Genomic DNA, 72089 nt, shown 5'->3' on the forward strand with positions numbered 1-72089 from the left:
CGCTCACTCTGACCATCAGTCTGAGGATGGTAGGCCGTACTAAAATTCAAACGAGTGCCCAACGACTGTTGGAAACTCTTCCAAAAATGCGACGTATATCTAGTATCTCTATCAGAGATAATAGATATAGGTATACCATGTAGCGCTACTATCTTATCGACGTATAATTGAGCCAACATATCTGAGCTATACGTCTCTTTGATGGGTAGAAAATGAGCTGACTTAGTCAGTCTGTCAACTATGACCCATATGGTATCATTTCCCTTTTTCGTTTTCGGCAACTTGGTGATAAAATCCATTGTCACCATTTCCCACTTCCATTTGGGAATTTCAGGTTGTTGAAGCAAACCTGACGGCTTCTGATGCTCAGCCTTGACTTGCGCACAAGTCAAACATTTGGCCACATACTCGGCCACGGACTTTTTCAAACCAATCCACCAGTAGTTTGATTTCAAATCCTGGTACATCTTATCAGCTCCAGGATGAACTGAGTATTTAGAGCTGTGGGCCTCCTGGAGGATAACATCCCGAAGTCCTCCATATACTGGGACCCATATTCGTCCGTTTAGGCGTAGCATTCCATCTTTGTCGTGGGATAACTGCTCCTCAGTTACTCCCAACTTTTCTGCCGGATAGTTAGCTTCCAGCACAGCTTCCTTCTGTGCAGCTAACACCCTTTCATTCAAATTATTTCTAATTTCAATGCGCTTGGCATTGATTCTGATCGGTTTCACCCTTTCCTTTCTGCTTAAGGCGTCGGCAACCACATTTGCCTTGCCTGGATGGTATCGTATCTCGCAATCATAGTCATTGAGAGTTTCCATCCATCGCCTTTGACGCATGTTCAATTCCTTCTGATTGAACAGATGCTGAAGACTCTTGTGATCCGAATAAATGATACACTTGGTTCCATACAAGTAGTGTCTCCATAGCTTCAAAGCAAATACAACCGCACCCAATTCCAAATCGTGGGTGGTGTAGTTCTTCTCGTGCACCTTTAGCTGGCGAGAAGCATAGGCAATGACTTTGCCTTTCTGCATGAGTACACAACCCATGCCAGTGTGTGATGCGTCACAGTACACCACAAATTCATCTATACCATCGGGCAATGTCAATACTGGCGCATTGCTCAGCTTCTGCTTCAGGATGTCAAAGGATTCCTGCTGCTTAGGGCCCCAATCAAACTTAATCTTCTTACGGGTCAATGAGGTTAGGGGCGCAGCAATCCTTGAGAAGTTCTCGATGAATCTTCTGTAATATCCTGCCAATCCGAAGAAACTGCGAATCTCAGTAGGAGTCTTCGGCTCCTGCCAATTCATAACTGCTTCGACTTTAGCGGGATCTACTTGAATACCACGCTCGCTTACAACATGTCCAAGGAACTGGACTTCTCGAAGCCAAAATTCACACTTCGAGAATTTGGCATAAAGCTTCTCTTGATTCAAAAGTTTGAGAATACAACGAAGGTGTTTCTCATGGTCAGCTTGGTTCTTCGAGTAGATGAGAATGTCATCAATGAAGACGATGACGAACTTATCTAAATAAGGTTTGCAGACGCGATTCATGAGATCCATGAACGCGGCTGGTGCGTTAGTGAGCCCAAACGGCATCACTAGGAACTCGTAATGTCCATAACGAGTCCTAAACGCGGTCTTGTGTACGTCTTCCTCCTTGACCTTCAACTGATGATAACCTGACCTCAGGTCAATCTTGGAGAAGTAACTTGCTCCTTGCAACTGATCGAACAGATCGTCGATTCTGGGTAACGGATACCGATTTTTGATAGTGACCTTATTAAGCTCACGGTAATCGATGCACAGACGCATAGAACCGTCCTTCTTCTTAACGAACAAGATTGGCGCTCCCCAAGGAGACGAGCTAGGTCTAATAAAACCTTTGGCTAAAAGCTCATCCAACTGCGTCCTCAATTCCTTCATCTCCGTTGGTGCCAATCTGTATGGTGCTCTTGCTACAGGTGCTGCACCTGGTATGATATCTATCCGAAACTCTACTTGTCTATCCGGTGGCAACCCGGGTAGCTCTTCAGGAAATACTTCAGGATATTCCGAGATAACAGGAATATCTTCAATCTTCGGCTTCGGCTCATCAATGGTAACTTGTGCCATATAAATGACACATCCCTTCTGCATGCATCTGGATGCTTTGAGCATGGACACTTGCTCCGGCAATCCATGCTGGGTATCTCCTTGAATAGTAAGTGACTCGCCAGACGGAGTCTTAACTATTACTTGCTTTCTATTGCACAGAATCTGGGCTTGGTTACTTGACAACCAATCCATGCCTATCACTATATCGAATCCAGCTAGCTTAAAGGGAAGCAAGGATAGCGGGAAAGAATGATTCCTAATGGATATAACACATCCATCTAGAATAGTTGAGGCGGTTTCTATGGTTCCATCGGCTAATTCCACCTCATATTTCACGCTTAAGGTTTTAACAGGAAGGTTCAACAGTTTACAAAACTTATTATCTACAAATGACTTATCAGCCCCCGAATCAAACAAAACTCTAGCAAATATATCGTTTACAAGAAACGTACCGGTGATGACGTTATCGTCAAGGACTGCTTCCTTTGCGTCCATTTTGAAGACTCTCGCATTAGTCTTCTTCCCTTCCTCGGCCTTCTTCGCAAACTTTGGACAGTTGGGCCGAATATGACCTTTTTCGTTGCAACCAAAACACGTTGCATCCTTCATCTTCTTGCAATCCACAGCCTTATGATCGGTGGACTTGCAGATTCCACATCGCTTCTCCGAAGACTGGGATTTTGTTTCAAACCGACACCTCCCAAAGTGGTGTCTCCTACAAAACTTGCATCTGGGTTTTTCACCCGACTGATGATCATTTTTCCTAGACCCCGACCCTTTCCTGTGGTCGTTGTTCCCTCTATGTCGCTTTTCAGGTCTTCGTGAGGTGTCACCCTCACGTTTTCGTTTGTTCTCCTCAGAGCTCTTCATGGCTCTCAATCTAACCACGTCTTGAGTGAGGGAGAGGGATAGATCCGCTACGGATCGAAAGGTTGTAGGTCTTGAAGCTTTAACACTCGCCTTTATTTCCGGTGCCAGACCCCCGATAAATCGAGCAATCCTACGCGGCTCCGGGGTCACCAAGTAAGGCACTAAACGAGACAGCGTGTTGAACGTAGTAAGATACGCTTGACAATCGAGGTTCTTCATGACTAAGGATACGAAATCCGATTCAATTCGCTCGACCTCGTGCTGCGGACAGAAGTTCTCTTTAATCAGGGCCACAAACTGTTCCCATGACAAACCGTACAGTGTGGCCTTACCGGCAGCTTGTAGGAGTGACTTCCACCATGCTAACGCATCTCCTTTGAATGACTGGGACACGTACTTCACGACGTCCCTATCAGCACACCCGCTGATATCAACTACAGTGTCCATCTCGTCAATCCACGTCATGCAGTCGACGGCTCCCTTTTCCCCAGTGAAATCTCTGGGCTTGCAGGATACAAAATATTTGTACGTACAGGACCTGCTGTACGTGTCATGCTTCAGCTCAATCTCCTGCTTTGGGACGCTGCTGTGGTTGGAGGAATGGTTATCATCCTCAACTTTCTTTGGCTCACTCTTTTTAGACGGCGGCTTACTATGAGCCCCAGAATGAGTCTTAGCCTTGACATGCGTCACTGAGCGGGTTCTACTCTGAGTACCACTAGATTCTCTGAACTGCCTATCCATAGCCTTGGCGACAGCATTATCAATCAGTGCTTGCAATTCTGCACCGGTAACGTGAATCTTTGCATTATCTGAGCGTTCCCCAGAATGACTGTTGGTTTCTTCCGATTTGGCCATCGTAGCTTTAAGCTACAATAAAGGACAAGGTCTTATTTAGAACCTAACAGTATTATCGTCCTAGACGATTTATTAACCATGGTATCAAAAACCTTAGCAGTTAATTTAATAAATTTCATTCAGGCTCTTATTAGCAATCAAGGAATGAAAATATATATATTGGCACCATAGGCCTAGTCACAAGGACAATTACTAAATTATAAATTTAGATTTTTATAGGATTATAAATTGTATAATTAAACAAATAATCCTCTACTAGACAGAGAGTCATAAACCACAACTGTCATTATATAACATAGTTATAACCCGTAGGTATCAAGCCATTAATAGACTTGTGTACAGATATAATCTGTAGATATTTCTTTTACTAGGCAGGGAGTCATAGACCACAACTGCCACTATATGACCTAGTCATAACCCGTAGGTATCAAGCCATTAATAGACTTGTATACAGATAGAATCTGTAGATAATTTATTAAAAGGGGTGGCTTGTGTGATTCTACAGATCACGCTTAGCCAGAATGTTAACATGTTCTCAGATGTTAACAGGGAGTTGAATCCTTTCAACCAGGTTTTACCATCAGGGCCAGGCCTGTTAATAAGGCATTCAGGCTAGGTTATACCTTACTAAGATTCTTATGAAATGGCAAATCAAATAAAAATTGATATTTTCCATTATTTTAATATTATTCATGCATATAAATAAAATGATAAATTCAAATTAACCATTTAAATTTCCAATAAAATACCAGTACATAATTGCCCTAAACGGGACTTTGAAATAACATAACTAGCGTGAATAACATGCCCGCGCAGGGGCTAAACAAGTACAACAATAACAAAATAAAATAAAACAAACCCACGCAGGGGTTAACAAGATAACATACCCACACAGGGGTAGGGAAAGATAGATATACCCACGCAGGGGTAGAGTACTGGAATAAATGTCCACGCAGGGACATGAGTACATGCAATGATAACCGAAGGATTTCAACGATCCTTCTTGCCCTTACCCTTGAGCAAATCGAATACCTTCTTAAACAGGCCACTGGTGCGTCGGCGATCCTCTCTCATATTGTGCTGAAACTCGCGTCGCATGCTATCAATCCCCTGCAGGATCTCCTGAACCTGCGGTGGCGACATCATAGGCGCCGGTGGTGGTGGCTGGTAGTGCTGCGGCTGCGGCGGCTGGTAAGGCTGCGGCTGCGGTGGCTGCTGGTAACCCGGAGGGTAACCAAAAGTAGATGGGCCAGCAGCCCAAGGGTCTCCAAGTGGACCACTATGTGGGAGTGAGCTGTAGTTCACAGCTTGCCAATAAGGGTCTCCCGTGTAATCATAACCCTGAGGGAATACCTGCTCGAACGGGTTGAACTGAGCGGCACTAGCATAAGCCGGAATCGGCTCTCCAAAATTCTGCGGCGGCAGAGGCGGGATCGGAACAGAAGTAACCTCCGATACGGGATGCTGAGACTCCCCTGTCTCAGACTCCCCGGGTAGAGACGTGTAGCGGCTGCTACTAACACGTGGAGGGGTGCCTATGCGAATCCCTCCGCGCGTAGACATGCGCGCATTCCTCCTCGGCCTCTGAGGCGGAGGAGGTAAAACTGGCGGCGGCGGTGGTGACGGAGTGATCACGTCACGCCACAGGGCCTCAGATAGGTCCTGCGGTAGAGGCGGCTGCTGCTGGAGCTGCTGCTGCTGCGAGTGGTGCTGTGAGTGCACCGGCGAACCATGGAGCGATTGAAGCATCGGAGTACCATGGAGTGATTGAAGCATAGGAGAGTTGTGGCTAGGGGTGAAGTACCAATCATGCTGCTTGAACCTCTCCTGGAAGCTGTCCACACCATTAAATGGTGATCCTGTGTATGGCGACCCATCCGATATCTCAATCGGGTGGTTTGGTGTGCCTGATGGTGGGAGCGAAGGGTCCGTCTCCTCGTCTACGTCCATCTCGTGACCACCAGAAAAGTGGTCCTCCTGTCCAAGTGGGTTATGGCCCACTGGCTCCTCCACATAAGCATTAGGGTTATATAAACCCTGGTAGGCTGGCGCAGGATGCTGGTGCGGTGATTGGTGCAACGGTATGTATGATCCAAGCGAATCATGGGGCCCGTTCTCCGAATGGGGCCCAAACGAGTGGGGTAATGACGGAGAAGTGCTCGCGGAAACCGAATGCCTAGCAGGCTCGGCAATAGACCTCCAAAGGTCGTTGGCGGCTGTGTGGTGTGTAGCAGATGGAGCCCGCCTATGCGAGGGACCAGCCTCATGATCGTGCGATGTAGGAAATCCTCCACGACCTCTCATCCTTGGCGGCATCCTGATCCTGTCAAAAGTCAACCAAGTTGCACAACAAAATATATAAGACAATGCATTAATAAATAAAAATAAATTAAACGAAATGTCGAACATTTCCTAAGTTCTTTGTCTAGACTCGAAAATCGAGAAATGTGCAATTGTGTAACTGAGATTAAACACATTAGGGTAGTGTTTAATTCACTCAGCGTTGGCTCTGATACCAACCTGTCACACCCCGAATTCCACGTGTCACCGGTGGGCCCGGTGTGGGGTACAGTGACGTAGTTGGCATCGTCATAGACAATCAACACAATATAATAATGCACAGCGGAAGCAGAATAGAAACATTTCAACTTTAATTAAAGTGCAATAATAAATATCACAGTCGTTGAAATGGATCCACAGGCGGATCAATAAAATACGATAAAATAATAGTTCAACAGATAAATGTCGTCCGAGTTTGCGAGACTATTGTGGACGCTCTCTAGGAAACAGCCAGCCTATTTCCGTATAGTACCTGCACTTAATCTTTTGGGAAAAATACGTCAGTTTACACTGGTAAATACAAATCGACCGACTCATTTTGAAAATGATTTAAAATATTTAAATGCACAAGGCATAAATATTTTTTTTATTAACTTGGGATAATTATATAATATAAACTTGTGAACGATTTACATGCACTTATATCTCTGGTGGCCCGGGATCTACTGTCCGGGCTAGAGATTTAATTGACACACCACATCAAAGAGTTATACACGACGGGTGTACGCCTACACCCCGTGCTCTGGTCGTGGCCATCTCGTAAGATAATGCCAAGGATATCCGGGACATGGTCAACAACCCCCCAAAGCCTTTAAGTAAGACAAAACTGTTTAAACGAAATCACACAAGCTATTCAAGACTGAACACCCATAGGGAGCAGGACTTGTGCGCCCGATCAAGCGGTATTTTAAATACCGTACCCCAAGCCCGTATAGGGAAAATAAGTCAAAATGTATTTACCTGAGCAAGTATAAGTCACAAACGATAAGTGGTGGTAGCTTTTACCGGGCTTCCTAATCTGGAACAAAGGTTTATAATTTACCTATTAGATTCCTAACGGCCTTTTATTTAAGCTTAAGCTTTGACCGGTTAGTTTTAGGAGTGATACGGTTTACGCACGATTAAGCGAAAGACCGGATAGAATGTGATTTAGACCCGACAAGTTCGAATACTTGTATAATATGGGTATACTAAATACATTCTGGATTTTGAAGCAAAAACGATATCGTTTGACCCGTTTCGGTCAATTTACGCAAACTAGTTACGTAAACCGAACCGAACGCGAAAAGGGCGATACGGGTAGCCAAAAGATTCAAATGCAAGTTCCCTGAATTAATATGCTTAGAATATGATATTATATCAGTAAGTTATGTTCTATATTGCCCGGGATAATTTTAAACTCAATTTATGCCTTAGAAGGGCATTTTGGTCATTTAAAAGATAATAAAGGGATAAAATTAGAAATCTGAGTTCAGGGTCTGGTTCATACAGTAAATATACTTAATATAACATATTATATCAGTAGGGTATGACCCATATGTCAAATATATCATTTAGAACCAAACTATGCACCGTAGGGGCAATTTAGTAATTTCACAAGGGCTAAAAATGCCAAAACTGGAAACCTGAGTTCAAAATATCATACTTACTGTTATTATATGAAAATATGTGATTTACATCAGTAGGTATAAGTTTTATAGGTTTAAAACAAGTATAACGCTTTACTATGCGTTAGAACGCTAAAAATACGGTTTAAGGGCGTTTTCGGGTTTTCACAGTAAATCCGAGATTTTTATATTTCCAGAAGTCTTATAATAATTTATTCATCATATAAAATCAGTAGAAAAAGGTTTCGGGTCAAAAGGATGTGTAAAACTCATTTTATGGCTAAAACGGTCAAAACCGACATAAGCCGAAATGGCTAGGTGATCGAGGATCCGTTCAGCCAAAAATTAATTAAAAATCATCAAAATTCCCAGAATATTATATATAATCAGTTGGTAAAAAGTTTTGTACCAAAACGTGGCCAGAAACGGGTTCTACGCAAAAAGGACCGTTTATGTAAATTTATAATATAGTTTTACGCTAATGGCCATAACTCACAATCTGGACCACTAACTGATCCGAAACTTTCGGTGCAAGTTTATATAATAAAAATAAAGATTTCTATCCTTTCACTTTTCCAAAAATCCCGTTTTAAATCAAAAAGGGCAAAATAGTCAACCTTATGCATAAACCGGAAACAAGCATTCGAATAGGCTAAGCATAGACTCAATCAACGAAAATTCCAGAAAGTTTAACTAAAATAAAAGTAGTCAAAAATACTTTCCAATACAGATCTTGAACATGCATGTACGAATCCGAATCGATAGTCTACGAAATAATCGTTTTACAAGACTTTCGGTTCCGATTCGTGTCTACACTATAGATTGTCGAGTTGATGATGATTAAAACACATTCTTATATGTGTTACAAGTTATTTTCAATGATCAATCAGGTTGTATGTCATCTATATCATAAATCATGTCATTTTTCGCAAAAATCACTTCTGTTGACTTTTTAGAAATAGGTTTGACTCGACATTAAGCATGCATGTAGTGGGAATCAGTTAGTACCCTTTAGAGGGTTTGTTTCCCACATAAATACCAATCTATAACAAGTTTCAATTCGAGAAATTACTGAAAGAAATTCGTTTAATCAGAAAGTCAAAGGTTATGAACACCCAGTTTGACTTTTACTAATAATCAAAGCAAAAACGGATTATAGAACGAATTGAATGCTTACAATGGTCCTAAAGATGTTTAGTGGACACTAGAAGTCGGCCTTGATGATCAGTTTTCCTCCAGAGAAGCTTGCTTGAAGTTCTTGATAGAGAGCACTTTGGTTACAATGAAGAATGATCAAGAATTGATCAATAATCTGATTTAAATCAGAATTTTCGAGGCTCCTGTAGTTGTAGGCATGCATGACATGCTATTGGTGCAAAAGGAGGTGCAATTGAGCTGTTTACCACCCAAATTCGGACCCAAATAGACCCAAAACCGAATTCTGGTCGCTGGCAGTCCCACGCGGCCCGCTTGGGCTTTCCCAGGCGGGTCGCCTGACCCTTGTTTCAGCCAAACAACTTTCCAATGTTGACAGCTTTGACCCCTGAACTTGTACGTGATGTTTCGGCTACTTTTCTCGACCCGTAAACCCCCAAACTTGGTTTTTAAGAACCTTAGGACTTTTACCAACATGGTAATGCCCTCGGATAACTTTGCGCTCAACCGAAAAGTCCTGAATTCGACGTTGACGCTTTTAGTCCCTTAAGTACGGTTTTGGCCATAACTTTCTCATACGTTGACGAAACTTCATGAAATTTTTACCACATATTCTAGTGAGTATATTTTAGCTATACAAAGCTTCGGGTCTGCCAAAAGTTCACTCAGAGGTATAAATTAAACATGTTGACACTTTTGGCCCCTATAGTTTACAATACTTCACTTTTTGGGCAATTTCCGCGTCGTATGATCCATGAACCAACCGTTAAAGGTTATAAACATTATGTGGGGTTATCATAGAGTCTATTTATCCATTGTTGACACTTTGGACCCTTACGTTCCATAGTTTTCATTGTTTGTCACTTTTAGTCCCTCTAAAGTATGTTTTCACATAACGGAACCTTATGACACGTGTCAAGACATTATTGGACGGAATTTTTCGAGGTGTTACACCCCCCCCCCCCCACACACACCCCCACCCACCCACCCCTACACACACAATAGTGCCTTAACAAAAATAGCAATAATAATAAAGTAACTCATAGTGCCTTAATCATGTATACATATACAATGTACATGACGTCCAACTGACTTATATAAAATAGCATAATAATAATAAAGTGACGAATCAATTAATAAAATAACATATAATAATCCCATTATAGTTGCATTATATTATCACACACCTAAGGGGAGGACGTGGTTATCACTTCAAAAATTCCATCACTCATAACATCCAATCAAGTTACGTCATGTCATCAACCATTTTTCCATCACTCACAACTTTTTTTTAGTGGCAATGGTCATCACTCACAACACTCAACAATAAACCTTCACACCCCCTCACATCCATTTATCACTGAATAAGCTATAACGCGTGAAATATATCACGGAATCTCCCCTTCACACGTTGAAATTGTAGGTGGCGGTGGTTTGTTCATTTCCTTCACGCGTTGTAAAGTGCCATCACAGAGAAAAGTTGCTCCAACCCCAGTCCCCTAACAAATTAGCATGTTTATAATGTACCTATACTATTTCCATCATTGTTTGGTTTGAGAAAGACCACTACATATTCTTGACACTTTTTTCAACATCGCCAAACACATGACTCATTTAAAACAAGAGATAAAACAGATTCGCTTTGTAGTTTTCCGATTCAAGTTATTTAGAGACCAAAGCCTGGTATTTTTCAATTTAGAGACCAAAACAGAATATGATGTTAAATACTTTTGTTGCTTTAATAAATAATTGCAAGTAAAATATATATTATAGTTTGACTTGGTAATCTCTATTTCTATTAGAAAAAATACAGGGTTTTTATTTTCATTAGGAAAGTGGGTTGTATGTCACTTGGTAAAAATTTTAAAAGTTTTGTGTCCGGATTTGGATAAAAACAACTTTTAACTATTACTTTAAAAAAATGGCATCTATCAAAAATTGTAATCACTGTACTTATCATATTTTCGGTTCACATCAAGTCATCAACTATAATGTTTTGACTTTGGTTTTTAACAATTTTCTACGAGTACATGTACTCTTTGAAAACGTCTCTCATGTTTTCTGATATTTATATTTCCTTATTCCTTTTGTTATAATATATATATAGGCCGGTGAACGTACCAGAGTGCCATAAGGTGCGAAGCGTACATGAGTAAATTACGTATGTTATAAAACTCAAACCCTAATCACGCATGACAAAAAACACATAATCACGCATGAAAAAAAAATACATAATCACGCATAACATCAACTAATCACGCCTGCCATCACATAATCACACATGAACAAATACAATCACGCAATGTTAAAGAATGACATGCGACGCAATATCCTACTCTCGTACGAACATTAGCATTATGTTGAATACATACTGTCTTATGAACTTTTAGCGGTAAATCATAAACCACAATTTTTTATTTATTTTCTTCTACCCTAGTTTATTGTTTTAGAAGCTCTATAAGGTAATTCACAAACCACAACTTTTAGATTATATTCGCTAATACAACCGACACATATATTAACCCGTGTAGGTCCACATAAATATTCATGTGCTGACTGGATTGCCATTTCATGCACTCAACCACACATTTGTTTGCTTTTGATTTAACAAATATAATTCGAGGCTTATATATGGAATATTGTATTTGTCTGTCTTTGATGCATTAAATTTTTCATTATTGTAATAATACAAAATTATTTGAAGCAAATGTGTGATCCGAATTTGTTTGAGTTTCAATTTCGTGTTAAACAAATCAATCAAATCAACTACTAGAACTCTATCATTGCCCTTTTGTACTGATATTTCTATTGACATAAAGTAGAATCGAAAGGCCGAAGGATATGGCATTTTTTGGACTAGCAAGGATAGATAGATAGATATTGCTCGATACTACATTTTTTGACTAGCAAGGATAAATATTGCTCTCTTTGCATTGTCCAAACACAGGTGTACAACATGACATGTAAAGTTCATAAAACAATTTACGAAAAGTTTGTTACATTGTAATATGTCTTGTGTTTGTCGTCATGGTTTTTGAAATACACTTGTATGATAATGTGTCTCATGTTTGTCGTCATGGTTTTTGATATTCAGTAGTATCAACTGCGATCAAATATTTTTATATATAATTATTTTATCATAAACATTTTATTAAAACCAATGTTAAACAAAAAGAAAATAAAGAATATTCATATTGTCATATGTTTAATCTCAAGTACTTGGAATGAAATACTCATAATTGAGATAAAATTTAATATACCCAATAAACAAAGTATTTATTTTTCCTCTCAAAATCTCTTGAAGATATAAAAGTGATTAAAATATTGACAACGTGATTGATCAAGTAATTATTAAAATCTTTAAGTTGGCTTGCCGTTTTCACTTGATCAAAACCCACCGACGACATTTTTAACAACAAACAGGTAAACTCACTCTCCAACCAAATATAAAAAACCACACACTTGAAGAACCAAACCAAACCAAACCTCGACCCGCCATAACCGCCGACACTTCCCGTTATGGCATCACCACAAAACACCCTCACCCTCTTCCTCCTCCTCCCCCTTCTAACCACCATCACCGTCGCTACATTACCCGTAAAACCCACCACCCAACTCAATTCCAACTCCATCTTAATCGCACTACTCGATTCCCGTTACACCGAAGTATCAGAGCTAGTAGAAAAGGCACTATTATTACAAACACTAGAACAAGCAGTCACCATTCACAACATTACCATTTTTGCACCAACAAATGAAGCTCTTGAACATGACCTTGACCCAACGTTTAAACAGTTTCTTCTAGAACCTCGGAATCTCCGATCACTCCAGTCACTGTTGCTCCACCACATCGTACCAACCCGAGTTGGTGTCTCACTCTGGCCCAACGAAAACACAATTCACAATACGTTATCAGATGATCGGTTACATCTTTCCGGTTCAGAAACCGTTAAGTTTGTTAACTCTGCTGAGGTTGTCGTTGCGAACGATGTGGTTCGCAACGACGGGATTATTCATGGGATTGGGAGGATTTTGATTCCGAAATCCGTACAACAGGAGTTTAATAAACGTAGGAGTTTACGTGTTATTTCTGCGGTTAAACCTCAGGGAGCACCGGAGGTGGATCCCAGGACGAACCGGTTGAGGAGACCGGCTCCGCCAGTTCGTGTTGGTTCGGCCCCGGTTCTCCCGATTTACTCGGCCATGGCGCCTGGTCCGTCGTTGGCTCCGGCCCCGGCGCCTGGACCTGGAGGGCCTCACCACCATTTTGATGGTGAGAGTCAGGTCAAGGACTTCATTCACACTTTGCTACAATACGGAGGGTAATTGAACTAACCATAGTTAACTTAGATTTTTTTTTTTTTGTTTGGATTTATAATAATCACGTCATTTTTTTCTGAGCGGCAAATTTCTTTTAATCAATGTTGTCTGTGGACTTAAACAATAGATAATTAAAGAGGTTGTCATTACCAATAGATCACCACCTTTTTTTTAACGTAAAGTTAATAGTTGAGAGAATTGGATAATGAGTTATTAGATAAATAGAGAAAATAAGCTTTTAATTATTTAAAGTGTACTATATATGAATTGGAATTAAGAAATTATGCTTAATTAGTAAACCGTTATTTTTTTTTAATTTAGTAAAAGATGTATATTTTTTCTTAATATAAACAATGGACAATAGGGTCATTTTCTTAGGTTAATTTTTTTAGTACAATTAATGGGATTAATTGTAAACAAATATTAAGGTTGTTCGAAATTTCGTTATTATACATTCTACAATCTACATAAAAGTTCACACGAAAAAACAAAAAAAAAAAAAGAATGGCGTGGATGTCATATCAATTCAATTATGCATCATGTCTTATTCAATTTGGCTTTTAGGTACAATGAGATGGCGGACATTTTAGTTAACTTGACGAATTTAGCTACCGAGATGGGGAAATTGGTTTCGGAAGGTTACGTGTTGACGGTGCTTGCACCGAACGACGAAGCCATGGCAAAATTAACGACCGATCAATTGGCTGAGCCCGGTGCACCAGAGAAGATTATGTACTACCATATTGTACCGGAGTACCAAACCGAAGAGAGCATGTACAATGCGGTTAGAAGATTCGGTAAGATTCAGTATGACACGCTTCACATGCCGCATAAGGTCGTGGCTCAGGAAGCCGATGGGTCAGTAAAGTTTGGCGATGGTGAAGATACAGCGTATTTATTCGATCCGGATATATACATCGATGGAAGAATATCGGTTCAGGGGATTGACGGAGTTTTATTCCCGTCTTCGGTGGACAAAAATTCAAAGGCCACAGAGAATGAAAAAACGGTTGATTCAGTGCCCAAACTTCGTAGAGGTACGTCCGTCACCTTCTTGCATTAAATATTTTACTAATGCGTTTGTTGTCCGATCCGATTTTAAAAACATTATGACATTGTGAATAACGTAATCATACCAATTAGTTATTTATTTAACAACTTTCAATGGTTTGATGCAGAGTAAAAAACATATGCATTTTAAAAAAATATATAAATATAAATATGATATATATAGGATTAGATTGATTTGTGAACAACCCTCTTGATAGTGAACTGTGTGAACTATTCCTATTCAAGAGGCATGCAAGAGCGTGGTTAAATTGGGTTGTCGGTAAGTCAAATAAAAAAAGTCAAGTCAACCAAAGTCTCAAAATATCCCAGCGAAATTAATAAAGGGCAAAACCGTAAAAGAACTTTCATGTGCTTTAGCAGTTGTACAGTACAAGAGTTAAATGCAGATGAAAATATTAGTCTTAAAAGAGGCTAGTTAAAGGGTCCATATCATTGAATCTTTAAACTGTCGGTAGCATAACATTTTGGCCCATCTTGTACCCTACGTTGATTTATTAATACATATATATACATCGTGCGTCTACTTGCACTTTAGATGCTGAAGCAGCCAAGCAGGTGCAAAATCATAATATTATAATTATAATTTTGATTCTGTTGACATTACCCATTCTGTGCTGTTCAATCTCACCAAATATATGATAATTATTTTGTCATTACTTCTTCTTTGTTTTTTATGCTTATAAATTAGTTTGATAATTAATAATTGCACGATTCTAAAGTGTGATTAAATCAAACATGTGGTTAGATAGATTGCCGATTTCATTATCATTGTTTATTATATAGTTAGAATGGTGACAAGTCGCTATTATTATTGAACAAATACAAGATATGAAGTTGCTTTCAGGGAATTATATATCATTTAAGGCTGTACTCATTTATTTATTTCAGTGGGAAAATGGTTGTTACATAAGTACTATATATATTATGTTTTTTACACATTTTACAACTAGTTGTCATTAATCAATTCTTTTATTAACAAGTAATGTTATCAATTGCAGGTAAGTTGCGCGAGGTAGCATGCGGAGTGCTAGCGAGCATCGGGCAAGATGCAACGTTCACCGCATGCCATCATATTTGATCATCCAAAACTTCATATGAAACAAAAGGTTCATCTCTCTCTCTCTCTAATCAACTTGATTATACATACTATATATATATATTATATATAGTAGAGAAGTTGTATGTGATTGTTTTATATGTTCCTTTGTATTTTATTGCAGGGGATTGTGTAAAGACGTAAATACCCTGCACTAAGTAAATATTGGCAAAATAAGGAGAAGAGGTTTGAAAAAGATTGGATTTTGGGGTGTTGTTTTGGTATGTAAATGTAGTTGGAAGAAAGGGTAAAAATGTAATTTAAGTGGGGTACTAAATCAGATTTTTTTGAGAGGTACATTGGTGGCAGAAGAGATGGTGAGTTATTGTGTGTGTACTGTGTAGGTTGGTCAAGGAACAGCCTAGCACTTGTAAGTTGCAACTTGCAAAAGAATCACCACCCACAAGTTTTATTTTAAGTGGTAACATAGTAATTTGTTCAATTTAAATTTGGAATAATAGATTTTAATAATCTCAATTATTGTTCATTACCCGACAACGATTCTAACTTTAAAAATTCCAATTGACGGTCTCATCTTTTCACATATTGGTCTTCAATGAACCTTGACTAACAGTACGCTAATGCCGTTAGTCTCTGGTCACCAGAAAAATGTTGGTTATTTATTTGCTTAGGTTTTAATTGTTTATGTTGTTTACTTTAAAAATATAAAATATGTTGGGTTAGATATGAAAATTTCAATTGATTTGGTTTACTTTAACTGTAGACTTATTTTACTAGTTGATCAATTTTAGAGGGGACAGATTCCAGGTATCTATATTCTATAGATACAAAAGCGGAACATGCTACATACTTCACGAGTCTTAATTTTTATTTTGTTTTCAATGACCGAAGAATATGTTGTTATTTTATATTAGCTAATTACATATTTTGATAGGTATACTTTTCAAATGATGCTTGTACGTTTCTATATTGTGCTTATTCTACTCTCTTTTCAAGCTTGCTATAGACATAAAAATCAAATTTAATTTGTTACCTTTTGGGCTAGCAAACTTGAATACTTGAATAACATGACTGTTGGGTTTTTAAACCCTAAAATAATATGACCGTTGGGTTCATGTATACCAACTTTAGAAGCTGATAGACGAGATGTTTTTTAACTTTAGATTGGCCCCTTATGTTGAGAATGAGAGACCCTACCTTTTTAAGTCTAATGATAGAAAAGAGTAGAGGAGGGTTCTTACTTTTCAGACAAGAGAAAAAGAGAGAGGCCTAAAAATGTGAAAATACAACTTTTTTGCAGACTTTTCTGCACTGCACAGTAACAAGAAGAGTAGAAGAGGGTTTTTCCTTTTCAGAGAGGAGTATAGAGTACCCGAACCAATACCAATATCAAAGTACCGATACAGAAAATCATAAAAAGTGGGTATGGAATTGATATCGAAAATCGCCAAGTATGGTACAGTAAGGTACCGGTTTCGGTTTTGGTACCAGACACCATTTGCTTATCCGTGGTACAATGTGTACATTAGTTTGCAATTTTAATTTTGCTCTTAAGTGGAGAACGAGATTTAAAACAATAAAAATAATAGTAAGGTTACTTTTTATTTTTTTTAACATTTAGCTTATTTAAGGTTTTTAAATTTAATTTAATGTATAATAGTTTATAAAATTATTATTTTGTTTATAAGTATTATATAAACTCATTGATTTGTTTCTTTCAGGTTTATTAGTTGTAAATATTTTGTTGTATAGATAGCATTATAGGTTATTTGGTTGTATATAAACATAAAAAGTTCTAGAACTAAACTATAAGAGTTTTATTATCTTATTTTTTGGCGTTTAAAGATTAATAACGTAGAAAATGCTATCTAAAGTTATTTATAGGAGTTTGGGTGAAGTAAGATTTTCGTCCTTTATGTTTGTATCGAATTGCAATGGATAGCCTTTAACTTCAATAATTACAGTTACAATACTTTACTTATAAAACCCGTTACACTCTACGTCCTCTGGCCTTAACCTGGTTAGTTTAAAATGTTAAGTTTTGTTATGTGCACTTCATGTGAGGGTAATACTGTCTTTTCACCCCTGATTCTTCCCTCTTATAAACCTAGCCATCTATAACCACCACAACTGCCTATGACTACCACCAAATCCAATCTTTCCTTTTCTCTCAACTCTCTCTCTCTCTCTAACTTCAACCCCTCAACGACAACCATCTTCATCCGACAAATTGACCCCTGACCATTCCTAGCAGCTACCTCAAATGCCCTCTAGCACACTAACAACCTCATCCCCAAGACTCATCCAGATAACTTGTTTATCACCCATACTTTGACCCCAAACAACTTGCTAGAAACGTTAAAAACCTTAATCACCATCCTACAATACACCTGTTTCTCTTCAGTTGCAACTTTCCCACCCGAATTCTTTGAGCACAACCCCACCATAGCCGCCCTAACAAGTTTCCTCAGTTTACTTGGCCACCACTGTTGTAGAGAGTTGTGGAGAGTTCTGGCAACAAAGATTGATTGAGGTATGCTTTTTTTTTGAACCGAGAAAGAGAGATAAAGAGTTCAAACAACGCAACAGTATGCATTGCTTGAACCGATTTGTGGTCACTGGAATAGATCGATTGAGGTTTTGAAGAACCACAAAAAGCACTTCAATGTATTTTATATATAAACCCTATAATGGAGTAGTACGTACTAAAAGAGATGCCAAGGCGAACATTACTTGCATGTGAAAAACTCATATGGCACTGGTTGGGATAAGAATGGAAAATAAGTGATGACATTCAATGTACTGAATTGCATAATGGTTCCAAAATATGAGCCACCATAAGAGCAACAAGACGAAGGGAATAATCCCATAGAACCCAAAGAAGAACAACTAGACGAAGGGGATGATCCCATAGAACCCGAAGAAGAAAAAAGAGAAAAAAAGTAACTATAGTATATGTGGCACTTCCTCTAAAAACAATATACAGGGAGTGCAAAATTGAGGATCCTTTGAGCCTACAAACAACATTATTAAATAAAGTAAAGGAAGCCAAAACGGATGGCGTGATGATAAATTTGTGTTGGGAATTTTTCAAGGGTCTGAATCAAGAAATATCATTGGGATGGATACACCAAGCTATTTGAAGTATTGAAAAAGGAAAACCTAAAGATTCAGGTCGTGGTATGTTTCCACATTGTTATTAAGGATGATTTGACCATATGACTACCGTCATGGATAATTGAAGCTAGTAAAAAAATTAAGACATATATCTCAAAGATAGTTACAAGAAATTCACTACTGAATGTCTTTCCTGAGGTATTGACAATGAGGACGTGTTAGAGGGCAAATCAACTTTGATAGTTTATGTTGCCCTAATACATAGCTTTCATAAAACTTTCAAAAAAATTATACAAGATGATGTAATCAAGATTGTTGAACTCGGTTTAGGCCCACAAGGAGAGCTGCGGTATCCTTCAGGTTGTATAGAGCGTGGTTGGAAATATTCCGTTTCAGATAACTTATGCACCTCACCATCGAAATTGCGTACACCTATAATTCTTCTCCAGGTTCAGATGAATTTTTTCGTAGTAAGGAAAAGTTTGAAAGTCTTGAATCGCGTTACTTTTTGTATCGGTTTGCCAAACAATTGCAAAACATGGCAATGGAGTGCTTTCTTTGGCAATAGGTATTTTTAGAAAAAGAAAATGGCCATTAACGTGAAGCTAACATACATCAATTGGTGGTACAATCATGAGAGGCAAAGCCATGTTGCTCAGATAGTAACAGACTTCTTTATTACATGCAACCATGATGGTTACGAACTGGTTCTGAAGATGTTGAAGACTAACAATGCTGGCCTAAACTTCGCAATGAAGCGACCTTCCACAGCTGACAAATGTGATTCGGATCCTAATACTTTAGTGGATGATTATCTTGTATTAGTGTATCCAAAATCAATGAATATTTCTTTGTTTTAAATCCATCCTTCATCTATCATTATTGTTCATTATTGGTTGTTTATGGCTTGAATTCACCCGTCTCTATTTTATTTACCAAATCGACACTGAAACCGGATCTACGCGGACTATCATTAGAATTTTCTCTGAGGATTCTTTCTACCAATGTGAGCTTTGATTACTTTGATCCAACAATCTATCCATGTTTGCATGTATTAACTTTGTCAAACAACAACATTCTTTTCCAACTCTCTTTTACTTGAGTGATTCAAAAGACATGGGAGGAGGATTCCGAACTCGGTATATTCTACAGACTTGAGGACACATGTGCTTTGGTCTGGTGTCTTTGCTCAATTGATGACCGGGCATCATTGCAGCAAATAGTCGAGGTAACCTATTTACAATCATAAACTCAACTCTGAATTTTCTTTAGACAATTTTAATGTATAGACAAAACCATATTCATTTGTAGTGAGCAGTCAAGTGAAGTGAAATCAAATAAGTATCTCAAGCGGTTTGAGACATAATTGATATGATATGGAAGACTTCAAAAATGAATGTACACAAATAAAAATACTTTTGAACCTTTTTTTTTCACTATAATTTTTTTTTTAATTTTCAAAACCTTCCGACCTTTGAGATATAGAAGAGACCAGATACAAGAGCATACCAACATGAAAGGCCTAAGCACACTTCAACTTTCTTTAGGATAACTACGTCTCAAGAACGATTGTTGGTATGTTTCTCTGTTTCAATCCATACATCCTACTTACAACTCCCACACAAAGAAGATTTATCATGTTTTGTGCATTATGAATGATGTTTGCAGACCCACACTCGCTTGGTATGAGTCTTTCTGCGTTCGAAGTGGACCTCGGAAATTAATCGTGTCAACTCTTACGTGTAGTCGGTGAAAGAAAACGATGGTTGAAGGCGAAGGAAGTGGCGGCTCGAATCCTGAGAAATTGGTACCAAATTCAAGATCACTTCAATGCTTGATGTTGAATCCGATTAATTACACTATTTGGGCGATGCGTATTCGTGCAATTTTTAGTGTTCATGGCGCGTGGGAGGCAATTGAAACTAGAACTGAAACAGATGTAAAGAAAAATAACATCGTGATTGTTTTATTTTTTAAGTATATACCTGAAGAACATATCTTACAAGTTAGTAATCTGAAGGTAGCGAAAGAGATGCGGGAAGCACGGAAAGCCCGTCATCTGGGAACTGATCGGGTACGTGAAGCATGACTTCAAACACTTATGTAAGAATTTGAGGCGTTGAAGATGAAGGATTTAAGCACAATTGATGAGTATTCAAGCAAATTATCATGAATGTCTTCATAAGTGGCATCCCTCGGTTATGTAATCGAGGAACAAAGTGAAGACACCCGATAGATACGCTGATGTGAAGACACCCGATAGACACGTCTGGACCAGCCATTACTTTGCATCGGTAATTAAAGTTACCATCTTTTCTAATCCTGTTTTTTGTTGAATTTAGAGTAAATTGCCATTTTAGTCCCCGAGGTTTGGTCCAAATTGTCATTTTAGTCCAAATAGTTTTTTTTCTCCTCTGCGTCCTTGGCTTTTCCATTTTCTTGTCATTTTGATCACATTGCCTAACTCAGTCTAAAAATCTGGTTATAACCATGGGTATTTTAACAGTTGTGTTGTGACAACTCGCATTTTGCACGACCATTTCTATGTAGTGGTTCTACTATGTTTTGTGTTTTGATGTGACTTATGTATACGTTATCTGAATAGCTAGTATGCTTGACTTCACAAGAATGGTTACGAGTTATGTAATGTATGAATGTTTTAAGTATGTTTGTAGAAATGATAAATCGGGTCGCACACAACCTCCGGGTCGCATACCTTTTCTACGACCCAAACCTGTCAATGTGTTCCGGTCCAAACAAAGCCCGAAGGCTGGGCCCAATCCACAATGTATCGAATACACCCATATGACTTGTGTGTAACTCTCCATAATCACAAAACTTAACACCAAACCCTGATCCCTCTCACCCTTCTTGGAAGTCGACGGCAGGCCCCCACTCCCTCTCGAAGTTCTCATCGTTTTACATTGAATCTGGTTAGTGTTTCCTCCATAGTTTGATTGTTAAAAAGCAATAGAACATGTTTGCGATTGATCATGTTGTTATTTGATGTTGCTTATTAATTGATACTAGTATATGTGATCGACGTGTGATCTAGAGTTTTAACATTAAACTGATTTGGAGTGTAGTTCCCTACTATATAGTTGGGTCGCATGAATGATGACTAATAGTTAGGCTGCATAATAACAAGTTTCTGTTGATTTGCTTATGTAGAAAGTTAATAATGTATGATAACAAGAATCGGTTTGTGATTAGGATTGTTGATGATAAAGGTTTACCGATAAAACTATGTTCTTTGATCCGATGGGAATGATGATTATGTGATAATTGTTGTTGATGGTTAGAAAGATAAATAGGATTTCGTATGTACGTGGTATGTCTGCTAAAGGATTACCGTTTGATCTGATTGAAACTTGCTAAACTTGATAACTGTTGTTACGAGAATGATGGACAATTAAAAAGGAAATCAGTTACATCTTTCATGGTCTCAACTGAGGTTGTGAGTCGAGACCTCATGGTTCTGACTCGAGACCAAACATCACCAAACGAGAGAACCCGAGACCAGCTTGGTTGCGGGTCTGGTTTCGACTCGAGACCTTATAGTCTCGACAATTGAATCGTCACTCGAGATCGATGGTTGCGACTCTATACCTCAGAGGTTGTGAGTCGAGACCTCATGGTCTCGATTGATTGTCACATTTGAAACCAAACTTGGGCCACGATGTATAGTGGGCCGCACACTTGAAACAGACCGTGCATTTTGGGCTTTGTGTTTATTTTATTAGGCTGTACATTGTGAACTGATGTGCTATGTGTTTAAGTGATGGTAAACTGTATGCGGTGTTGAACTGTTATGTTATACGTGTTGCATGACAACAATGTGTGTATTTCTTGAGTACGAAACTGATTGTCATTGGTAACCACATTAGGACTTAGTTGACCAACTTGGAACACATAACTTAACTAACCGAGCAAATCCAAGGTGAGTTCACTACTCTCTTTACAAGCATGTGTCCAGTGGGGACAAACAAATAAACGAACAAACATTTCATCCATGTAGGGGATACTTTACAAACCCATATCCTTGTAGGGGATATGAGGCAGATTTCAGTTAATGTTGATGTTGGATAATACACTCACTTTCTATCACTTAAGTCCCATCTTACTATCGAACTAGTTGCTTTTAGGACAACGAGGTTATTAGTTGATAGCGCTATTAGGTTTGGCACCCTCACGACGTACCTGGATAGGACGGGCGTGAACTAATGACCTTAACCACATGACCAATGTTTGATAGTGTCACGACCACAACCCGTTTTGCCCGGTTTGGAAGCCACGGGACAGAAACCCGTGGTATTGGTGTTTATATTGGCAGCGGAAATTTTTAACAGGATCGTTTAACTTGAAAACACCGAATTATTTTATTATTAATATCGGGACAAACCCCGTATTTTACAATAAAGGAATTTCACTGGGAAATCCCCTGGTTACAGAAAACATGTTTATTTATTTACTGAGCCACTTCATTCAAGCTGGAGTGCTACGTGGCACTTTTCCTTTTCCTCACAGTAAATCACCTATGTTTTAAAAAGATTTGATCAGCGGAAAATACTGACGAGTGCATTCAATTTGTACAAAACGACACGTTGTTATAATTTACAGTATTAAGAGCGATTACAATTGCTTCTATCTTATAATTAGCTGACCCGGTTGTCATTCGACCGAATCTGTGACTGTGGTCATATCACTATTGGGTCCGTTCACCCAAAAGTGACGTATCACTATTTAGGTCCGTTCACCTAAAAGTGACGCTAGATAAGTAATGTATACAAAACCCCACTATACAAAACCCCACTAACTGTCAGTAATTCAATATAACAAATACTTAATCACTGTAAATATAACTTGAAAACATTTAGGGTTTTGCAAAGCAACTTTGATAAAAACAGAATGACTCACCTTGCAAATTTAAACGATCATAGGTTGCCTACTGGTTATGCTGGTAAACCTAGTAAAATATATAATGCAAACGAAACTAGGTTAGTAACTTAATTCAATATTTATGATAATTCACGAGATCGAAACCCTCACGATGAATGACAAAGTATAGCCCAATGCAAGCAGCACTTAAACATTCATCGGATCGGTTTTAATCGATCGGACATTGTATCGTAGCAGTGATCGAGTTATTACCCTGTTATCGTAGCAGAAATTCGAGACTGTGAAGGTGTTTTTGAAAGAAACCGAACAACTATCAACGTAACAGTCGAATGTTTACGTCAAAACACAAAATCTGACCAAGTCCCAGGCCCCTGGCTTTATAGCCAAATTTTGACTCGGCCGCGTGTCGCGCCCGGCTCCGCCTAACCTTACGCGTGTCGCGGGGCTGACCCGTTAGGCCTAAGGTAGCCTTGTGTCTCACATAGGCTGGATGAGTTGGCAGTTCTCTAAAATACCTGTTTTGTAACCGTTTTTGTGAGATAAATCCAATTAGGGGATCCCCCCTTGAGTTTAAGGGGGCCTTATTGCTAGTTTCTTCTGCTTTTAACTTTTCGGGTCGCACCGTACTACTTGGGGGTTTTAATTAGGGTTTCTTAATGTGCCTTTTTAGAACGGGAAATAAAAAATTTTGCGAGGGTTGTTACAGATAGAGCATTTGGGAAGGGCAAACAACAGTCGTCTTGAGGTATCGAGTTATTATCAACATGACTTAAAACTAACACTTGGTAACAAACGTTTAACAAAACTATGAACTCGCCAGCGTTATGCTGATACACTTTTCCTGCATGCTTGCAGGTCATTAGGAACACCGACATGGGACTTGCTGTCTAGGAAGCTGGAGTGGTCGTGGGTCGTGGCAACTGAATGGACACTTGAAGTTGGAATGTTTTACTAAACACTTTACGTTAAACTTAACGAACGGTATTTAATGCTTCCGCTGAACATAACGGATGTTTGAAATATACTATTTTCTTTTAATGGAAACTTCTATTTATATTTATAGTTCAATGTGATTAGTGGCTGGATCCTGGTACGTCACACACCTCGCGAGGGTTCCCGCTGGTGGTATTTTAGGGGTGTGACAGTTTGGTATCAGAGCCACTGGTTATAGTGAACTGGGTTTTAAAAACGTTTTCATAAAACCAAACTATAACCGAACAGTACTGAAAACGACCATGATACTCAGCTCCAGATTGCAAGGTTCGTCTTTTGTTTAATTTATGCATTACCTACCTAGTGTACACACACTCACGACATTGCATAAGACTACATACTTGACACTATGATATGACTACATGCGCTGCTTTTTTATGTTATGATGCTTGATAGTGTGATACTACCCTTAGACTTTCGTGATTCCAAGTTCTGTGATATCCTTCGTTTGTTACTCGAATATGGGGAACCTTTTAGCACGAGTTAGGAGGAACTGAGATGAACATGCAAACTACATTATCATTATGCGTGCACACATAATAATAATGTGGGGTGCATGTGAGTCCCAGTGAGGCCTAACAAGTGTAAAAAGGGGTTCTGTTCCATTACCTGACATAATGGTAGAGTCCATAGTTTACAAAAGTCATAGTGATGAATGGCTTATACTTGATCGCTATCCTTATCTTTTCCATTCTTCTTATATAGAATCATGAGCGGACGTGGCGAACGTAACGGTGGACGCGGAGGTGGCCGCGGCGGTGGTCGTGGCAACACTGTTATGACTCAGGCAGAGTTGACGGATCTAATTAGCACGCGTATGGCTGAGGCTTTGGCAGCTCAGCAAGCTGGTACAATACATGCCAGACAAAGCATAATCATTAGTTAATTTACTCGATTCTCATTCGTGCGTCGTATTTCCTTTGTGTTTTAGGTCAACATGCGAACCAAAACCAGAACAATCCACCTGCATGTACGTTCAAATCATTCATGGATTGCAAGCCGCAGACTTTTAGCGGAGCCAAAGGTCCTGTGGGACTACTCCGTTGGTTCGAGAAAGTTGAATCCGTCTTTGCTATGTGCAGCTGTCCAGCTAGGGACAGGGTGAAGTTTGCTTCTGGTACCTTGGAGGATGGTGCCTTAACTTGGTGGAATGCCCATGTAACGCCCTGCTTCTTTATACTTCCATTTATAGCAAGTCTTGTTCGTATTTCTATTTTTGGAAGTCTTGTGTTCTTGTAATCGTTTCTTTTTCGTTATATCATTGTGTAATCGTGACTTTGATCGTAATAAAATTCGTTATTTCATACAAATTATACTTATACGTATCGATTCATTATACATTTTATACATGCTTATACGTTTTGCAATACTTGGGTTATACGTTACCAATGTCAAATGCATACGCGCAACCAATGCTCGATATACTAGTACTCATAACTTATACATGTTTGTAAACTATTAAATACGTGATTAAATCCTGGTAATAATAATATAATAATAATAATAATAATAATAAAATAGTAATATAATAATAATAATAATAATAATAATAATAATAATAATAATAATAATAATATACTAAAAAAATATATATATGTTAACATCTAACATTAACGAAAAGTTGATGTAATAATGAAACAGGTTTTACTTGTTAAAAAAAAAAAGAAAAGAAAAAGAAAGAAGCTGCTAAGCAGCGAACATAACTTCAACAACATTTAACTCTTTTGTTTTTTTTTTATATATTGTCTAAACCTTCCCCATATAATGTTTTGATAGGATAGTTACATAATTAATATAATAAAACATGATAAGTATCTAAACCTATTATGTCATAAAAAAAGGAAAATTAATGGCTGAACATGACACCCGATCGCAACCTTGGAGGCTGTTATAGTTGTCTTTTTTTTATGTATTAAACACCCAACTAATCATATTAATTGTCAACCAACCCAACCCTAATTCATTCCCTATAAATACCAAGCCATCTCCAAGCCATTTTCACTTTTCTAAACACTCCCAACTCTCTCTAATCACTCCCAAGCCATTCTAAATTCGAGCAATATCAGATTTTCGGCCAGATTCAGCAAGCTCCACTAAAGTGAGCATAACTTCTTCATTTCTCATCCGTTTTAGCCCATTCTTTTTCCAGAGCGCTTGGCTTGACCTTGGCTTCGATTCTAGGGGTGTTTCACAGCAAACAAGTCCCTAGAACTCCGGTAAAAAGGCTTCAAAGTCCACTGTTCAAGTTTGTTTTCATTAATCTTTGTTTAAACATGAGTCTAACTCACTCAAACCCACGTCCTTATGCTTATAACCACTTCTATGGTTAGTTAAGCTTAAAAATGGGGCTGAGACATACAAAATCAGAGGTTAATCCTCAAATACTTTCTGTTTTGTTTAGGGTTTTTGACCCACAAGTGGTGTTCAAGCTTCAAGCTTGATAAAGGTGTGATTGTGGACTAACTTGGGTTGTCCAATCTAAAATCCCCACATCCCTTGATGATTTCTCATAGTGTAGATGTTTCTTATTCTTGTATTCATATTAGTTCATGACCCTCCTTGTATGTCATTACATCAAGTGTAGTGGTGAACCATAAGAGGTACCTAAATGGAAGCTTGTTCTTCCTACCTCCTACATGAATTCTATGACACAATAGAGGTACCTAAAATGAAGATTATCTTCTACCTCATGCTTGATTAATGGACTAAATAATACCTATAATACTTATACATATATTTACTATTCGAACTCTTGATGATGGACTTGTGTTCATTCGTCAAAGTAGTAGAATACATCATCCAAGACATAAGACTTGTTACGATTCTAATGAGTATACTACTCATGAAAACATTAACCCTTGAGGTTTCATAGTGTCAAGAACAAGTACTTAATGTTGAAGGATGATTACTTTCGAATACATATGTTCTTGTGTTTTAACTTCCTAAAATCCCTAAATCTTCCGAATGCCCAAACTCACACACCTATATTTCCTTTGTGTAGAAGGACTTGGTGTTCCAAACTCCTAATCAATCAACTCACTCGCGGGATTATCAAGTAGAAGACTTGCAAAACCGTGAGTATACTCGCAACCCCCTTTTTATGTTTACCACTTTTTGGGGTGTAACATGTTTTACTATTAAACTACACTTAAACTTATTCTTTATGCAATGCACAAAACAATCCTTATACATGAATACTATGTTATGATACTTGATGCTTACGTGGACCATACTTATGTGATATGTTTTAGTCATTAGCTCTCACGAGCCTCCCTTCGACATGTATAGCGCTATAGGAGTAACGCACCGCCCCCCTTAAACTTGGGTCATGTTGAATTAAATAAACTTTCTTGCGTAAACAGAGGTTGGCTAGAAATATTGCATGCCATGATAGGTTGATCTCGTATAGACTTAGTTGCCATGTGGATTCGTTTTAAACTTTTAAACTTATACTTATACTTATGCTTAAACTTGTATACTCGCCTTTGCTTTTGCATTGAATTGTATTTTAAACATGTTACAGGTTGATGATGACGATGCTATGAAAAGAAGTAGCGTTGATGCCTAGATACACATATAGACGTTTAGGTTTAATATGTTGTATCAATTTTGATTATGTTGTTACGTATTTCCTTTGAACATGTTGTTATTTGAATTTCCTTGTATGTTTGACAATCTATCTATGAAATGAAATCGGTTTATTAAATATTGTCACAAATAGCGTTATGATGTCTCTAGCAATCTTCACACTTCGTCTCATCCCGATGTTTCCGCCATTGGTTGGGGTGTGACAGATTGGTATCAGCCATAACTATAGGGAATTAGGAAAATTGCCATGCTTTTGCCCTAATCTATAGTTCTAGGAATTTTGCCTCTTATTTGTTGTTTAAAACTTTTGTACTCTACCATGCATGCTTCCTAGCTACACTTCTTGTTATTAAATTTATGCGCCTTTCCTAAGGCTAACACGAATACACTTATGCTATTTTATACTCTTGTAACATCAACGAGACAACTTTACCAAAATAGGTGTGAATCCCACAATTTGGTAAACGACTCTCACTCTACCTTTAATCTATTTTTGCACGAAATTTCACCATTAAGCTAGGAGTGACATCCACAACTTAATGGTAATTTCCATTTCAACTCTAGTGGACCCTTGTCAAAGTGTCAAAATTTTATTTTGGCCGACAAGTACCAACCACATTTAAGGTACGAAATCGTCAAGTTAGGGGTGAAACCCGCATCTTGTCGATTAAGTCCAATTCCTTGATTTTTATTCTCGCCAAAGTCCCGAATGTTCCAATAATTTAGAGATGTGTAGTAACCGGAAGGGTAAGATACCGTTAATCGCTTCTCGACGAGAGTATCTTACTTATAGGCCAAAGCACAATATCTCTAAATCGAAAGGACTTTCGACCCACTTTGGAATTGTCGACGTTTCTCTACCCAAAACAATCCTATGTTTTATTGAGCCTCTCTTTTATGTATCTCAATTTATATGTGATTTTATACTTGAACGTTCACTCATTTCGAAATGTCGTTTTAATCATTTCGCACGTTACCGCAATCACAAACAATAATAATTCTCGTGAACAAACTAAATTTATACCCTCTTTACGCAACTTATGTGTTATACTTGTTGAATGCATGTGGAAACTTATGCTCTATGTGAACTTTACTTGATACATGAACATTTACTTGCTTTTACATACACAAACCTTATTTTCAACTAATGATCAAGTCTCATCCTTTCCTTCTCTTTTTTTTCAATCTTTTAGATGTCGTCTAGCTCCTCCAAGAGACGCAAGTCAAAGAAGGGTTCGACTTCCACCGCCATGTCTCAAAAAGATTGCATGAAATTTATGGCCAAGCAATTTGCTAAAGTCCTACCCGACATCGTTAGCAAGATTCAAACCGATTCACCGCATGGCTCTGTTGACTCAAAGGCAGACAAACCTAAACCGACCTTCCAGTTTAAGCAATTCATGGCTTGTAAACCCTTAGAATTTACTGGCAAGAATGGCGCTACCGCCATGATGAACTGGTTTGATGCCATCGAGCTTACCTTCTTGCAAAGTGGTTGCCCTGACGAACTAAGAACCTTGAATGCAACTGGGGTGTTTCGTGAAAAGGCACTCGAGTGGTGGACGACTGAACGTAACAAAAGAGGAAACAAGGTCGCACATGCTATGCCTTGGGACGATCTCAAACAGCTTATGAAAGACCACTTCTGTCCTCCTCATGAACTCCAAAAATTGGAGAACGAATTTTGGAACCTTACTCAGAAGGGGAGTGACATGGATGGCCTGATTACGCGCTTCAAACAACTCAATGTTCTTTGTCCTGTACAAGTCGAGACCGTTCCCAAAACTGTAGCCAAATTCGTCCGTTGTGTTGCACCTTCCCTGACAAACCACCTTGCCTCTGCTAATCCCCAAACCATTGAAGATGCTTTTCGTATAACCACGGAACTTAACAACAACTGCGTTATCCATGGAACCTATGATAAAGTTTCAACGAAGAATGCACGCCAAGCTACAACTGAAACTACCACTGTTGAGCCCTCACCCTCCCAATCGTCCAAGAAAAACCAAGGCAAGAAGCGGAAGGCTTCGAGCCAAAATTGTGCGGTCATCACTCCGCCAAACCCTCAACCCTTACAAGCTTTAGCCGCCGTTGCACCCGCAAACACCGAACCACCAAAACAAGGTTATGTTGGAACCCATCCCAAATGTACCACCTGTCTGTTTCACCATTCTGCCAATGTACCTTGCCGCAAATGTGCCAACTGTCAGAAGTATGGTGATTTTGCTAACCGTTGTCGAATCTCCTCTCAAAATGCTCCTGTGCGAGCATGCTACAAGTGCGACGACCTCAATCATCTCGCCAATGTTTGTCCCCAACGCTATCAACCGCAACAACAACAGCAACTGCAGCAACCGCAACAACCACCACATCAGCAACAACAAGCTCAGCAACCTGCTAGAGGCCGAGCTTTTGTCATCACCGCCGCTCAGGCTCAAAACGCAAACGACGTCCTTACCGGTACGTTTCTTGTGAACCATATTTACGCTTCTTGTCTATTTGATACTGGCGCCGATAAGAGTTTTGTGTCGCTAGAATTCGAGCAATTGCTTAAGTGTAAACGCTCTAAGTTGCCAAAATCTTTCGCTGTCGAAGTCGCTAATTGTAAATCTGTCACTGTTCACTCCCTTCTTCCCAATTGTTCCTTGATTCTCAATGATCATACGTTTTCGATCAACCTTATACATATGCAAATGGGTAGCTTTGACATCATAGTAGGCATGGACTGGCTTAGGCGAGTTCGTGCTGAAGTTGTTTGTTCTGAAAAGTTTATCCGCCTTCCTCTTCCAAACGGTGATTCTCTACACGTCTATGGTGAGAAACCTTCTCAAGGTCTCAAGCTTATGTCGTGTATCCAAGCGAACAAATGCTTACGCAAGGGTACCTTCGCTTTTCTTGCCCACATTGTGGAAAAGAAAGACAAAAGCCCAAGTATAAGCGATGTCCCTGTCGTACGTGATTTTCCTGATGTATTTCCCGACGGTCTTCCTGGTCCGCCTCCTGCTCGTTCGGTCGACTTTCGAATCTATTTAGTTCCTGGCACTACGCCCGTCGCTAAATCCCCCTATCGTCTAGCACCCTCTGAGATGCAAGAGCTCTCGAGTCAACTTCAAGAGCTTCTTGACAAAGGCTTTATACGCCCTAGTACTTCTCCTTGGGGCGCTCCCGTTTTGTTTGTCAAAAAGAAAGATGGATCATTTCGTATGTGTATTGACTATCGTGAGCTCAACAAGCTTACTGTCAAAAACCGATACCCTCTTCCTCGCATTGATGACCTCTTCGATCAATTGCAAGGCGCGACCTGCTTTTCAAAGATCGACCTTCGTTCTGGGTATCATCAACTTCGAGTACTCGAAGAAGATGTACCTAAAACCGCTTTCCGTACACGTTATGGTCATTACGAGTTCGTGGTCATGCCCTTTGGTTTGACAAACGCACCGGCTGTTTTCATGGACTTAATGAACCGCGTGTGCAAAGCATACTTGGACCGTTTTGTGATCGTCTTCATCGACGATATTCTCATCTATTCCAAGACGCAAGAAGAGCATAAGCAACACTTGCACCTTATCCTTGAACTCCTTCGTGCTGAACGTCTATACGCCAAATTCTCCAAGTGTGAATTTTGGCTAAAAGAGGTTCAATTCCTTGGTCATACTGTCAACGAACTTGGAATTCACGTTGACCCCGCAAAAATCGAAGGTGTGAAAAATTGGATCGCACCTAAATCTCCGTCTGAAATTCGCTCGTTTCTTGGTCTTGCTGGTTACTATCGTCGTTTCATCTCCAACTTTTCAAAAATCGCTGTTCCTTTGACCTCCTTGACTAAAAAAGAGAGACCTTTTGTTCGGGGTCCCGAACAAGAGGAATCTTTTCAAACGCTCAAGGACATGCTTTGCAATGCTCCTATCCTAACGCTTCCTGATGGTAACGATGACTTTGTCGTGTATTGCGACGCTTCAAACCTTGGCCTTGGTTGTGTCCTTATGCAACGTGACAAGGTTATCGCTTACGCATCGAGACAACTCAAAATTCATGAGAAAAACTATACTACCCACGACCTTGAACTTGGTGCAGTCGTTTTTGCATTGAAGATTTGGCGACACTACCTTTATGGTACTAAATGTGTGGTCTTCACCGACCATAAGAGCCTTCAACACATCTTCAACCAAAAGGAACTAAACATGCGTCAACGTCGTTGGGTGGAATTGTTAAACGACTACGATTGCGAAATCAAATACCACCCAGGTAAAGCGAATGTAGTAGCCGACGCTCTTAGTCGTAAAACTCATGTCAAAAGTATTCGTTGTTTCCAGCTCGTCCACGATCTCCAAAATCGCATATGTAACGCTCAGTATACATCCGTTAACGAGGATAACCTCTACAACGAGATGCAATGTGGTGCTGAAAATAGTCTCGTGTCCAAATCTGATGGCATTTTATACTATCACTCCGCCAAACCCTCAACCCTTACAAGCTTTAGCCGCCGTTGCACCCGCAAACACCGAACCACCAAAACAAGGTTATGTTGGAACCCATCCCAAATGTACCACCTGTCTGTTTCACCATCCTGCCAATGTACCTTGCCGCAAATGTGCCAACTGTCAGAAGTATGGTCATTTTGCTAACCGTTGTCGAATCTCCTCTCAAAATGCTCCTGTGCGAGCATGCTACAAGTGCGGCGACCTCAATCATCTCGCCAATGTTTGTCCCCAACGCTATCAACCGCAACAACAGCAGCAACTGCAGCAACCGCAACAACCACCACATCAGCAACAACAAGCTCAGCAACCTGCTAGAGGCCGAGCTTTTGTCATCACCGCCGCTCAGGCTCAAAACGCAAACGACGTCGTTACCGGTACGTTTCTTGTGAACCATATTTACGCTTCTTGTCTATTTGATACTGGCGCCGATAAGAGTTTTGTGTCGCTAGAATTCGAGCAATTGCTTAAGTGTAAACGCTCTAAGTTGCCAAAATCTTTCGCTGTCGAAGTCGCTAATGGTAAATTTGTCACTGTTCACTCCGTTCTTCCCAATTGTTCCTTGATTCTCAATGATCATACGTTTTCGATCAACCTTATACATATGCAAATGGGTAGCTTTGACATCATAGTAGGCATGGACTGGCTTAGGCGAGTTCATGCTGAAGTTGTTTGTTCTGAAAAGTTTATCCGCCTTCCTCTTCCAAACGGTGATTCTCTACACGTCTATGGTGAGAAACCTTCTCAAGGTCTCAAGCTTATGTCGTGTATCCAAGCGAACAAATGCTTACGCAAGGGTACCTTCGCTTTTCTTGCCCACATTGTGGAAAAGAAAGACAAAAGCCCAAGTATAAGCGATGTCCCTGTCGTACGTGATTTTCCTGATGTATTTCCCGGCGATCTTCCTGGTCCGCCTCCTGCTCGTTCGGTCGACTTTCGAATCTATTTAGTTCCTGGCAATACGCCCGTCGCTAAATCCCCCTATCGTCTAGCACCCTCTGAGATGCAAGAGCTCTCGAGTCAACTTCAAGAGCTTCTTGACAAAGGCTTTATACGCCCTAGTACTTCTCCTTGGGGTGCTCCCGTTTTGTTTGTCAAAAAGAAAGATGGATCATTTCGTATGTGTATTGACTATCGTGAGCTCAACAAGCTTACTGTCAAAAACCGATACCCTCTTCCTCGCATTGATGACCTCTTCGATCAATTGCAAGGCGCGACCTGCTTTTCAAAGATCGACCTTCGTTCTGGGTATCATCAACTTCGAGTACTCGAAGAAGATGTACCTAAAACCGCTTTCCGTACACGTTATGGTCATTACGAGTTCGTGGTCATGCCCTTTGGTTTGACAAACGCACCGGCTGTTTTCATGGATTTAATGAACCGCGTGTGCAAAGCATACTTGGACCGTTTTGTGATCGTCTTCATCGACGATATTCTCATCTATTCCAAGACGCAAGAAGAGCATAAGCGACACTTGCACCTTATCCTTGAACTCCTTCGTGCTGAACGTCTATACGCCAAATTCTCCAAGTGTGAATTTTGGCTAAAAGAGGTTCAATTCCTTGGTCATACTGTCAACGAACTTGGAATTCACGTTGACCCCGCAAAAATCGAAGCTGTGAAAAATTGGATCGCACCTAAATCTCCGTCTGAAATTCGCTCGTTTCTTGGTCTTGCTGGTTACTATCGTCGTTTCATCTCCAACTTTTCAAAAATCGCTGTTCCTTTGACCTCCTTGACTCAAAAAGAGAGACCTTTTGTTCGGGGTCCCGAACAAGAGGAATCTTTTCAAACGCTCAAGGACATGCTTTGCAATGCTCCTATCCTAACGCTTCCTGATGGTAACGATGACTTTGTCGTGTATTGCGACGCTTCAAACCTTGGCCTTGGTTGTGTCCTTATGCAACGTGACAAGGTTATCGCTTACGCATCGAGACAACTCAAAATTCATGAGAAAAACTATACTACCCACGACCTTGAACTTGGTGCAGTCGTTTTTGCATTGAAGATTTGGCGACACTACCTTTATGGTACTAAATGTGTGGTCTTCACCGACCATAAGAGCCTTCAACACATCTTCAACCAAAAGGAACTAAACATGCGTCAACGTCGTTGGGTGGAATTGTTAAACGACTACGATTGCGAAATCAAATACCACCCAGGTAAAGCGAATGTAGTAGCCGACGCTCTTAGTCGTAAAACTCATGTCAAAAGTATTCGTTGTTTCCAGCTCGTCCACGATCTCCAAAATCGCATATGTAACGCTCAGTATACATCCGTTAATGAGGGTAACCTCTACAACGAGATGCAATGTGGTGCTGAAAATAGTCTCGTGTCCAAATCTGATGGCATTTTATACTATCTCAATCGTATCTGGATTCCCGACCGTGATGATCTTCGCAAATTCCTGATGAAGGAGGCCCATAACACGAAATATTCTATTCACCCTGGTGCCGACAAGATGTACCATGATATGCGTACATCCTATTGGTGGCCTGGAATGAAGAAGGATATAGCCACTTTCGTCTTAAAATGTCTCACATGTTCCAAAGTGAAAGCTGAACATCAACGTCCCTCTGGCTTACTCAAACAACCAAGGATTCCTATCTGGAAATGGGAGAGCATTGCCATGGATTTTATCACTAAGCTTCCTCGCACTACTGCTGGTCATGACAGCATTTGGGTAATCGTTGATCGATTGACCAAGTCAGCTCACTTCCTCCCTATTCGTGAAGATTCCAAAGTCGAGAAATTGGCTAAGGTCTACATGAAGGAGATAATCTGTCGTCATGGTATTCCCATCGACATCATTTCTGATCGTGATGCTCGTTTTACGTCTCGTCTCTGGCAAACTTTTCAATCTGCTATGGGTACTAAACTCAACCTTAGCACTGCCTTCCATCCTCAGACTGACGGTCAAACCGAGCGTACTATCCAAAGCTTAGAGGATATGCTTCGTTCATGCGTAATAGATTTTGGTGGCAATTGGGATTCACACTTGCCCTTGGTCGAATTCTCGTACAATAACAGTTATCACGCGAGTATTCAAATGGCACCTTTCGAAGCATTGTATGGTCGCAAGTGTCGTTCGCCTATTTGTTGGCACGAGATTGGTCAAGCCCAAATCACCGGTCCCGAGCTTATACAAGAGACGACGGACAAGATTTTACAGGTTCGAGACAACTTATTGAAAGCCAGGAGCCGACAAAAGAGTTACGTTGACAAAGGACGCAAACCTATGGAATTCGAGACAGGTGACTTCGTGCTTCTCAAGGTATCCCCTTGGAAGGGCGTGGTTCGATTTGGCAAGAAAGGGAAACTCGCACCTCGCTACGTTGGTCCTTTCAAAATTCTCGAGAGGATTGGCGAGGTTGCGTATAGATTGGACCTGCCCGAAGAACTCAGCAATGTACACCCTGTCTTCCATGTGTCCAACTTAAAGAAATGTCTAGCTGACGAAGGACTCCACGTCCCTCTCGAAGACTTGCAAGTCAATGAAACGCTTCACTTTGTAGAAAAACCGGTCGAAATCATGGACCAAGGAACCAAGCAATTGAGGCGCAGCCGAATTCCTATTGTCAAAGTTCGATGGGAAGGAAAACGTGGCGCTGAATTTACTTGGGAGCTCGAAAGTGAAATGAAGTCTAAATATCCTCATCTCTTCCCTACGTCTTCCTAAATTTGGGGACGAAATTTCCTAAAGGAGGGGAGACTGTAACACCCTGCTTCTTTATACTTCCATTTATAGCAAGTCTTGTTCGTATTTCTATTTTTGGAAGTCTTGTGTTCTTGTAATCGTTTCTTTTTCGTTATATCGTTGTGTAATCGTGACTTTGATCGTAATAAAATTCGTTATTTCATACAAATTATACTTATACGTATCGATTCATTATACATTTTATACATGCTTATACGTTTTGCAATACTTGGGTTATACGTTACCAATGTCAAATGCATACGCGCAACCAATGCTCGATATACTAGTACTCATAACTTATACATGTTTGTGAACTATTAAATACGTGATTAAATCCTGGTAATAATATAATAATAATAATAATAATAATAAAATAGTAATATAGTAATAATAATAATAATATACTAAAAAAATATATATGTTAACATCTAACATCAACGAAAAGTTGATGTAATAATCAAATATGTTTTACTTGTTAAAAAAAAAAAGAAAAGAAAAAGAAAGAAGCTGCTAAGCAGCGAACATAACTTCAACAACATTTAACTCTTTTGTTTTTTTTTTATATATTGTCTAAACCTTCCCCATATAATGTTTTGATAGGATAGTTACATAATTAATATAATATAACATGATAAGTATCTAAACCTATTATGTCATAAAAAAGGAAAATTAATGGCTGAACATGACACCCGATCGCAGCCTTGAAGGTTGTTATAATTGTCTTTTTTTTTATATTAAACACCCAACTAATCATATTAATTGCCAACCAACCCAACCCTAATTCATTCCCTATAAATACCAAGCCATCTCCAAGCCATTTTCACTTTTCTAAATACTCCCAACTCTCTCTAATCACTGCCAAGCCATTCTAAATTCGAGCAATATCAGATTTTCGGCCAGATTCAGCAAGCTTCACTAAAGTGAGCATAACTTCTTCATTTCTCATCCGTTTTAGCCCATTCTTTTTCCAGAGCGCTTGGCTTGACCTTGGCTTCGATTCTATGGGTGTTTAACAGCAAACAAGTCCCTGGAACTCCGGCAAAAAGGCTTCAAAGTCCATTGTTCAAGTTTGTTTTCATTAATCTTTGTTTAAACATGAGTCTAACTCACTCAAACCCACGTCCTTATGCTTATAACCACTTCTATGGTTAGTTAAGCTTAAAAACGGGGCTGAGACATACAAAATCAGAGGTTAATCCTCAAATACTTTCTGTTTTGTTTAGGGTTTTTGACCCACAAGTGGTGTTCAAGCTTCAAGCTTGATAAAGGTGTGATTGTGGACTAACTTGGGTTGTCCAATCTAAAATCCCCACATCCCTTGATGATTTCTCATAGTGTAGATGTTTCTTATTCTTGTATTCATATTAGTTCATGACCCTCCTTGTATGTCATTACATCAAGTGTAGTGGTGAACCATAAGAGGTACCTAAATGGAAGCTTGTTCTTCCTACCTCCTACATGAATTCTATGACACAATAGAGGTACCTAAAATGAAGATTATCTTCTACCTCATGCTTGATTAATGGACTAAATAATACCTATAATACTTATACATATATTTACTATTCGAACTCTTGATGATGGACTTGTGTTCATTCGTCAAAGTAGTAGAATACATCATCCAAGACATAAGACTTGTTACGATTCTAATGAGTATACTACTCATGAAAACATTAACCCTTGAGGTTTCATAGTGTCAAGAACAAGTACTTAATGTTGAAGGATGATTACTTTCGAATACATATGTTCTTGTGTTTTAACTTCCTAAAATCCCTAAATCTTCCGAATGCCCAAACTCACACACCTATATTTCCTTTGTGTAGAAGGACTTGGTGTTCCAAACTCCTAATCAATCAACTCACTCGCGGGATTATCAAGTAGAAGACTTGCAAAACCGTGAGTATACTCGCAACCCCCTTTTTATGTTTACCACTTTTTGGGGTGTAACATGTTTTAGTATTAAACTACACTTAAACTTATTCTTTATGCAATGCACAAAACAATCCTTATACATGAATATTATGTTATGATACTTGATGCTTACGTGGACCATACTTATGTGATATGTTTTAGTCATTAGCTCTCACGAGCCTCCCTTCGACATGTATAGCGCTATAGGAGTAACGCACCGCCCCCCTTAAACTTGGGTCATGTTGAATTAAATAAACTTTCTTGCGTAAACAGAGGTTGGCTAGAAATATTGCATGCCATGATAGGTTGATCTCGTATAGACTTAGTTGCCATGTGGATTCGTTTTAAACTTTTAAACTTATACTTATACTTATGCTTAAACTTGTATACTCGCCTTTGCTTTTGCATTGAATTGTATTTTAAACATGTTACAGGTTGATGATGACGATGCTATGAAAAGAAGTAGCGTTGATGCCTAGATACACATATAGACGTTTAGGTTTAATATGTTGTATCAATTTTGATTATGTTGTTACGTATTTCCTTTGAACATGTTGTTATTTGAATTTCCTTGTATGTTTGACAATCTATCTATGAAATGAAATCGGTTTATTAAATATTGTCACAAATAGCGTTATGATGTCTCTAGCAATCTTCACACTTCGTCTCATCCCGATGTTTCCGCCATTGGTTGGGGTGTGACAGATTGGTATCAGAGCCATAACTATAGGGAATTAGGAAAATTGCCATGCTTTTGCCCTAATCTATAGTTCTAGGAATTTTGCCTCTTATTTGTTGTTTAAAACTTTTGTACTCTACCATGCATGCTTCCTAGCTACACTTCTTGTTATTAAATTTATGCGCCTTTCCTAAGGCTAACACGAATACACTTATGCTATTTTATACTCTTGTAACATCAACGAGACAACTTTACCAAAATAGGTGTGAATCCCACAATTTGGTAAACGACTCTCACTCTACCTTTAATCTATTTTTGCACGAAATTTCACCATTAAGCTAGGAGTGACATCCACAACTTAATGGTAATTTCCATTTCAACTCTAGTGGACCCTTGTCAAAGTGTCAAAATTTTATTTTGGCCGACAAGTACCAACCACATTTAAGGTACGAAATCGTCAAGTTAGGGGTGAAACCCGCATCTTGTCGATTAAGTCCAATTCCTTGATTTTTATTCTCGCCAAAGTCCCGAATGTTCCAATAATTTAGAGATGTGTAGTAACCGGAAGGGTAAGATACCGTTAATCGCTTCTCGACGAGAGTATCTTACTTATAGGCCAAAGCACAATATCTCTAAATCGAAAGGACTTTCGACCCACTTTGGAATTGTCGACGTTTCTCTACCCAAAACAATCCTATGTTTTATTGAGCCTCTCTTTTATGTATCTCAATTTATATGTGATTTTATACTTGAACGTTCACTCATTTCGAAATGTCGTTTTAATCATTTCGCACGTTACCGCAATCACAAACAATAATAATTCTCGTGAACAAACTAAATTTATACCCTCTTTACGCAACTTATGTGTTATACTTGTTGAATGCATGTGGAAACTTATGCTCTATGTGAACTTTACTTGATACATGAACATTTACTTGCTTTTACATACACAAACCTTATTTTCAACTAATGATCAAGTCTCATCCTTTCCTTCTCTTTTTTTTCAATCTTTTAGATGTCGTCTAGCTCCTCCAAGAGACGCAAGTCAAAGAAGGGTTCGACTTCCACCGCCATGTCTCAAAAAGATTGCATGAAATTTATGGCCAAGCAATTTGCTAAAGTCCTACCCGACATCGTTAGCAAGATTCAAACCGATTCACCGCATGGCTCTGTTGACTCAAAGGCAGACAAACCTAAACCGACCTTCCAGTTTAAGCAATTCATGGCTTGTAAACCCTTAGAATTTACTGGCAAGAATGGCGCTACCGCCATGATGAACTGGTTTGATGCCATCGAGCTTACCTTCTTGCAAAGTGGTTGCCCTGACGAACTAAGAACCTTGAATGCAACTGGGGTGTAACATGTTTTACTATTAAACTACACTTAAACTTATTCTTTATGCAATGCACAAAACAATCCTTATACATGAATACTATGTTATGATACTTGATGCTTACGTGGACCATACTTATGTGATATGTTTTAGTCATTAGCTCTCACGAGCCTCCCTTCGACATGTATAGCGCTATAGGAGTAACGCACCGCCCCCCTTAAACTTGGGTCATGTTGAATTAAATAAACTTTCTTGCGTAAACAGAGGTTGGCTAGAAATATTGCATGCCATGATAGGTTGATCTCGTATAGACTTAGTTGCCATGTAGATTCGTTTTAAACTTTTAAACTTATACTTATACTTATGCTTAAACTTGTATACTCGCCTTTGCTTTTGCATTGAATTGTATTTTAAACATGTTACAGGTAGATGATGACGATGCTATGAAAAGAAGTAGCGTTGATGCCTAGATACACATATAGACGTTTAGGTTTAATATGTTGTATCAATTTTGATTATGTTGTTACGTATTTCCTTTGAACATGTTGTTATTTGAATTTCCTTGTATGTTTGACAATCTATCTATGAAATGAAATCGGTTTATTAAATATTGTCACAAATAGCGTTATGATGTCTCTAGCAATCTTCACACTTCGTCTCATCCCGATGTTTCCGCCATTGGTTGGGGTGTGACAGCCCAAGTCCAGATGCTGGGCATTGAGATGGCAAACGCTACTACTTGGGATGATTTTAAGGAATTGATGCGAGAGGAGTACTGTCCTCGTGATGAAGTGCAAAAGTTGGAGAACGAATACTACAACTTGAAAATGGTAGGGTCAGAAATCGAGGCTTATTCGAAACGGTCTCATGAGCTAGCGAACATGTGTCCTAACCTATCACGACCACCACCCCGGAGAATCGAACTGTATATCAAAGGTTTGGCGCCGCAAGTCAAGGGCTTGGTTATTGCAACAAATCTTGACAATTTACCCCGAATCATCCGCTTAGCTCACAAGATCACCGACCAGGAGGTGGAGCGTGGCTAGCTACCCCCACGTGTTGCTACTACTACTACTACTCCTACTGCTGACAAAAGTGTAAATGGAATGATGCGGACAAGGCGACTAACTTGAACCAGTCGCAGAAGAAGCCTGACAACAATAATAGCCGCAGTTTCAGCCCGTCATCTTCAGTTAACCAGAATCAGAACAACAGTCAAACTTCGGGCTCTTATGCGGGTAAACAGCCGAAGTGTAGCAAGTGCAACTACCACCACTATGGCCCGTGTAACCGAACATGTCAAAGGTGTGACAAGGTGGGTCACTTGGCGAAAGACTGTAGAGCTCCATACCCAAAGCAGCAACAACAACAGTATCAGCCCCAACAACAGCAACATAGGCAACAACTCCAGCAGAATCGGGGTAATCAAAGGGGATGTTACCAGTGTGGCAACGAAGGGCATTTCAAGAAGGACTGCCCACAGTTGAATCAAAATGCTAATAATAACGGGAACAACAACCGCCCGAATAACAACAACGCGGGAAACAACAACAATGGAAACAACGGTGGAAATGCGCTCGTGGGAGAGTATTCACAATATGAGCTGGTGATGCAAGGAACGATGGAAATGTTGTGACCGGTACATTTTCTGTCAACAAAATTATCGCCTCTGTATTAGTCGACTCTGGTGCCGACTAGAGTTATGTGTCTTTGGGGCTCAGTCGACAGTTAGGGTTAACCCCAACACCTCTCGAAACCAAACACGTAGTGGAATTGGCTGATGGTAAGTCAATTGAAGCCTCACAAACTCGATCTTTTGGGTCAAGTGTTCGACATTGACCTTCTTCCCGTCACTCTTGGTAGCTTTGATGTAGTCATCGACATGGACTGGTTGTCCAAACACCGAGCCGATATACTTTGTAAAGAGAAGATCGTACGCATACCTTTTGTTATCGTTCGTTGGGTCACAATGACGTAACCTTTCGCAACTTCTCTTTTGTAAACCCAATTCTTTAACTCTTCAAGTGACCCAAATACCTCAAAAAAATGGTACACTAGAAATCCACATAAATGAAATTAATATATTAATTTGTCGAATAAACAATAAAAAATATTCGGGTTGAACATCGGGTTCGGGTTAATATGCATGACACATTTTTAGGTTTGTATGAAATTTCGGGTCATACATTTTCTAGTTTTAATCAGTATACATGGCTCACTTAGAACCATGTTCCCTTCCCTCATCTTCGCTGCACTTGTATTGTTTCTGATTTAATACATGAAACATATAATTTCTATATAAGAGACTTAAGAATCATGTTCATAAACAGGTGAGACACTTGTCCCAGCGGAAGGGACAGGTGCACGTAACTGAGAGGTCTTGAGTTCGATCCGGGCAGATACCGGTTTTTGGCATTTTTTGGGGATTTTAATATATGAAACTTATAATTTCTGTATAAGAGAATTAAGAATCAGGATCATGAACGGGTTAGACACTTGTCCCAGTGGAAGGGACGGGTGCACATAATTGAGAAGTCTCGAGTTCGGTCCGTGTAGATACCGGTTTGGGGCCGGTTTTTGGCATTTTTTGGGATTTTATGTATATATATATATATAGAGAGAGAGAGAGAGAGCGGTTAACATACATTATGAGTAATCGTACTTAATGTACGAGACAATCCTGACCGTCAGATCAGGGGATTAAAAGCGTGATTAAAAACTACGCATGTAATCACGCATGTATTAAAAATTACGCATGTATTAAAAAATGACGCATGTATCAACTTATCACGCATGGATAATTAATCACGCATGTGTTAAAAAATGACGCATGTATCAAACTAATCACGCTTTAATCACAAAAATCTGACGGTCAGGGATAGTTGCGTACGTGAAGTATGATTAGGGCTTTTGTACATTATACTCTCTCTCTCTCTCTCTCTATATATATATATATATATATATATATAAGTTCCTTTTCTTAAAAAAAAACAAATTTCATTTTTATTTTGAGTCAATATATAAGTAAATATATAATATTCTACGTATTTATTCCATATCTCAACACTTATAGATTACAACATGTTTGACTAATCATAGGCTTGTAAACGAACCAAACGTTCAGTTTAGATTCGTTTAGATTTCAAAACTACATATTTCTTTACCATCCCATTACATGTTTTGAGTTTCTGATTTCAAAACAACCTTTATATGGTATTAATATATTTTAATTCTCATTTATGTTCGTTTAGATTCGCTTATGTGAGATTGCGTTCGTTTATGCTCGTTTATATTCGTGAACTGTTCGTTTACACTATTAATAACCGAACATGAACATTTTCCTTTTCTAAACGAACGAACACGAACAAGCCTAACTAATCTAATTTTAACAAAATATTTCACCAGAATATATAAAATATTTCACCAAAATGATAATGAAATCGGGTTAATATGTATGATATAATTTTCGAGTTTGTTTGAAATTTTGGGTCGGGTTCGGGTTAGGGTCGGGTCGGATCATACATTTTCTAGTTTTCTCATACCTAATAAAAATTATATATAACGAATAACACGTATACAAAATCATTTTTTTCACTCTAAAATTATATAAACATTATATAACACGTAACTGACAGTTATGTCATACCTTTTTTGTTTTCTTTCGTCATTAGCACCTTCCTTGTTAGCAGTTCGTCGTCGTCAACACCTTCCTCAAAGTGCATTACACCTTCCTCGATTTCGTTATCATTTTCCTCAAAGTCCTTAGCACATTCCTCGACTTCGTTATCATTTTCCTCAAAGTCCTTAGCACCTTCCTCGACTTCGTTATCATTTTCCTCAAAGTCCTTAGCACCTTCCTCATACTCTAACTTGTGTTGGTTTTCCGTATACGAATGGTAAGTCCCGTATTCGTATTGCGGATAACTTTGGGCAATGTAAGATGGTTCTGCCTCATCTTCATCTACGAACACCTGGTTCAAATCAGGTAACACGGGATGCACAACCCCGCCATCACAACGAGGCACGGATACAACCTCATCCTCACCTCGGTCAACGCCGGATAACCAAACGCTGTCGGAGACGTATGACTGGTTCAAATCTTCGCCAAAAACATTACCAATGTCCCAAAACGACATATTTAAACTTCACAGTTTCAACCAACATTTTTATTTGAAAATTTTCATCATTTTCATCGGTATTTTGTGAGTTTTGAACATCTGAATGAAATAGTTCCCGTATGCTTGGATAAATAATATTTTTTGGTCAATAAGTGCGTATATGAGGTTACTTTTTCACACTTTTTCATACTGAACTTCCTGAATGTCAGTAATTATACCTTAAATTCATCAAAAGTCATACATGTACGCTGCTCATAATGCAATCAGAGGCGTATAGGATTTAATGTTTCAACTACCACAATCTTATATGCCGCTCATAGGGCAATGGGAGGCGTATAGATTTACTTTTTTTAACACATTTAATGCTTTCACACCATATACACCCTTACAGCCCTAGACGCTGCCTTTGGGGGAGATGTGCATATAAAAATTAGGGATCTATCAATACCCTCACCCTTAACAAAATGAAACGCCTTAAGGTTAGGTTCCCAAGTCAAACCCACATTCTCATGAAAAGTTAACAGCCAACCCAAAACAATTAGTTCTATACCAGATAGACGGGTATATTAATGATAGTATGATAACACAAGTATTTCATTCTCAATATAGGGACCCATTGTAAAGGATAAACCTACAAGCAAAGCAGCCATTCCAGCCCGACACACTATTGACGTGATGAATTACGGTTTCCATGCACCATCCTCATGGTCAAGTGTCAACATCATCCCACAACCAAGAGCCCCTTAAATAGAATGCCATGCACTCTATGTCTACACGCATCAACATAATGAAAATGGTTATCCAATCGAACTCTCACCATTCAACCAAACCAGTCCTCTACTATGAACCATGCATGGATCGGTTTTAAACAGACTCGCCCGATCCAAAGACCTTTCATAAACCATAACGTGACTGAAGGCTGATCAAGTAGCGGGCCTCAAATATAAACCGCGTCGTATAACAGAACCTAATTCACGGATTCGTAACTGGAATGACAGTGGTGGATCTAAGAACTTTTTTCACTGGGTTCCTTTTGGTAGATTCTCATTATTTTTTTCCAAATCATACGAGATTCTCACCAATTTTTCCCATTTTTTCTAAACCGAATGGGTTCATGAGAACCCACAAAAGTGGCCTAGATCCGCCCCTGTGGAATGACAAAGAATGCTAAGAACGCATTCTTATCTTAGAACGGATTCCGGTAAACGAGGGGGTCAGATTATGCTCTTTAGTTGTTGCGACTTGCAAGGATATATGATTATATGAAGATACAATGGAGTGACGATCATAACATTCCCTTTAAATTGACATCTACACATTGGTCACTTGAATTCTTCTCTAAGGCAAATTGTTCCAAAAGTAATTAAAACCAAGTTTTTTTTTTCCTTACACTTTAGGTCCAAAACTTATACAACAACTTATCACCGATTTTCAGGGCCTGACAAGATTAATCCCGATGGGAAAGAGCGTTCGTTTGTGTAAAATTCCTAGGCGAAGTTAGAATCCCATAGGACGAAAGTGAAGGATAAAGGTGTTAAAGATCATGTTGCTAGCCTTGTACTTGTAGTGCCGGAATAATACGATGGTTTCTACATGTGGTTTTCCGGATTTCCATCAAGTTTAGAGTGGGTCGAAAACTTCCACAAACTTCCACAAACTTAAAAGTCGTTAATAGTAATTCTTCGTCGCTAAAGGTTTCAAACTTTGTATTTAGTAGAATTGGTTTTTCTATTCAAAAGGGGGTGGCGGCGCAACTTGTTGCCCGACTACCTGCCATTGCTTTGTAATTGCCCTTTTTCGTGTGGAATGATATAGTGAATATAATTTTACTCTCAAAAAAAAAAAAAAGTTCCTTTTAACTTTTTGTTATATTATTTCATAATCTTTATATTGTAACTTTTTTTATATTATTATAGAATAAGAAGTTTATTTGGCTAGGGAGGCTAGGAAGTGATCTTGATCATCCATTAAGTTAATCAAGGGCTAAGATTAAATCAGAGAAATTGAAAGCAAGAAAAGAGGCGCGTGAGTTTGTTCAATGGCATTCTAGTCAATCTAAGCCAATAGTTTCTCCCTCCTCCAATTCCCCCCCCCCCATTTTTTAAACGTTAATAACTCTTACATATGGCATTATTTTTTTATAAAAATTACACAAAAAAACGAGCGTTTTTTTATCTTTAAAACGAGTATACTATTGCTATATTTAAAAAAAAAACACAGTTGCGTAATACGCAATAGAAAAACCACCAGTTACGTAAAACGCAATGAAAAAAAAACCTAAAAATGACATTTTTCTAAAACGCAATGCACAAAAAACACAAAGAAATGACTTATTTGTAAAACGCAATGGCCAGAAAACACAAAGAAATGTCTTATTTCTAAAACGCAATAGCCTAAAAACTCAAAAGAAATGTACTTTCTAAAACGCAATGGACTAAAAACACATAAAAATGTGTTTTACCTAAAACGCAATGCAACAAAAACACATAAAAAAGTGTTTTACCTAAAACGCAATGCACCAAAAACACAAAGAAATGTCTTATTTGTAAAACGCAATGGCCAGAAAACACATAAAAATGTGTTTTACCTAAAACGCAATGCACAAAAAACACAAAGAAATGTCTTATTTGTAAAACGCAACGGCCAGAAAACACTTAAAAAATGACTCATTCTAAAACGCTATAGACTGAAAACACCTAAAAATGTGTTTTACCTAAAACGCAATGACTAAAAACACTTCAAATGTGTTTTACCTACAACGCAATGACTAAAAACACTTAAAAATGTGTTTTTTTCTAAAACGCAATAGCCAGGGGCTCTGCCCCTTGGACCCCGCCAGGGGCGCTGCCCGCGGACCCCCGCCATGATCGTAAAACGCAATGACTCAATCAAAAACACAGATCGTAAAAATGAAATTAAAGAATTTCTTACATAGATCGAAGTGATTTCTTCAACAATTGACGAATTTTGAATGATTGAAACACTTATCAGCGCTCGAATTGAAACGAATCGAATGATTATCTCCAAAATCACCGGAAAAAACGAGATTTTTTATGAAATTCAACTGGGTTTTCTTCAAAAAACTAAACTGAAGAACAGGTTGATCGGGTGTTTGAATCATTGATTGGTGATGAAAATCGCCCTATAATGTAGTGATTATTGAGATAGAAAGTGAAGAAATGATTGAAGATGGTGGGTTTCGAAAATGGTGGGTTTTGAAGTTACTTAGTTTTGAAAAGGAAGAAAAAAGGGTTGGATTGACTAAAATAACCTTTTTCTTTATTTTAAATGTTGTCACATGTGCTAATCCTATTGCTTCCTACACCTCCTAGGCAAAATAAACTTTCTATTTCATATTTTCCCTTATTTCATAATCTATATTGTTGGTCAGATGATTACGTCTAAAATTTTGTGTGTATGTTTTTTTTTTTTTTTCATACTTCTCTTGATAGTAAATATTCCCCAATGCTAAACATGACGATAAAAGCAATTATGAGTAATATTGTATGTGAAGCAACACTAGTTTCGTGTAAACTAATGTTAGTCCTTTTAATAATTTCACATAAACCGACATTATTAAGATGACAATAGTAGTTTACATGTGAATTTACATTAAGTTTTAACTAGGGTTATCAATCATGTCAGGTTAACGATTTAGCAAGATTGAGTTGATTGGTTGAATATGTGAATCTCAACACGATCCAACGTGTAAAAATAATATCAACCCTAAATGGTCATATTTAGAAACTTCATGTTTGTAAAGAAAAAAAAAACAATTGTGTCAATTTACTAGTGAGATAACTAAGAACGTTTGTGAGTTTTTACCTCTTCAAATGCTATAGCTTGGCCGGGGTGTTACAAGTTATGATATAGTCGATTACTAATTATTTCCAATTAATCTTTCAAACTAAAAAAACAATAAGAGTATAGAAGAAAGCGTGAGAAAAAACATAAAATTAAGTGAAATAGTGGATAGGAGAAGGTTCAAATAAAAACCAATAGTTAACGCGAAAACTCGAAAAGTAACTAAAAAAGCCTAAAAACATACCAATTTTTTTTCATACCAATTTTCGCTACTTTAGATATAAAATAAAACTTTTTTTCAAAAAAAAAATATTGTAATGCACATGTGTAATAGTACAGGTGTATGTGTACTACACATGTGAATTATTATACATATGCCTTACAATTTTTTTTAAAAAAGGTTTTTTATATACAAAAAACTAGCAATTTTTAATAAAAAAAATTGCAAAAAAAATTGGTGTGTTTTTTAGGCTTTTTAGTTACTTTACGAGTTTTCGCGTTAAAAGTGGTTTTCATTTGAAAAATCCACAAAAGTGGATATATATATTATGAATGAAGTTAACTTTTACTAATATATAGAGAAAAATAAATTGCCATTTTGCTCCCTGATGTTTGTTCACGTTTGACATTTTAGTTCAAAACTCAAATCTTTTGAATTTGGCTCTCTGTAGTTTTACTTTTATTGCTATTTTAGTTCAAAAATCAAATTACCTAATATTTGGCTAATAAAATCTTGTTATTTTGTCTTTTTTTCTCAGGGGAAAATGGTCAATCTGAATTTATTATAACATATTATTAATTCAATTAACTAAATTAAATATCCCTTTACCCTATATATATATATATATATATATATATATATATATAGCCTTAAAGTTAACCGTCGGGACTGTCTGTTAACCGTCAAACCGTTTGGCATAGCAGTTATATCATTCGGTTGACCCATTTCATAAATCGACCCATAATAATAAACTTAATACATAATACATGTTTATAATTCCAATATAAAGATCATGTTGCTAGATTTGTAGTGCCGGAATAATATTCGATTTTGTAAAATTGATAAAAATAAATCTTATGTTAATTAAGAGATATAATAAAAAGATAAAAATAAAAAAAATTGATTTTGTAAAATTGATTTAAACTTAAATAAAATTAGGTGTTACTACCCTAAAGGGGATATGGTCCCAGATCTCGCACCAACATGGCTGCGAGTGACCATTACCCTTATCAAACACCCCCACCAACAAGAACTTATTTGTGTCCGTGCGGGCACGCGCAGACACAGCGGTCGAATCCAATCTGTCAAGTGATGAGAAGACTTACCTTGTGTATGAAAATGGGTGTTGCACATAGCGATGCGGCTTAACACCGCATCCTATAGACATTGTCGTCACGACAAGGGATGTAGAGAGAACAGTCACCAAGTATGGCGATGCGGCTCCGCACCGCATCCCACAAGACGTCTATGTTAGACTAAGGAACGCGGAAACAACCACGGTTACCGCATATAGCGATGCGGCCTGGCACCGCATCCTACTGATGATGCAAGTGAGACTGACACCTTGACTAAGGTAGCCAAAATAGCAAGTGGCACTGCCAACAGTCATCTGTCAGCCCATATGTAAACGACACTGGCGCACAAACTGACACCACAGTAGGACGTGGCATCACCACCGTAACCGACAAGCATGACACACCTGCAAGCGGCTGTGCGTCGTCAGTCTAGCCACTCAATTACCCTCCTTCACTCCTCGGCTATAAATACCCATCTCAGACCAGGTTTGAGGTATCTCTTCTCGACTCTCCCACTGCTACTACTATCACACACTTTGCTTCACAAGCAAATTACTGATTCTCACGTCGAACAGTGGTAACAAGGAACACCCCCACCCCATCCTCCTTGTTACGAGTCACGGTTTGTTTTCCTTGTGCAGGAGATAGACTAGTGGACGATCCAGCCATCGATACTCGAAAAGAATGGATTAACCCTACTTGACGAGACCAGTGAATTAACCTCTCTTGGTTAACCACTGTTTCATCATACCCAAAGGTGTTACATTGGTAATATTAAAAAATGGAAGGGTATTTTAGTTATTATATTGATAATTTTGGTGTTAGTACCTAAAGGTGTTACAAAATTGAAACCATAAAACATAAACCTGTTAAAAAAAGTTAGTACTCAAAGATAAAACTGGGAATTAACTCTACATAGAAACAGATATTCATTAATAGTTAAATAACTAGTTTTCTACTATAGGAGTACAACGATGTCACTCATGAGAACATTTTGATTTTCATTGTAATATTGCATTAGCCAAAATGAAGTTATAAACAAAACATATTTATAAAAGCTGAAATTATTTTTGTCTATTTTACGATTTATATTTCATCAAATGTGTATCTAGTTCTCATGTCACAAAGTTCTTACTTATCCCTATAAAACAAAAGTTATAATAAGTTTTTTTTTTAATAGAACTTTATTAAAACACACATTCATTTAAATGGGCAAAAGGCCAATACAACACAAAACCCTCGACCCAAACGGGCATAGTGCCAAATTACAACATACACATAGAATATTTACATAAGTCCTTCAACTAATATCTATACATGCTGATCTATTTTTATACCATCCAAAACCTTTCGATTTAATCTCAATCAAAATATCATGCGGACTTCTCCTGATCTGATTGAAAAGTAACTCGTTCTTGCTTTTCCAGATACACCAACACGAAATAATAACCAACCCTCGTATAATCTTCTTCATTTTTCCCCTGATTTACATTATGAATACCCATGAGATCTTTGAAATCGAAAGCAAAGATCGGAGGAATGTTGCACCAAGCACGCACTGAAAGCCGCCCACACCCAAATAGCCACCGAACAAGTTGTAAACAAATGATCCACCGTTTCCTCATACTCGTCACAGAAGAGGCACATAACCGAAGAAATAACCCCGTTCCTTCTACTCAGATTGACTTTGGTTGCTAGTCTATATAGATTACCTTACCAAACCGTAACGTTACATTTTTTTGGAACCCATTTGCTCCACTCGAAATTAGGAAGCTCGAAATTAGGAAGCTGATTACTTCCCATATCTGAAATTAGTCTTTTTCACGGAATTCACTGAGAACCCATCCTGACTGTCCACGTTCTAAAGCCATTCGTCTTTTTATTTGACAATCTCACCAAGTTGATAACTTCTTGACACTCCTGCCATTCCTTTCGTTCAGTATCAGACTTTGGTTGTCTAACCCAACTCCACGAAGTCACCATTTCCTTGATGCGACCATCTTTCCACGAAAGAAATATCACCCACCCAATTGTCTAACCAAAAACGAATATCAGCCCCGTTCCCCACTTTACCCAGAATCACCTGATTTATACCTTTCCCGTTAAGTTTCATTTTGGAAATTAGTTTCACAATGTTATTCCAACAACCCGCATAATAACCGTTTAATGGAAGAAAACCTCTTTGGTTATTTTTACTATGACAAGCTTCCACCACTTTCCTCCACAAATTATGATTTATGCTCTATGGGTCTGTTTGGTATGGGGTAATGGAATGGACCGAGGAATGGAATGGACGAGCTAATAGAATGGGTGAGGAAATGGAATTGATCATTACCATTCCATGTCTTGTGTGGTTACCATGTGTGAATGGAATGAACAATTACTTTTTGTTGTTTGGTATGCGAAAAAAGACGAATGAATAAAATCAGATGGCGGTAGTCACTATCAGTGATGGGCAATGATGGTGTGTGATGCTAGGTGTCAGTTGCAGCGGTGGTGGTGGGTGGAGACGACAACGATGGTGGTGGTGGTGGATGACGGTGGAAGTAGGTGGCGATGGTGGTGGCGGGGTGGTAGCAGGGGCGACGGTGGTCATAGGTGGTAACGGTGGGGGCGGTGGGTGGTGGCGGCGGTGATCGAAGGTGGTTGTGGCAATGGTGGCAGCGATGATCGGAGGTGGCAGTGGCGACGGTGGGTGGCGGTGAGGACGGAGGTGGGTGACGGCGATAGGTGGTGGCAACGGCGGTAGGTGGTGGCAGCGGCGGTGGCGGGTGGTGGCGGAGGTGGTAACGGCGGTGGATGACGGTGGTGGTGGTAGTGGTGGGTGGTGGGTTGTAGTGTTGTTAATGAAGGGTGAAGAGGGAATGGATTGGCGAAAAACCAAGTTGACTATTAATTCAAATCACTATATTAAAACTTGCATCCTCATCTTATGACTCGAAAGACGATTAGGGTGAGCTAGGTTATTAGCTAATTATTGGTGGGTAGATTGGGTAACCGATAGCCCGGGCTCGTTTACTTGCATCTTATGTTTATTATTACATTCAGGGTTGGGGAATTGGGGAAGATAATGTTTTTATATATGTAATATTTAATAATGAACATTTTAAATAAAAGAACGAAATGACCAGAATACCCTTTAGTGGATAGACATACCTGAAATTTTTAACTTAGTTAGTGTTAAAGGACGGAAGGAGTAATACGTTTTCAAAATAAAGGATTGTGATAGTAATTATTGAAGTTAAATGTTATTCATTGCAACCCGCTACAAACATAAGTGTAATTTAACCTAGGAGTTTTCTAGTGCCAAAAGCCCTACTTATGTGAAACGCTAACCTCGCGCTTTGCAAATTGGCTTTAAGAGCCTAATCGCCTTATTGTCACTTTAAAGGTCTTTATTTAATCCGGACACACAAGCGATACAAACTTGATAGTTTGCTATTGATGTATAAAAATTTATACATCTTTTAAACGTCAAATACGCCCCGTTTATGCGAAAACTCTTTGTATTTTCATTGATTTTGGTACTCATTTGAGTTGTTTGTGAAAATACAGGTCCGGGCTTCGGCCCGGTGATGAAACGGAGGCTTTTGGAGCAAAATGGAGCGAAAATGGTGCATTCCAGCAAACTGCCAGATATGGCACTACCGTGCCAAACACTGACACGACCGTGCCAGGCCTTTCGACAGCGGCACTCTCAGCCAGCACTAGCATCCAGCAACAACACCATCAAAATTCACGGGAGCACGACCGTGCCAACCACTGGCACGACCGTGCCAGGTCAATTTCAGCTCCTGATCAGCTCATTTCCGAGATCGACCCAGTTGTTACCGAGCACTATCGGCTCGCACGACCAGACTATACCCGAGCACGGTCGTGCGACCTCGGGAACTTTTGAGCGTGATTTTTCCCAAAATGGTAGCATACTTGGTCAACATTCGAGAAAGTGAGTCTAACACTTGCCAAGCACGACCGTGCCAAAAGGTGGCATGGTAGTGCCAAACGCCCAGAGTTTAAAACCGAGTTCTAAGCTCATTTGCTAGGGAGTTGGAGCATTTTGGTGACTTTTTCTCTCAAGAATCTGGTCTTGTAAGCTTGTTGGAGCCAAGAGTAAGCCTTGAAGAGGACTAAATCACTTGAAGATCTACTCAAACACCATTTTAATCTTGTCTTTAACTTGGTTAGCTTACTACATTAAGAACAATTTATGTTTCTTTGCATTTGATTTGGTAGCCATGAGCCTTATGGGCTAAACATTTGAGTTGTCTAAACTTTGTTGAAGCTAATGAATATGTGATAACATGGAAGTAGATGTGATGATTGTTCTTGTTAATTTTCATGTTGACATTTAATCTTGTTCTTGGAGTTCTTGTACATGCTTAAAGTTCTTGTTCTTGAATGTTTGCTCATAAGTATTTACATGTTGTGTTGGGAAGGCCATGTAGAGATTATGATTATTGAATCTTGTTAACTTGTTAGTATGATTCATAGCATGAAACTACGAATGGTGATTGTTAATGTGATTGAATGATGATTTGAGCATGTGTATGAATTCTTGCATCTAGATTTGGAAAGATCAAAAGTATGTTTATATGGATTCTATAGTTTGTGTTCATGTTAGTTTGATGATTTAGGCCAAAATTGTAAGCTAGCATGACCATGCTTGTGGTTCATATCAAGAACATGATGATAGTGCCAACTACTTGAAGCCAAGTTAGGGTGATTAATGTGTTGTTCATATTGGTTTTCCCTAATTTATAGAGTTAGGAGTTTTGACAAACAAATGACTCATGATTAAAGATTAACATCAACTTAGCAAGTGAGATTAAAAGAATAATTTTTTGGTGACTAGAATGTTAATTCATTTTTAGTTTTCCTAAGAATTATACGCTAGGAAGTCTTGATTGGGGACTTAGTCAAATTTTAGAGCTTGCATCATCGCAAAACCTTCCACCTTGTTGTCATATGTTTGTTGGTGGAGACTTAATTTAGGCAACCCTTTCTTAGATATTGTTCTTTGTTAGAATTTTTAGTAGTTTATTTATTTGCATGCTAATTTAAAAAAGAAATCAACCCAATCATTTGAAAAGGCATCCACGGATTGATATCCGGTTCTTACCGATTAGCTATATTACCACCCGACGGGTACACTTGCCCTTTTGTGTGTGTAGCTAGTTTTTAGGTGAAAAACCATTTTTAAAACGAAATTTGTGTGAAGAAAAACTCAATTAAAAATCGCTCTAACAAAGCCATTTGATAAGGCTTTTTCAACTATATTTCTTTGGAATTTTTTTTTTTTTGATAACCCATGCTTTGGAGAGAACTAAGTACGTCTACTTAGCTAAAAACTATTGATCATGAGTGATATAACAACTAAGAAGAACCTATACAAAAGCTACAAGTTAATCATTAACCGAACCGGGCTTCCAACCAAAAATGGGTTAAAAATATAAAAGGCTAATTGGGCTAAGTGGCTAATGTTTTGGGGTTTTCAAGAAACGAACGGGAAAGGCTCAAATTGGTTTAACTAGGGGAATAATTTGGGTAGGGAGGTGAATGAAAATGGCTAAAATGAAAAGGTTTCCTAATGCCTCAATCATTTCTATACTTGTATTTTCGCTTTGTGACCTCGAAATGTATATCTAACACAAGTTCTAAATCGCAATACTTATCCGGCACACTAAATCTTTGCCCGCAAAAACATGAGCAAAAATAATTCTAAAGCTATAAGGCTAAAAAATAACTCACGGAAACGGGCGTATTGGGTAAATATGCAAGGCAAACAAGTAGGTCAATCGCTTGATTTCTCATGCTCAATTTTATACAAAAAACATATTACTTGACGATTTTCCTTACACGAGCGAAGCCCCCTTTTTGTGCTAACCCAATTTATTTATCAAAAAATTTTGATGCTTATTTCGGTACTTATGTTGATTTGATTTATATGCCACAAAAATTATTAAAAGAGAGCTTTGCATTATTATTATTATTAGTTTTATTTTGACAACAAAGCTCAAGCGATAGACCACCTCCCCACACTTGAATTGTACATCGCCCTCGATGTACAACAAAAAATTGAATAAGCAAAAGAATTGCGAATTCAATACAAATAAAGGAAGGCGAGAACACGAAAACTCCCCTGAAACATGAAGCTAGAAGCGGAACAAGATGAAGCAACTAGAAGCATCCACAACGAACTACCAAGCCTTTCACCAAGCCAACACCTCTTTGTTTATTCAACCAAATTTGAACCAACACTGCACATGTAGCAAACAAGAGCAAATACATAAGAAGAATACCCAACCCATTTTTCCCTTGCCTTTGTTTATTAAATTAACCCACTAACTAAAACAATAAAAACTAACCACCTACGACGGAGGGGTGTACGTACGATGGAAAATAGCACACCCCATGAAAAACACGAAATAGTAATAAAAAAGTACGAGATGGGGAGCAGGACTAAAACCTCTCACCGGGTCCCGAAGGACCGACGTCGTCCCTGCGATCAAATCTGGATCTACGCGCAAAATACGGTGGCGGCTGTGTGTATGGATGGTTGATTGAGTTCGCGATGTGCTGCTGCGAACCAAACAGCCAATCCATGCTGCGTCAGGTCTGCTCATATATCTCCTCCATGAAGTTGCCCTGCCAGTGTTGCTCCGCGCGTATGAGACCCACATCTCGCCTCACTTCTTCTTGGTCTAATGCCAGCCCGTCCATCCGCCTCCAGAGATCCAACGATGACGGCTCGGAAGGACCATAGGCGCCATACCCACCATGCTCATAACCACCACCACCAAAGCCACCATACACGTTATCCCAATTCGGGCTATCAAACCCGTGAATCACCTGTCCAACTTGCATGTGGGGGTTCGCTCCTCCAGCGCCCCTATCCTGCCCCTGAACCGAGATATCGTGCATGTGCACATCGTGATCGCCACCATCACCATCATCACCGCCATCACCTTCCTCAACCACGGGTAGCGGGTCCCAAATTCTTCCCATTCGGTCAACAAGCTTCGGAATCCCGTTCACTTTCCTGGTCAGATGCATCGAGTTTAGCTGTTGCAAATCGAAAAGGCCGTAGTCGCAAGCTTCGGTCAGGTGGTCTAACCGAACCCGATAAAATTTGGCAAGTTTAGTTGCAAAGGCTCCTCCACAAATCCGCGACGTGGGTGTCGAACCAACGCCCCGAAATATCGATTCTGCAACGCTGACCGCTAGGTTGCAGTTTGAACCAGAGATGATGCAGCATAGGTGAAAGAGGTCACGGGTGGTGATGTTCCCTGTGCTATCACCCCGACCTCCGATCACGTGGAAAATGGCTCGCTCGATGACTCTATTGAGCGGGTCAAGTATACATGTAGCCTTGGCTCTACGAGGGTCCCAAATCCGACCCGGCACAGTGATCTCCTCCCAAAAGGCTGCCTTGCTTGTGTCTGGCTCCCAATCTTGCAGGCTCTCATGAAACAGTTCCGAGTCTATTTCATCGTCATCGTATAACCCCAACACCGTCCCGAATCGACATATAGATTGGTGATGCCATTTCCTCCCCAACCGGTATTTAACACCAACATTTTTGTCATAGACATCCGGACATGGGAAGGTGAATCGGAAGGATGCGAAAAACTCGATAACTAGCTCCACGTATTGAGGTTCCGCGATCTCAAAAAGACAGGACCACGGGGGAGTCATCAGATCATTGAACCTCTCGGACTGTACGAGCAGGTCCAAATCCACCATCTGCAGCCTCCTCATGGGCTCAATAAGGTGCCGACGGGCCCACAACCTCTCCACTTTCGGGATACAATACCCTTCCCTGACATTGTTTGAAAACCTCAAGTAGGGGTGATCCATCTGCAAAATTGAGATAAGATTAATCAGCAGCTAAAACAAACTGGGCTACGGGAAGTCTTGTCATTTTCCTGTTGAACTCGAGCACAAAGCATACTGGGCTTTGAAGACAGTTAATCTTGACATGGCTGCTGCGGGTGAGAACATGTTTGTGCAGATTCACGAGATTGAGGAGCTTAGGCACGATGCGTATGAAAGCTCCAAGCTGTACAAGGAACGTACTAAGACGCTCCATGATGCCCGCTTGAAGGACAAGAAAGAATTCCGAGTGGGTGATCGTGTGTTGTTGTATAACTCACGTCTCAAGTTGTTTTCTGCCAAGCTTAAATCTCGATGGTCGGGTCCCTACACTGTGCGGTCAGTGTTTCCTTACGGGACCGTGGAGATAGGCCATGAGGATGGCCAGTTGTTTAAAGTCAACGGGCATAGGTTAAAGGCTTATGTTGGAGGGTCCGTTGATCCGAGTGAGGAGGTTGTTACCCTCCACCCCAAGAACAAATGATTTCGGGGTGGTGAGTCTAGCTGAAAACTCGTAAATAAACTTAGCATGTTTTGTGTTTATTATTTTGTTATTATTTTTGTGTGTGGTTGTCTTTTTATTTTTCAGGTTGCGGTTCGTTCTGGTCGCGAGGGATGTTAGAGCTTGTTGCCGGCTCTAAGGTATGTTAGTTTGGTTCTATTTCTTAGTAGGAGATGGTTCGTGAGTGCCCCGGGTTCAAGTAGTTTATCTAAGGAGATGTCCATTTTCTACACCCTCAAAAAAAATTAAATTAAATTAAAATTCGAAATTAAAAGCACTATCACCAAAGTCTGGCACCACCAGACAACATTGCAGATCAATAATAGAACCCTTGAATAAAACCAACCACCACCACCATTTCTTCATAATTCCTCCATCTTCTTCCTTGAACCCACTCCAAGCACTCACGAATCCTCTGCATCTCCTAGCTTCCTCCAAGAAATTCTTGCATCCCAACATCATTCCAGGTACGGATTCATCATTTTTCTAGTTAGATTCATGTGTTTTGATGTTATGTTTTTCATAGTTAGTTCTTTAGGTATTTAGGGCTTGGTCTAAATCACCCGATTCAAGCCCGTTTTTTGTGATTTTTGTGTTGATTTGAACCACAATGGACCGATTTACAAAACCCCTAAGCAAAAAGTTGAAATAATCGGGGTTTCAGGGGTGATTTGAGCGATTTTCCGGGGCTGGGTTCCGTCAGACACGAGGGTGCTGTATCGACGCACGATCGTGATCTTTAAAAAATCATCAAATCTACATAAATTTGCCCAGATCGTCAACGTCGCACGACCGTGCCAGGCTACGGCACGATCGTGCTTCTCGAATAATCGCTCAAATCGCTGAAATCTGTTCCCGGAGATCGGTCCGGCACGAGGGTGCCATATGGTGGCACGACAGTGCTTCACCAAATTGTTGGTTCAAATCCGAGCCGTTTACTGCCGAGCACGATGGTGCCGTAGGATGGCACGGTCGTGCTCCTGGGAATAAAAACACAGACTTCATAATTTCCTAGAAAATCTTCATAAACTCATTGATTTGCAGGTCTCGCACGGTAGGGCCATATGATGGCACGACCGTGCCATATTGTCCAGTCCCGAAATTTTTGTTTGTTTGTTTTAGCTGCTGATTAATCTTATCTCAATTTTGCAAATGGATCACCCCTACTTGAGGTTTTCAAACAATGCCAGGTAAGGGTATTGTATCCCGAAAGTGGAGAGGTTGTGGGCCCGTCGGCACCTTATTGAGCCCATGAGGAGGCTGCAGATGGTGGATTTGGACCTGCTCGTACAGTCCGAGAGGTTCAATGATCTGATGACTCCCCCGTGGTCCCGTCTTTTTAAGATCGCGGAACCTCAATACGTGGAGCTAGTTATCGAGTTTTTCGCATCCTTCCGATTCACCTTCCCATGTCCGGATGTCTATGACAAAAATGTTGGTGTTAAATACCGGTTGGGGAGGAAATGGCATCACCAATCAATATTTCGATTCGGGACGGTGTTGGGGTTATACGAAGACGATGAAATAGACTCGGAACTGTTTCATGGGAGCCTGCAAGATTGGGAGCCAGACACAAGCAAGGCAGCCTTTTGGGAGGAGATCACTGTGTCGGGTCGGATTTGGGACCCTCGTAGAGCCAAGGCTACATGGATACTTGACCCGCTTCATAGAGTCATCGAGCGCGCCATTTTCCACGTGATCGGAGGTCGGGGTGATAGCACAGGGAACATCACCACCCGTGACCTGTTTCACCTATACTGCATCATCTCTGGTTCAAACTGCAACCTAGCGGTCAGCGTTGCAGAATCGATATTTCGAGGCGTTGGTTCGACACCCACGTCGCAGATTTGTGGAGTAGCCTTTGCAACTAAACTTGCCAAATTTTATTGGGTTCGGTTAGACCACCTGACCGAAGCTTGCGACTACGGCCTTCTCGATTTGCAACAGCTAAACTCGATTCATCTGACCAGGAAAGTGAACGGGATTCCGAAGCTTGTTGACCGAATGGGAAGAATTCGGGACCCGCTACCCGTGGTTGAGGAAGGTGATGGCGGTGATGATGGTGATGGTGGTGATGGTGGTGATCACGATGTGCACATGCACGATATCCCGGTTTAGGGGCAGGATGGGGGCGCTAGAGGAGCGAACCCCCACATGTAGGTTGGACAGGTGATTCACGGGTTTGATAGCCCGAATTGGGATAACGTGTATAGTGGCTTTGGTGGTGGAGGTTATGAGCATGGTGGGTATGGCGCCTATGGTCCTTCCGAGCCGTCATCGTTGGATCTCTAGAGGCGGATGGACGGGCTGGCATTAGACCAAGAAGAAGTGAGGCGAGATGTGGGTCTCATACGCGCGGAGCAACACCGGCAGGGCAACTTCATGGAGGAGATATATGAGCAGACCCGACGCAGCATGGATTGGCTGTTTGGTTCGCAGCAGCACATCGCGAACTCAATTAACCATCCATACACACAGCCGCCGCCGTATTTTGCGCGTAGATCCAGATTTGATCGCAGGGACGACGTCGGTCCTTCGGGACCCGGTGAGAGGTTTTAGTCCTGCTCCCCATCTCGTACTTTTTTATTACTATTTCGTGTTTAAGGGGTGTGCCATTTTCCATCGTATGTACACCCCTCCGTCGTAGGTGGTTAGTTTTTATTGTTTTAGTTAGTGGGTTAATATAATAAACAAAGGCAAGGGAAAAATGGGTTGGGTATTCTTCTTATGTATTTGCTCTTGTTTGCTACATGTGCAGTGTTGGTTCAAATTCGGTTGAATAAACAATGAGGTGTTGGCTTGGTGAAAGGCTTGGTAGTTCGTTGTGGATGCTCCTAGTTGCTTCATCTTGTTACGCTTCTAGCTTCATGTTTCAGGGGAGTTTTCGTGTTCCCGCCTTCCTTTATTTGTATTGAATTCGCAATTCTTTTGCTTATTCAATTTTTTGTTGTACATCGAGGGCGATGTACAATTCAAGTGTGGGGAGATGGTCTATCGCTTGAGATTTGTTGTCAAAATAAAACTAATAATAATAATAATAATGCAAAGCTCTCTTTTAATAATTTTTGTAGCATATAAATCAAATCAACATAAGTATCGATATCAATCCGTGGATGCCTTTTGAAATGATTGGGTTGATTTTTTTTTTAAACAAGCATGCAAATAAATAAACTACTAAAAATTCTAACAAAGAACAATATCTAAGAAAGGGTTGCATAAACTAAGTCTCCACCAACAAACATATGACAACAAGGTGGAAGGTTTTGTGATGATGCAAGCTCTAAAATTTGACTAAGTCCCCAATCAAGGCTTCCTAGCGTATAATTCTTAGGAAAACTAAAAATGAATTAACATTCTAGTCACCTAAAAATTATTCTTTTAATCTCACTTGCTAAGTTGATGTTAATCTTTAATCATGAGTCATTTGTTTGTCAAAACTCCTAACTCTACAAATTAGAGAAAACCAACATGAACAACACACTAATCACCCTAACTTGGCTTCAAGTAGTTGGCACTATCATCATGTTCTTGATATGAACCACAAGCATGTTCATGCTAGCTAACAATTTTGGCCTAAATCATCAAACTAACATGAACACAAACTATAGAATCCATATAAACATACTTTTGATCTTTCCAAATCTAGATGCAAGAATTCATACACATGCTCAAATCATCATTCAATCACATTAACAATCACCATTCGTAGTTTCATGCTATGAATCATACTAACAAGTTAACAAGATTCAATAATCATAATCTCTACATGGCCTTCCCAACACAACATGTAAATACTTATGAGCAAACATTCAAGAACAAGAACTTTAAGCATGTACAAGAACTCCAAGAACAAGATTAAATGTCAACATGAAAATTAACAAGAACAATCATCACATCTACTTCCATGTTATCACATATTCATTAGCTTCAACAAAGTTTAGACAACTCAAATGTTTAGCCCATAAGGCTCATGGCTACCAAATCAAATGCAAAGAAACATAAATTGTTCTTAATGTAGTAAGCTAACCAAGTTAAAGACAAGATTAAAATGGTGTTTGAGTAGATCTTCAAGTGATTTAGTCCTCTTCAAGGCTTACTCTTGGCTCCAACAAGCTTACAAGACCAGATTCTTGAGAGAAAAAGTCACCAAAATGCTCCAACTCCCTTGCAAATGAGCTTAGAACTCGTATTTAAACTCTGGGCGTTTGGCACTACTAGGGTTGTAAACGAGCCGAGTCGAGCAAAGCTAGACCCAGCTCGAGCTCGGCTCGAACTCGAATTTCAAATCGAGCTGAGATTTGAGGCTCGAGCTCGGCTCGATTAGAATTCGAGCTAGCTCGGCTCGGCTCGATCTAGCTTGAACGAACAAAGAACCGCAAAATTTATTACTTAAAAAACCCTTAAAAATGAATTTCTTCAAAGCCTAAGGGTCATAGTTGCCATATAATTTAACCATGTGGCTAAATATGCAAGTATAAATAGGTAATTCACTTTCTCCATTGTCTTTACCTTCTTTTATAGGGGAGATACTCTCTTGGTTTTTGTTTTCTAAGCGATGTGGGACAAAAAAATGAAGTATGTAAACCTTTTCGAGCCAGCTCACGAGCCGAGCCGAGCCAAGCCAAGCTCGAGCTCGGCTCGTTTACAAACCGAGCCGAGCCGAGCTGGCTCGTTTACAACCGAGCCAATTTCGAGCCGAGCTTTCTTCGAGCTTTTTTCGAGCGAGCTGCGAGCCACGAGTTTTTTGAACACCCCTAGGAACTACCATGCCACCTTTTGGCACGGTCGTGCTTGGCAAGTGTCAGACTCACTTTCTCGAATGTTGACCAACTATGCTACCATTTTCGGAAAAATCGCGCTCAAAAGTTCCTGAGGTCGCACGACCGTGCTCGGGTATAGTCTGGTCGTGCGAGCCGATAGTGCTCGGTAACAACTGGGTCGATCTCGGAAATGAGCTGATCAGGAGCTGAAATTGACCTGGCACGGTCGTGCTCCCCTGAATTTTGATGGTGTTGTTGCTGGATGCTAGTGCTGGCTGAGAGTGCCGCTGTCGGAAGGCCTGGCACAGTCGTGCCAGTGTTTGGCACGGTAGTGCCATATCTGGCAGTTTGCTGGAATGCACCATTTTCGCTCCATTTTGCTCCAAAAGCCTCCGTTTCATCACCGGGCCGAAGCCCGGACCTGTATTTTCACAAACAACTCAAATGGGTACCAAAATCAATGAAAATACAAAGAGTTTTCGCATAAACGGGGCGTATTTGACGTTTAAAAGATGTATAAATTCTTATACATCAGCTATAATATTATGAGTCGAGGTATAAGAAGGAATGTCATAGTGAATAATTTTGGAGAAAATGGTAAAAAAACCCAATTTTAGCCTCAATGACCTTGATTCAGTTTGAAGAACCACAAAAAAACACTTCAATGTATCTTATATATGGAATCCTATAATGGAGTAGTATATACCAAAGTAGATGTCAATGCTAGGAAATAAAGTGACAACAGTAGTGAACATTACTTGCATGTAATAAACTCATATGGCACTAGCTAGGATAAGAATGGAAAATCAGCGATGACAATAAATGTATTGAATTACATAATGATTCCAAAATATGAGCCCCCAGAAGAGCAACAAGACGAAGGGAACGATCTCATAGAACCTAAAGAAGAACAATAAGACGCAGGTGATGATCCCATAGAACCCGAAAAATAAGAAAGAGAAAAAAAGTAACTATAGTATATGTGGCACTTCCTCTGAAAACAATATACAAGAAGTACAAAATTAAGGATCATTTGGGCCTAAAAACAACATTATTAAAGAAAGTGAAGGAAGTCAAAGCGAATGACGTGATAATAAATTTGTGTAGGGAATTGTTCAAGGGTCTGAATCAAAGAAATATCATTGGGATGGATACACCAAGCTGTTTGAAATGTTGAAAAAAGAAACCTCAAGATTCAGGTCGTGATATGTTTTCACACTGTTATTGAGTATGATTTGACCATATCACTACCACCATGGATAATTGAAGCTAGTAAAAAAAATTAAGACATATATCTCAAAGATATTCACAATAAATTCACTACTGAATGCCTTTCTAAGGGCATTGACAAGGAGGACGTGTTAGAGGGCAGATCAACATTGATAGTTTATGTTGTCTTAATACATAACTTTCATAAAACTTTCAAAAAAATTATACAAGATGAGTAATCAAGGTTGTTGAACTCGGTTTAGGCCCACAAGGAGAGCTGCGGTATCCGTCATATTGTACAAAGCGTGGTTGGAAATATTCCGTTTCAGATAATTTATGCACCTCACCACCGAAATTGCGTACACCTATAATTCTTATCCAGGTTTAGGTGAATTTTTTCGTAGTAAGGAAAAGTTTGATAGCCTTAAATCGCGTTACTTTTTGTATCGGTATGCCAAACAGTTGCAAAACATGGCCATGAAGTGCTTTCTTTGGCAAGAGGTATTTTTTGAGAAAGAAAATGACCATTAACGTGAAGCTAACAAGCATCAATTGGTGGTACAATCATGAGAGCCAAAGCCATGTTGCTCAGGTAACAACAGGCTTCTTTACTACATGCAACCATGATGGTTACGAACTGGTTCTGAAGATGTTGAAAACTAACAATGCTAGCCTAAACTTCACAGTGAAGCGACCTTCCACAACTGACAAATGTGATTCGGATCCTGATACTTTAGTGGATGGGGATTGTTGGAAATTTGTGAAAATATCATTTTTCACAAATATAGGAAAATGATTTTTTCCTATTTTGGACTAGAAATCAATATAAGAAAATGAACGGGTTTTAGATATTTATTTGTGGGTTTGTGTTCTATGTTGGAAGAGTTTCGCAACGAACTAAATCACGTCCAAAACGGAGCTAAGATAAATGAGATATCGATGCTCAAAGTATGGTGTTTCAAACATAGAATGCTGAAAAAGTGGGAAAGTGGCACCTTTTCCCACATAGGAGAAGATATGAAACTTAAAGTGGTATTTAAGTGGGAACTCTCCATCCTTATTGTTTCATGGAAGCACACACTAAGTATACTCGCAAAGGGTGCGGAGCACCCTAACTCGCACTCGCACGTACGTGCGCGCGTGGCGTGGGCGATGAGGCGCACTTTGCACTTTGCACGTATCGTCGCGAGCCGCTTGAGAGCCGCCTTTGTATTTTTGACCACGTGCGCGTGGTGGAGCATAGAGGCTGCAAGGAGCAGGTGGTAGGTGACGTGGCATGCGGACAGACGGATACGAGACGCATGACGTGGAAATCAAGCGCATCCGCGCGCGAGTACACGTGGCACGTCCGCGCGTGGTTCATGACTAGCTGGCTCGCGCGCTCGCGCATGGATTGATGTGACGTGCGCGGCGCACCAAAGTGAGCCAATACGGCGCGACTGTGTGGCGTGCTCGTACTGGCTCACAGGTGACGTGGCGCACGCGCGCTTGAGCATGAAAGACGTGCGCGCGCATGAACCAGTAGGGAGCGCGCGCACCAGTCTGTCTTACACGCGCGCGTAGAAGTTTTGAGCCGTTAATAACAGTGCAGTTACATTTCAGCATTTGAAATTGACGAGTCAACAGTTTTGACTAAGAATTAAATGACAAATTAGAGTGTATTGAAGACGTTTAATGCAGTTTAATTCTCTCATTTAATTCGTTTTTCAGTTTCTTCTCAACGTATGCAATATAAATAGGAGGATCCTGTTGCAGAACTGATACACTGAAACACACAGCATTACAATCTTCTCCTCTGAAATTTCTTCTTTTTCAAGCAGCAAGGTACACCTTCGGGTTGGAGTCAAGACTGGCAGTGCAATTGCTTAGGCTGTTGTATCCTGGAAACAAACGAGTTCTCCTCGGAGACTCAAAATTTGTTTCAAGGGACCCGTGTCTAACACGATCCTCAGCCAAGAACTGTTTATCTTTGCTAATTTTGTTCTTGTTTTTCTTTTATTTTTCAGTTGTAATTGTATTGTTTCAGTTTCATTCTGTTATTGTTCTATAATTAAAGTTAATAAAATATTTTATTTATTTTTGCACGAATGGATTCATACAATTATCTTGTATTAGTTCATTCAAAATCAATGAATATTTCTTTGTTTTAAATCCATCATTCATCTATCATTCTTGTTCATTATTGGTTGTTTATGTCTTGAATTCACCCGTCTCTTTTCTATTTACCAAACTTTTGAAATGCAAAAAAGTTCACACAAAGGTATTATATTTTCACCTTGGCAGAAAAGTAATCAAAGCTCACATTGGCAGAAAAGATCTTCAAAGGAAATTTTAATGATAGTCCGCGTAGATCCAGTTTCAGTGTCTTTTTGGTAAATAAAATAGAGACGGGTGAATTCAAGTCATAAACAACTAATAATGAACAAGAATGATAGATGAAGGATGAATTTAAAACAAAGAAATATTTATTGATTTTGGATAAACTAATACAAGATAATTATCCACTAAAGTATCAGGATCCGAATCACATTTGTCAACTGTGGAAGGTCGCTTCACTGTGAAGTTTAAGCCAGCTTTGTTAGTCTTCAACATCTTCAGAACCAATTCGTAACCATTATGGTTGCATGTAGTAAAGAAGCCTGTTGTTACCTGAGCAACATGGCTTTGGCTCTCATGATTGTACCACCAATTGATACATGTTAGCTTCACGTTAATGGCCATTTTCTTTTTCCAAAAACACCTCTTGCCAAAGAAAGCCCTCAATGGCAATGTTTTGCAATTGTTTGGCATACTGATACAAAAAGTAACGCGATTCACGGCTATCAAACTTTTCCTTACTATGGAAAAAATCATTTGAACCTGGAGAAGAATTATAAGTGTACGCAATCTCGGTGGTGAGGTGCATTAATTATCTGAAATGGAATATTTCCAACCACGTTTTGTAAAACATGACGGATCCCGCAGCTCTCCTTGTGGGCCTAAACCAAGTTTAACAACCTTGATTACATCATCTTGTATGATTTTTTTGAAAATTTTATGAAAGCAATGTATTAAGGCAACATAAACTATCAATGTTGATCTGCCCTCTAACACGTCCTCCTAGTCAATGCCCTATGAAAGGCATTCGGTAGTGAATTTCTTATGATTATCTTTGAGATACGTGTCTTAATTTTTTTACTAGCTTCAATTATCCATGATGGTAGTGATATGGTCAAATCATCCTCAATAACAGTGTGGAAACATATCACAACCTGAATCTTGAGGTTTTCATTTTTCAACATTTCAAACAGCTTGGTGTATCCATCCCAATGATATTCTGTTGAATTCAGACCCTTGAACAATTCCCTACACAAATTTATCATCACGCTATCCGCTTTGGCTTTCTTCACTTTCTTTAATAATGTTGTTTCTAGGCCCAAAGGATCCTCAATTTTGCACTCCCTGTATATTGTTTTTAGAGGAAGTGCCACATATACAATAGTTACTTTTTTTTTCTTTTTCTTCTTCTTCGGGTTCTATGAGATCATCCCCTCCGTCTTCTTGTTCTTCTTTGGGTTCTATGGGATCATTCCCTTCGTCTTGTTGCTCTTCTGAAGAGCTCGTGTTTTTGAACCAATTATATAATTCAATACATTGAATGTCATCACTGATTTTCCATTCTTATCCCAACCAGTCATATAAGTTTATCACATGCAAGTAATGTTCACTGTTGTTGTCGCTTTGTTTCCTAGCCTTGGCATCTATTTTGGTACGTACTACTCCATTATAGGGTTCCAGATATAAAATACATTGATGTGTTTTTTTTTTTTTTTTTTTGTGGTTTTTCACACTAAATCAAGGTCATTGGAGCTAAAATTCGTTTTTTTTAACCCCTTTCTCCAAAATTATTCACTATGACATCCCTTATGATATCGACTCATAATATATAACAAACTATCAAGTTTGTATCGCTTGTGTGTCCTGATTAAATAAAGACCCTTAAAGTGACAACAAGGTGATTAGGCCCTTAAAGCCAAGGTGCAAAGCGTGAATTGAGCGCTTCACATAGGCGAGACTTTTGGCACTAGAAAACTCCTAGGGTAAATTACACTTTTCGTCCTTTACGTTTGTAGCGGGTTGCAATGGAGGCCTTTAACTTTCGTAATTACAGTCACAATCCTTTATTTTGAAAACGCATTACACCTTTCGTCATTTAACACTAACTTAAAATTTTCAGTTATGTCTATCCACTTAAAGGTATTCTGGTCGTTTCATTCTTTTATATAAAATTTTCATTATTAAATAAAATCAAAAATATTACATATATAAAAACATCATCTTTCCCAATTCCCGAACCCTAAATGTAATTATAAACATCAGATGCAAATATATCTACCCATCGACCTCTCTCTCTTTGAACCTGTCTCTCTATACTCTCCAAAACTTGTGAGCATCACCACAACGCGCAACAAAACTAGGCCACTAAATACCTTAATCGATCTATTATAGTGACCACAAATCGGTTCAAGCAATGCATACTGTTGCGTTGTTTGAACTCTCTATCTCTTTTTCGTTTCAAAAATATGCATACGTCAATCAATCTTCGTTGCCAGAACTCTATGCAACTCTCTACAACAGTGGTGGCCAAGTAAACTAAGCAAACTCGTTAGGGCGGCTATGGGGGGGTTGTGCTCAAAGAAGTTGGGTGGGAAAGTTGCAATTGAAAAGAAACAGGTGTATTGTAGGATGGCGATTAAGGTTTTTAATGTTTCTAGCAAGTTGTTTGGTGGTCAAAGTATCGGTGATAAACAAATTATCTGGATGAGTAATGGGGATGAGGTTGTTAGTGTGCTAGAGGGCATTTGAGATAGCTTCTATGAGTGGTTAGGGGTCAATTTGTTGGATGAAAATGGTTGTCGCTGGGGGGGGGGGGGGTTAAAGTTATATAGAGAGAAGGAGAGAGTTGAGAGAAAAGGAAAGATTGGATTTAATGGTACTTGTAGAAATGTGTTCTCCTGAAGATACTTCCACTGCTGCAGCCAAGGTGGAGGAGCACGTCCCAGATTTCACCAAATAAGCTAAACTTCAGATAAACACATGCCTACCAGTACAAAACTTTTTTTTATGAGACTTTAATCTTTAGCACTTTCCAAAACACTTGTTTCGTCTTCTCCATACAGTTCACAAAAGAAAAATAATCAAACCCGATAAATCGAATAACGACTATTACATCGGAAGTAAGAATTTTCTTCATCTTTGCTATGGACTCGAGTGTGACCCACTCAGCTAGGGGTGCAATCCACACGGAACTGAAGTCGTGAATATCAACTACCATCAGATCAAACATAACAAAGTTTTCTTTACGGAATTCATCAACATACTCATCAGGGGTTTATGGCAGGGTTGGGTCACAGTCATCCAAGATTCTCATAAGTGGGATGTTAAATTTCATCACCACCGGCATTGTAACATCGAAGAGATCCATCAGATATTATAAACTTGAGATGTCACGGTTAACAACGATCACTTTACATCCAGCGTTAGTTTGCAAAAAGTTCAAAACTGTTGCTCCAAGCCCTCCACCAAACCAGAGTCATTTTCTTTGTTTCCTTTCTTCGGAAAGTCTAGATAAAGCTTTCCTAAATGTTTTCCCTTTTAGAGTAGCAGACAGAGCTTCTTTTTTTCTTTTGTGGGTCATCAAGTCAATGGCAAACCACATAGCTTTCCATTGGGGCTCAGAAATTTCGATTTCGATGATATCATACGTGGGATCTTGGGAATGTAATATGGAAAGTTCTTTTGGATCATTGTTGTATTTGTTACCGTCTATAGTCATTGTGAATGAAATTTTCAGTTTTGTTGAATCGAAGTCTTCTCCTTAGCTCAAATTTATCCTTGCTGAAACAGATGACTTAATCAGTTACACAAAATGAAACCAAAGGTAGCATTTGTGAGTTACTTACCACCTTCCCATTAACTAACCCGTCGGAGAAAGTTAGATATCTTGTTTTAGAAGACCTCACACACAGAGGAAGGTAAGGCCTTAACATAAAATTAATAGAATTTTCAGCAATTCTTTGGTAATTCTCAGTTATCACAAATAGATCGTACTTAACATTTCTTAAGCCATGTGTGTCGTTAGCAACAACAAACAACCTCGATATCCCGAAAAATCTTTCAAACATATCCTGTTGACCAGCTCTTGTACAGAATATCGGGTCATTTTCACGACCCCGAGGAACAATGATTGCTACTGCCAAAGGCGGGTGAACCTCATTGGCCGAGTCAAGCACATTAACCTTTAAAATAGCATTGCATTACCTTGAACCTCAATTGGATTTTTTTACAGTAAACACTAGGGCTGGCAATCATAACCCGTATCTTCTTATACGGGTCAGTTTGGGCATATATTCTCCATCTTAGGGTTCATCTGGGTTTGTCAAAAGTGAAGGACGGGTCGAAGTAGGCTCCTAACAATGTTCTGAAACAGAAAGGCGGGTCCAAAGTGAGGCAGGTAAGCAACGAGTCAAAACGGGTTGAGGCAAGTGAGCAACGGGTTCATCTGCCGCTGTTTGTTTACCACCGCCTTCGTTAGCAACGACCGTCCACCGCCTTATTCTACTATATTTTATTTCACTCCGAAGAGAGACAAGTAAAACACCTTGTTTGTTTGTTTTGGTTCTTCACCATGTTTGTAGATGTTGAGCTTTTTTTCCTTCTTCACCGTTTTTGAAGAGTTTGAGTAGAGAGAAATAAATAGATTAGATACAGAGAGCAGGTAGTTTAATACACTTTGGAAACTATATCAGTTTTTAATTTTCATTTATAATTTATCAAAATATTAAATGTGTTTTTCAACTTTTTTTTTATGGATAACTACGCACTCCCACATGTATGTGGTAAACCCTTTGATTATTTGCTTTATTATTTTATATCAAAATTTTCTTATTAAAAATTAGCCACAAATACATTATGTATGTATATGTTTCTTCGTCTATACATGTATATGGAGAAGTGAAGATGGATCTATTGCTGCTACAAGCCTTTTCTTTTAAAAAAATGTTGTTTAAACCAACCTGATCCGACCCGAAACTCGTTCTGACTCGGACCCTTTTTAACCCGAACCCGTTATGATCCGAACCCGTTTTAACCCAAACCAAAACAACGCTTTTTATTGACCCGTTTTGACCCGCCACCCAACCCGACCCGACCCACCCATTTTGCCAGGTCTATGTAAAAGCATAAATAGAGAGAGGGTTGTTGCGTAGCTGTTTCCGTCGGCTTTGCAGCCATCTATGGCGGCGACGGATGTTTGCGGCCTTATATTTCTCTCTTTGTGTTTGACTTGATGATGGTGTGGTCGGACTCATCTGAAAAGTTGATTGCTCAATGTTATTGGTTAACCTAAACATATTTTGGTGTTAAACGTTGAATGTTTGTCTTATTATTTTGATTCTATGTTCGTATGGATGATAGTGAGCCTAAGCTTATGTGAGAGATTGATTAGTTTTGTTATGGACGTCTGTTTTCTACGTGATCCAGGATGTGATGACACTCCGCTATTTGGCATGGCAACTTATGTTGTAACCATAATGGAGATCTGAGAGTAGTTGGTTAGGGGTGGGGGTTTCAATTTGGAGGTTTGATGAAGAGAAAAAAACGAATAACATCATCGTTTAGGGGTGAGGGGTTTCAATTTGTTTCGGCTTGAGTATGGGTGTAACAAGGTGTTTGTGTGTTTTTATTTTAATTAATGGATTTGCAAGTATTTTTGATGTTGTTTGTTTAGTTTTGAAGATGTGTTTGATTTGGAAATTATGTCCCAAACCCAAACAAGAATGAGGAAGGAAAAGGACCATCACCTAAGATGAAAGAACCGTCTGTTGTCAGAATGTCACATGAGGATTGAATTGTTTCTATCGTTTTTTCATTGTCTTTTGAAGTTAAAACGTTGGCGCCTTTAGGAGGTTGGATGGTATGAGAGCCATTCCTATTTGGTTTTACATTTAGAAATAACTACATAACCTTGAGATTTTGTTCTAACTAGAATTACGACCTGCCGCAATGCGGCGGGGATTATTTAATTATAACTAAGTCGATTTAGGACTCACACGTTATGTTGAACTTGTCAAACGGGGAAAAAATAGACGAAGTAAAAACGTTCACCCACACACGTACGTGTTAACTCGTAAAATTTAGAACGAAACGTAAAAACGTTAAACCAAAGACGCACGTTGCGATGTGTTAAGTCACAAAATTTAGAACGAAGTATAAAGCGAAAAATTTGCGGAAAATGAAAATTATAAAGGACCAAAGTTGAAAGTAAAAAAGTTGTGAGGATAGATTGCAAAAGATAAAAAGTTTTGGGTTAAAAGTAAAAAAAATCAACTTTTTTTTAAAAACCCCCAAAGCCAAGGTTACAACAACCATATACATGACCATTTTCTCTTTGAAAACCTCCAAAGCCA

General features: G+C 39.2%; 2 protein-coding genes and 2 long non-coding RNA genes across 4 annotated transcripts in view; 3 read left to right on the forward strand and 1 right to left on the reverse strand.

Annotated features, from left to right (window-relative positions):
• The first annotated feature begins 12383 nt into the window (after nt 1-12383).
• LOC110904546 (fasciclin-like arabinogalactan protein 16) lies at nt 12384-15912 on the forward strand. The gene is made up of 4 exons (XM_022150392.2): nt 12384-13260; nt 13823-14295; nt 15328-15435; nt 15550-15912. Exons 1-3 carry the CDS (start codon nt 12458-12460, stop codon nt 15405-15407), a joined length of 1356 nt encoding a protein of 451 aa, XP_022006084.1. The 5' UTR covers nt 12384-12457; the 3' UTR covers nt 15408-15435; nt 15550-15912.
• Nucleotides 15913-26343: 10431 nt separating this feature from the next.
• Nucleotides 26344-29598, forward strand: LOC110907668. Its single transcript, XR_004879708.1, has 3 exons — nt 26344-26611; nt 27397-27469; nt 29177-29598. It is a non-coding gene; the product is annotated as an uncharacterized LOC110907668 (long non-coding RNA).
• A 27679-nt stretch (nt 29599-57277) lies between these two features.
• Nucleotides 57278-57655, forward strand: LOC110907671. The gene has a single exon (XM_022152618.2). The coding sequence runs from the start codon at nt 57278-57280 to the stop codon at nt 57653-57655; it is 378 nt and encodes a 125-aa protein (XP_022008310.2).
• Nucleotides 57656-67439: 9784 nt separating this feature from the next.
• LOC118486744 overlaps nt 67440-72089 on the reverse strand; it is a 7350-nt gene continuing 2700 nt past the window's right edge. The window contains exon 2 of the long non-coding RNA XR_004879709.1: nt 67440-69519. This is a non-coding gene — a long non-coding RNA (uncharacterized LOC118486744). The remainder of the gene's footprint in view (nt 69520-72089) is intronic.

Source organism: Helianthus annuus, chromosome 14 (assembly GCF_002127325.2).
Source record: "Helianthus annuus cultivar XRQ/B chromosome 14, HanXRQr2.0-SUNRISE, whole genome shotgun sequence".
Classification (NCBI taxonomy): domain Eukaryota; kingdom Viridiplantae; phylum Streptophyta; class Magnoliopsida; order Asterales; family Asteraceae; genus Helianthus; species Helianthus annuus.

What these genes read in the sequence shown, in the direction of transcription:
- LOC110907671 (XM_022152618.2), top strand. Translation starts at nt 57,278, where the DNA reads ATGGCTGCTGCGGGTGAGAACATGTTTGTGCAGATTCACGAGATTGAG.
- LOC110904546 (XM_022150392.2), top strand. Translation starts at nt 12,458, where the DNA reads ATGGCATCACCACAAAACACCCTCACCCTCTTCCTCCTCCTCCCCCTT. An exon ending in ACTTTGCTACAATACGGAGG is followed by an intron (nt 13,261 to 13,822) that starts GTAATTGAACTA and finishes TTTGGCTTTTAG; the next exon opens with GTACAATGAGATGGCGGACA. An exon ending in AGTGCCCAAACTTCGTAGAG is followed by an intron (nt 14,296 to 15,327) that starts GTACGTCCGTCA and finishes TATCAATTGCAG; the next exon opens with GTAAGTTGCGCGAGGTAGCA.